General features: G+C 37.2%; 3 protein-coding genes and 1 long non-coding RNA gene across 5 annotated transcripts; 2 read left to right on the top strand and 2 right to left on the bottom strand.

Moving 5' to 3' along the window:
• Positions 1-1,256: 1,256 nt before the first annotated feature.
• On the bottom strand, positions 1,257-3,667 carry LOC145038448 (ER lumen protein-retaining receptor-like). Of its 2 annotated transcripts, none has more exons than XM_078986813.1 (6): positions 3,324-3,667; positions 2,434-2,699; positions 2,226-2,341; positions 1,942-2,015; positions 1,586-1,649; positions 1,257-1,483 (listed from the first exon to the last, which is right to left on the bottom strand). In XM_078986813.1, exons 1-6 carry the CDS (start codon positions 3,412-3,414, stop codon positions 1,447-1,449), a joined length of 648 nt encoding a protein of 215 aa, XP_078842939.1. In that variant the 5' UTR covers positions 3,415-3,667; the 3' UTR covers positions 1,257-1,446. The 2 variants fall into 2 exon arrangements, with proteins under 2 accessions (XP_078842939.1, XP_078842943.1); XM_078986817.1 differs by having other exon boundaries at positions 3,268-3,385.
• A 916-nt stretch (positions 3,668-4,583) lies between these two features.
• Positions 4,584-7,538, bottom strand: LOC144998906 (Carbohydrate-binding X8 domain superfamily protein). The gene is made up of 3 exons (XM_078958639.1): positions 7,159-7,538; positions 7,013-7,046; positions 4,584-4,923 (listed from the first exon to the last, which is right to left on the bottom strand). Exons 1-3 carry the CDS (start codon positions 7,451-7,453, stop codon positions 4,668-4,670), a joined length of 585 nt encoding a protein of 194 aa, XP_078814765.1. The 5' UTR covers positions 7,454-7,538; the 3' UTR covers positions 4,584-4,667.
• Positions 7,539-43,062: 35,524 nt separating this feature from the next.
• LOC144998900 (uncharacterized) lies at positions 43,063-43,790 on the top strand. Its single transcript, XR_013660473.1, has 3 exons — positions 43,063-43,176; positions 43,313-43,495; positions 43,751-43,790. It is a non-coding gene; the product is annotated as an uncharacterized LOC144998900 (long non-coding RNA).
• Positions 43,791-70,460: 26,670 nt separating this feature from the next.
• LOC144998891 (uncharacterized) lies at positions 70,461-71,503 on the top strand. Its single transcript, XM_078958621.1, has 3 exons — positions 70,461-70,550; positions 70,739-70,841; positions 71,268-71,503. The coding sequence occupies exons 1-3, from the start codon at positions 70,544-70,546 to the stop codon at positions 71,359-71,361; spliced, it is 204 nt and encodes a 67-aa protein (XP_078814747.1). The 5' UTR covers positions 70,461-70,543; the 3' UTR covers positions 71,362-71,503.
• The last annotated feature ends 586 nt before the right edge of the window (positions 71,504-72,089 follow it).

Below are 72,089 nucleotides of genomic sequence, written 5' to 3'. Positions count from 1 at the left end.
GAAACTTCAGGAACTGATTGATGACATCAGACAAAGGTATAGGTGTGTGGTATATATAAGACATGTTAGAAAGGAAAGGAAATGGGCCAAAAATTTCATTGAAAGTAAACCCACCGAGCATTATGCAAGGATATGGGATTATGCATAAGAATTGTTAAGGTAAAACCCAGGGTCCACATGTCAAGTTGGTGTAACAACCAATCCAGATGGAAATAATTATTTTCATAGGCTTTACATTTGTTTCAAAGCACTAAGTGTTAGCTGGAAAAGAGAGGGTATGAGAGTAATCGGGCTTGATGGGTTCTTTTTAAAGAGTCAGGTGAAGGATGAACTACTAACATCCATTGGTAGAGATGCCAACACCTAGGTCTATCTAATTGCTAGGGTGGTTGTTGATGTAGAAAATAAGTCCAATTAGACTTGGTTTCTTGAGCTCCTCAATGCTGATCTAGACCTTATTGATGACATGGGTTTGGTAGTTATATTAGATCAACATAAAAATAAGTTCTTTATAAACTACGAATCATTTTCTAATTTTTTATAAATACTTACCTATAAGATGGTTTTTGTATAGGGTTAATTGCAATTTGTTACAGATATATTACCATATGTGTAGCATAGGTAATGTGCTCGACACATATATATGCAAATTTTAGAAAAGCTTACACTAGATTGGAGTTCAAGAAGCTTTTTGGGGTTGTAGTTATGAGTTGTGTGGAATGTGATTTCAAGAGATACATGGACGCAATTAAAAAGCTCAATCCTAATGCATATGAGCATCTAATATCCAAAGAACCCCAAACATGGTGTAGAGCTTATATGAGTACATGGTATGCTTGTGTGGCAATAGAGAATGGCATATGCTTAACTCCATCATTAAACGTCTATCTTCCTCCATCAAAAACACTATAAGCAATAATAGTATAACAAGAACATAAATTTATAAGGCAAAAAGAAAAGTTGGCTCAAACAAGTTTTTTTCTTTTTGGTAAAATATCAGGGTCTTTTAGGAAAAAAAAAAAAAAAAAGTTGGGTTCTTTGAAATTTGTTTTGTTGGTTACCGTTAAACCAAAGAATAAAAAAATACATCTTTTTGAAAAAGAAAAAAAAAAGTTTAGGTTTAAAACTTTTTTTTTTTTTTTGAAATGTTAACACATGTGTGCTATCTACAAACAAAATCAAAAGATGTTACAAGCCACAAGTGATATCAATAAAAAAGAATGCACACTTGCATTATATATTGAAGATTGAAGATATGATACGACCAGTCAACCCAAAAGGAATACTATATAATCACTCATACATATAAGGTCCCTTTTTTTTGTGGTCTTACATCCCCATTCTCGAAAATTGCTAAAAAACCACATAACCATTTAAAATAAAACTAAAAAGAATGAAATTGTCCTACATTCTTCTTCCAACTACATTCATCAAAAAAAGACAACTTCAAGCTGGTAATTGGAGCCTTACATTGTTCTTCCAACTACATTCATCAAAAAAAAAATTTAAGTTAGTTTTTTAAAAGATCTTGTAGTGATTGTTAATTGGTTATGTTTTCTTGAAATATTGATGATGTGGCACTTACCTTTCAAAGTAGTAATAGAAGAAATCAGCATATAGCAATGTCTGGACTACCCCTGCTATCCATGCTGCAACACCAAAAGCGAAATTAGGTAATGTTTGGTATCACGGAATTGAAAAAAGGAATGGAATCGTTCATTCCGGGGGAATGATAACAAAAAAAGCTGTAGTATTAATTTCTGATCCATTTTATAAAGAATAGTTTTAAAATTCTTACATTGTATATAACATAAAATATTCATATAAAGTTCATATGAAAATGTAAGGCCTATATAATTTGTGTGTGTGTGTGTGTGTGTGTGTGTGTGTGAGAGAGAGAGAGAGAGAGAGAGAGAGAGAGAGAGAGAGAGAGAGACATACTGATCCAATGGACAAAATGTGGTTCAGTGAAGTAACGATAGATCCAGTTAAAAATGTATAAACCTCGGTATGCTCTGCAAAAGGCCAATAATATTAGGTTTCTTTAAATAAAATAGTTACATATTTTAATCTTTTTGTTCAAATTACAATGTTTTTTTAAGAAAAAGATTGAACATACAAAGCTGTAATAGAAAAAAGATGAAGTGAGTTGCTATAACTAATAATACACAAACAAACAAAAGCACTTCCAATCAAGAAAATGAAAGAAATTAGAAATTGATTACCCAAGAAGAAAAACATATTGTCCAGTCAAGTTATCAATGTTTCTAGTTCTTTGCAGCAATACCAGTTGTGGAAGAATTGCAACTGCTTCCAAATATAATGAAAATGTCCACATTACCTATAAAAAAATGGTTGCTTTTTGCATGATGAGTTGAAAGTTGAGTGAAATATCTAATATTTGAATGGAAAAATGTTTCTTTTTTTTTTTACCTCTTTAAAAGTGAACTTCTCGTGTACAAATAAGGCCAAAAGCATACAAGGAATCATGAGGAGATAATGGCGAAAGGTGTCTTGATCTTTATCATATGATCTACGAACAACTCTGTGGTGTCTTATGTACCACACAATAGAGAAAGAGCTTCCTAGAAAGATTAACTTCATCACAGTATTGTATACTGAGATAAAGTCAGTAACTATATCCAAGTAGCGAGTAGCAAAGACAAGTGCATAGAGTTCCTGAGTCTTCAATGATACCCCTGTATGTAAAGGAATTAAGAGATCAAAGATAGTTGCATGTATTTGTTTATACAGTTTTCATCCATTCTCCATTAATGGAAATGTTATGTGATCAACTGAATTTGAGATGAAGAATGCAAAGGAAGTGAGAAATTCATCTTGGACAAACAACTAAACATGGTACCATTCTCCGTTAATGAAAATGTTAAATGATCAAAGGAATTTATGAACGTTATGTGACAACTGAAAGTTCTTAACAAGTATCATGTTAAGGTCATCTGACATTGCAGAGTCTATTTTGTTTTGTAAATCGCAAGGATATGATATTAGGTGAATTTAGAAGGAGTCGCACTGTGTATAATCCATAATGAACCGAAAATGATGTTAACAAATAGCAGAAGGTAATAGAAGAAGCTGAACCTCTTCCATTTCATCTATATGCTACAATTTCAGTAAAACCACAATTTTCATCAACGAGTAATCTAAAAAAAAAACCACATCGCCTACAAATCGATCACCTCGTGAATCCTTCGAGTCCGAAAACCCACAATTTCAAATTAAGGAAGGAAAAAAAAATGAAGCAAAAACCTAATATCATCAGCTGTTCAGGAACTGCTCATTGAACATTAAACAAGGAAGGGTACCAGCGCATGATTTGATGGTGTGGATCTTGAGCAGTAATACAAGGACACTCGCCAAATGCGTCATGTCCCCTGCAAGTCTGAATATATTCATGTTTCTCTCTGTGTTTTTGGGACTCTGAAGAAAAGAAATCAATCGTCAAAAACTCGAACAGATCTGCTTGGAAGAATGATTTCAAACAGATCTCCCCGATTGATCCAAACAGACGAAAAAATCGTGTTGTCCCTGCGATTATCTGAGCTCGGTGTTCGTGCGTGTGGAGATTGGGGGATGCGAGATGAATCGGGTCGGTTTTTTTTAGGTTCGCAGAATAACAAAAGAATCAGTTACGGATTGGAAGTGGTTGATAGGTAAGTTTGAACTTTCCCTTAATTTTGAAGTTTCCATTTTTACAAAATGACCCCAACTATTTCATATTTTTTCATTTACTTCCCTCCATATTTAAAGTATTTTTTAGAAATATTCTTTTCCAAAGTTTCTTCATTTCTAATTATGTACCACATTTTTATAATTTGGTTAATTTATATTCATACAATTTAATGACATTTTATTGTTATTATACTAAAATTAATAGTCCAATTAAATTATCAATATTAACGTATATACCTCATATTAATTTAGCCAAAGTATAACATTCGTTTCAACTTTTCTTTGTTATTCGAACATTGATGTTGGTTATTTTTTATGGATAGTTTTTGTTATAAATAAATAAGTAAGATTTTATAATATTATTCGCGCAGATAATATTCGATGGACAATGTTTGTTATAAAAACAAATTTCAGAGAAAAAAATGTGTCATCAATTCCACGATTTACAATTTGTACCCTTAAACAAATATTTGTCATACCTATTTGAAAATTCAAAATAGACTACATTTAGATGATAAATTTAAATCCATGAGAGCTTTAATAAGAAGCTGCTGAGAATTCATGAAATCTTTTGTTTAAGATTTGACGTCATATATCTTGTTCTATAAATATTGTGATGTTAGTTGTAAGCCTAACCGGTAAAAACATCTACAATGATAAAATTGAATATGATATTCTCTTTATTTGAAAAAAATAGATTATGATTGGCATCAAAAACATCAAATTGATATTATTTTGTACAAAGAATCGTGTTTGCGTTTGATGACATAAAATAATGATCCAATATATATATGTTGCAATATATCTTCTTTCCAAACATGACTAATTATAACCAATGAATTGAACTCAACGAACTTTCAACAAAAACCAACCACTCAACAAGATCAAACAGATAAATAAAAACAATACCAGACATATACTTCCATATATTACAACAAAATTGTCCTAGATCCTCTTAACTTATGTGACATATTATGCTATAAAAACATCAATAGGTTGAACACTAAAAAGGTTATGTTTAGAAGCAATATTCTTGAAATAGAAGTGTTTGTTAAAGATTTAGCATTTGACCCTGCAGCCAATGTGGGTACACTGCCAATCGGATTAAACCCTCTGCCACTCCCAAAAAGTGGTATGGTGGTGGATGGCGGTGGTGGTGTAACGGTTGATATAGGAGTATTGATTGTTGTACTGGCTCCTCCTCCAGGCACAGATATACTTCCTCCTGCAGTGCTGGCAACAGAAAACACGGTAAAAGTAATGTCGATAAGTTGTCTAAATTTCATATAAAACACTCTAGTTTTATTTTTGTTTGAACGTAATATTGTTTTACAAATTTAATGGGTGAATCAACCACAATATAAAACTTTAAATTATACAAAAATGGTGTCGTTGAGATTTTTGATAATTCTACTCTTAATTACAGGTGTCAATCTAAAGCTTAAACCTTCGACATTTTTGTAAAAACCTTTTTTCAATAAATCTAATACCTTAGACTACTAACGCTTTAAAAACATTCTTTTTATTTTGTTGTTTCGAACTAAATATAATATTTTATGCATATTTTCGACCGAATTGCATTTCGATCTCATGTGAAAGGAGATGAACATTCCATCAAAAGTGATTTGACCGGTCAAAGATAATGTGGGACCGAGTTAAAGAAATTGTGGGCCAATCACAATCATCTCATATTCACTTTTAGTTTTTAATCATGTTCGTCTCCTTTTTTTCTGGAAAGTGATAGAAATAAGAATAAAGTAATCATTACATTCGAAAATCATTCTTTTTGCGTATACAATACACAAATTTCATTAAGAAGTTATTTTTAATCAAAAAGTACATTAATTTGATAAATAATCAAATATTCGTTACTTCATATAATAATTAAATTTACTTACAAAAGTAAAGAAGTTTTATATGTGCAAAAAGGTTTCTAACTATAAAATTTATCATCCCTAATAAATAAAGATTTTTTTGTAATGTCATATTTTAATTTATTTTGTTGTATGTAATTTTATGATTATTTTAAATTAATTTTTATTTCATATGATATTTTATTTTATAGTTATTCATTTATTAAATTATAGATAATATTATATTCAATAATAAATGCAAATCAATTTCATTAATAAAATTTTCTTCTAATTTTAAAATTACCAAATTAAAGATTCCTTAATTTTCTTTATTTATTTATCTAAATTATTTGTTTAAATTTAAGAGAGAAAATAAAACATTTCAATTTTTATAATTCAATATTTTCTTACTTTTCTTATAAATTCATACTTTTTAAATGTTTAGAATTTTATATTTATTTATTTATTTATTAAATAAACTCATGTAATACACGAGTCTCACACCTAGTTACTTATATATTAACATTCATTCAATATGTTAAATTTCATAAAAATCATTATAAGTTATTTTTTAAACTAATATAACTTTTTTTTTCCTGGTTAAACACTTCAAGTTTGTTTGCTTTAAACATTGCAAATGTTATTCGGTAATGAATTAAAAAAAACGTTTTGCAAGATTATAATTTTTTAGTTGTTTTTGCTATCATGGTTAAATCATAGAAAATAGTAACTACTTCTTAAATGATTAAAGCAGAAAAATATTACATTTTATAGAATTTGGTCCTGTTTATACTAAAATAGAAAAAGATATTATGTATCCTATTTCCTAGATTAAGCAAGTGCAACAATTATGCATAAGCTAGATATGTTAAAAAAACTTATGGCTCAAAATAGTCTTTTTATTTATTTTTTATTTTTTTTAGGATATGGTGTAATATGCATAGTTAGCTATGTTAAACAAATACATGCAAGTAAATTACAAACATATTATATAAAAAGACCATACATACCTTGATTGTAGTTTTCGGATTTTTTTAAAAAAAAATTGTTATTATCCAAAAGCAACGTATGCATAATATGTAAATTTAATATAAACATATATTTATGCTATTAAAATCTAACATCAATGTATAATTAGAATTTAATATAAGTATATATTTATATACAATTACTTGCACGAATTGATCGTATAGTATAATAAATTTTTAGATTTGTTATCACTCTAAAATGAATTAACACATTTATCCTCCAAATCACAATGTCATTACTCATTAATACAAATAAGCGTGACATGCAACTTTGATTTATCACCAAAACAACTATTTTTGTAATATTTTTAAGCATTTTGGTCCATTTTTAAAAAAAAATCTGTATCTTAAATATATATAATTACCATAAATATATTAAATCAAATAAATTAAAATCCTATGATGATCTTGATTATACCAACATGAAATGATATGTATTACCTTGGAGAAGCTGGATAAACGCAGGATCCATAACCTTTAGAACATGAAATGAATACAACAAATTACGTAAGAAAAAAATTGAAAAAAAATGTTTGAATTTTCTGTTAGAGAATTGATAAATGAGAGAATCGTGAAATTGAACTAACTTGGATCGGTTTTGGCAATAGTGGCGGTGCCGGCGAAGTCACAAGATCCGGCAGCCATGGATCTGCGCATGTAATAGCTGTTGAAGGCGTAGGAAGCGTGAGCTTGTATGGTGTTCGGAAGAAAACACAGTCCATTTTGCTGTATTGGTGCGCAATCGGCTCCAGCACCACAGGCGTAGTCGAGTGCCGCCTGTAATGCCTCCCTTGAAGCTTCGCTTCTGACGACGCACCACATCGCCGCCGTGATCCGGCCATATAAGATAACCAGCACCACCGCCTGGTAGAGAATCTCCATTTTGAGAGAGCGTTTTTGAGGTAAAGCGAGACAACTAGTGAGAGTCACGCTTGTGTGTGTGTGTGCTGATAAAAGGTGTAGAGGTGGTGGGACGAATATATGTTAGTTGTTTAAAATAGAAATAAATCTACAAACACAATTAAATAGTAGTATATTTATATATTTGTAGATACACAAAATGTCTTATTTTTTACTCACAATATACAACTTTTTTATTTTTATTTATTATTATAAATTGAAACCATCAATGTATTATCAAGTATCTAAAAAACTCGTCATGGCTCGCTATGGTTCCAAGGCTTGTATGTGCCGTCAAGCTTTACCAAAACGCCGTTTTGACTAATATATATGTATAAAAATAAATAATAGTTGAAAATACATATAAAATTATGAATTATATACAAAATTGTCGCCTTACAAACGACATGACTCGCCAAAGCTCGGAAAAGTTTAAGGCTTGACATTATCGTCAAGTCACGTCTTACGTTATTTTAGAACATTGTGTATTATACTGATTGAAACCATCAATGTATTAAAATGTATTAATGCAATCTCAATGGTATTTAAATATGGTAATATCCATATAATTATCACTTTAAATTCTCAAACAAATATTATAATCATTTGGAACGATGTGGTGCGGATGGATTGTGGAGTTACTAAGACCTGTTATCGTGGTTTAAGATAGGGATATCGACTTTATCATTTTTTATTCATTTTGGTGATGGAGGGGCTTCACATAGCTTTGGTTAGGGTCTGGCTAATATTTTTAGGAGAGTTTTTATTTAGGGATTGAGATTTTACAACTTCTCTATACCAATGATCTCATACTTATTTTAGCTTAGGATCCTGAGAATATGAACTGTCTTATTTGCGTTCTTCGATGTTTTTTATGGCTTCAAGTCTTCGAATCAATTTGCATAAAAGCAAATTGATTGGTGTGGACGTCCCTTCAACCCAAGTGTCTTGTATTGCCGACAAAATTGGTTATGTTGTGGATGAACTTTCGTTTATTCATTTTGGTGTTCCAGTGGGTTAGAATATAACTCGTGTTTTTGCTCAGTCCCTTGTGTTCGATCGGTTTCAGGGTAGGATTTTGGGTTGGGTAGCTATTTAATGTTGATTTTCCTTGCTCCTTACTCGGTTCTTAACTCTTTAGACGCTATGAGGGCCAAATTTGTTCTGGGGAGTGGACTTGAATGAGAGACGTATGCATTGGGTTAGATGAGACATAGTTTTAATAACCAGAGTAGAGGGGGGTTAGGGTGTAGGGAGCTTGTTCTCCTTCAACAGGTTATGATGTTTCGTTGGTGGTTGAGATTTTATCAGTGTGTGATCTGTTGTGGGATCGAGTTATAAAATCTTTTTATGGTTCTAATGGTGGTTATAGGTCTATGATCCCTATGAGAGTTTGGTCGGCTCCATGGTATGGGGTTATTCGTATGTTCACCCAACTTCGGGATAAAGGTCTCGATCTTTGATCCTAATGTCCTATCAGGGTTGGTGATGGGCGTTATATGTCTTTTTGGCAAGATGTGTGGATGGGGGAGGCGCCACTTGCCGCCACTTTTCATAGAGTGCTTGATTTGGATACTTGTAGACATGTGATAGTCAAAAATCGGTGGATGGGAGCTTCACACTCTTAGACCCAATCCTAGAGGTGGTGCAAAGCAGGAGTAGTGGGATAGTTTCTTTTATCTTATATAGGATTTCCAACCACAGTCGATTCCATATAGGCTGGGTCAGATTATTGACGCTTATGATAGTTTCTCTATTATCCTGCTCGTCATTTATTTGATGGTAGTTTACTTTACATGAGGTGTTGAGACCCGGTTGAATAATTGGGTTCCTATCAAGCTCAATATTCTTTTATGAAAGGTGTGGTTACTTAGTATTCCCACAAGAAAGAGAATCCGGTCTGGAAGCTTCTATTTTTTGGGCTAACTGGCTCTTTAGAGCCTAGTTAACGCCTTAAAATTCTAGAGAAGATTCGAAATTGAGAGAGATTTCCAGAGAAAGTTCTAGAAAATGAAATGATTTTAGCTTCAATATATAAGGTGAAATGTAACATCCATAAATTTCACAAAAAATTTAAACTTTTTCAAACATCTAAAAACACCATTTATTACAAATTGTTTTCAAAATAGTTTGTCATCAGAGTAATTCCCAGAAATCATAGCACAAAACATGAGGAGGTGCACGATCAAGCATTCACCTTCCCGCGATCCTCTAAAGCATTTACTGTAACTAACTGTTGTTTCTTTGAGGATTCTTGTGAAGATCCTCCTTTTCTCTTGCTCCAACCTTTCTTACTGTTGTTGTTGTTTCCCTTTTGTTGATCGGGTGAAGCAATTGTTGTGTTCTGGTAGTTTCCGTGATCGATAATAGATTGTGCCAGTTCTTTAGCGCTGTCAAAAGTAACAGGCCTCGAAGCTAGCACACTTTCCTGTATCTGAGGCGACAGTCCCTAAATAAATCGCTCTATTTTATTGCTCTCAGGAGCAACCATATCAGGGCAAAGAATTGTCAGATCACAGAATCTATTGGAATAGGTTGATACATCATAATCAACCATCTTAAGACCCCAGAGTTCCTTCTCGAGCTTTTGAATTTCCCATCGAGGACAGTACTCTCTCATCAGCATGGCTTTCATGTTCTCCCAACTTATCGAATTTTCCATTATTACAATCAGTGACTTAACGTGGCCATTCCACCAAGTTAAAGCCCTGTCAGAAAAAGGTACAAGTAGCAAACTTGACCTTGTTATTCTCCGGGCAGGCGCAGATATCAAAGACTGCTTCTATCTTTTATATCCACTGTCTTAAAATCATCACCCCTCCAGTTCCATTGAAATTCCGGGGTTTGGCATTCGTAAAATCCTTGTAGGTGCACTCTTTGGGGTGCCCATGACTCTCGCCATGGTTAGAAAGAGGTGTACCAATTCCTGATCCACTGGGGACAGGAGTATTGATGCGTGACATGGTAGCCACTACTGTCGCAGTGACAGCCGCTTGGAACATAGTAGCGTCGAACTGGGGAGGTGGAGGCGGTGGTGGTGTCGGTGCGTCCTCACCATTGTTACGCCTTGGATTTCTACGAGGCGGCATTTTTCAACTATAAGTTGAAAAGATAAAGACAATGATAAGAATTCAATAGGATAGAAAATGAATGTGTCTCATGAACTAAATCGTCATACTTCAAAAACAGATGATAGTATGAGTTTCTGAATAGATTAGATAAAATGCCAAAATTACTGGTATTAATGATGTAAATAAGTTCGGGAAAATGAGCTAACTAAAGGTCTTACATCATACCATAGGGGAAAATATTGGCAGTTTAGAAGTCTAATAAAGTACTTGAAAGATAGGAATAATTTGCAGACAAGTGCTACTTAGAGCATAGGTAGGAAAGCTATTCCTTAATCAAAAGAAAAGATGTGATAGACATCTTTTAACGGTGATGGGAATTCCTCGGGCGAACCCTAAGATCCTCCATCTGACGAACCACTTCTTGAAGGTGTCGTTCATGAGCCCTTTGGTGAACTCGAAGTTCTATGACTTCAGCTTAGGAGGCAGCTAGCTGTTGCTGCAGAGTCTTATTGGTCCTCCTGGTTCTTTCCATCGCCTCTTTAAGGTGGAGAATGCGGACCGTGTTGACACCAGAGTTGGCATCAATCTCCACTACTCGGCCGATGGCTACCCGACCTTGTTCAACATTCCGAGTAATTTTGCGGACCATGATGGGTAGGGCTTGGTTAGCCGAGCCACCCTCGCTTATGCTGTAGAAGCTTCGGTACCCGTTGTAAGGTAAGGGTTGACCCTGTTCATCGCTCCAACGATTCAAGTTTGTTTCCCACAAGGGTGTGGGACCTTGAAACGCGGGTCAGGGGTTGAGATCTGGAGCTTGACCCTCTTGGGGTAGGTTGTTGACTTCTAGCTCGGAGTCAGAACCATCCAAAAAGCCTTATGTGAGGTGATCATCCAAAAGGATTGGAAAGTCATCTTCTGGCTCTCCATCTAGCCATCCAACATCGCCCTGATTTGGGAAGTACGGGTCTTCAGGGATGTGAAATCCAGCCATGTTATCTATGCGAGAAGTAGGGTGAAAGAATCAGTTTAAGAGACGTACTAACTAACATAATTATACTAACACGACATACTCCTATAGTATTTTAAGTTATGTTTTGTTCTAAAGCTCTCATTGTAGTAGTGTTGGTAAGTTTTTAGACTTGTTGTCATACCACAACCATTCCTGGGCATATGCTAATCACTTCTCGGACCAACATAGTTGATCAGGCTATGCCACTCCCAGAACTAACCATACATTCCTAAGCCTATTTGTGATATCCAACAATCGTAATACTTTTGTTCTGTCCTAGTGACACTGATTTTAGTATGAATGCAGGTATGTATACTTAGTTAAATATTTTATTATTTAAAAGTATAAACTCTTGGTCAGAGTGTTTTAATCCCTTTGTGTTTATAGTTAGTATATCTTTTATGGGTTGATATACTCAATTCACTATAAACAATGCTCTGATACCAATCTGTCACACCCCAAAACCGAGAACGGTGGAAACGTTCTGGGGCGGAGGACGTCATGTATAGTATCACAACACAATAATAGTAAACAAGTAAACAAACATCATCCATTGCATTAAATATATATAATTTTAATACATGTGTGTTCTTTGTAATGTAATAGACACCAAAAATGAATGATCAAAATAAAAGACGAGTCTTGTCTGTGCTCCGTCTTCTCAAAACCTGTCACCGGTACCTGTCTACTGATGACCTGAGAATACAAGTTATTTTGAAAGCATAGATCAATATTTAAGCTGGTGAATTCATAAGTATTTTAGTGTCTTTGATTTGTAAAACTGTAAGGAAAAGACTTGTAAATGTTTGATGAAAAAGTTCGTATAAGTTTGAAAACCCTAGAAAATCCCATATTTCCTACTAGTATAAAATGTAGTCTTCTACCAAGACCCGATAGTTTTGGAGGTTTGCTTCTGCGTATGAATGAAAGTTTTTCCCCATGTACAACTATTATTATCAAAATATAGTCTGCCTCATCGTTTATGTGAATGTGTCACAAGATAAAAGTAAAAGGGAAAATAATATAATCATTAAAATCATATCCTTTTGTATTAGGATAAACACGACATGGTAACTCACCGAACTGTACAACCGTAGACATCCGTCGATGTACATTTTCCCACTATAGCTAACAACCGGGTGTAGAATGGTTAGTCCCGTATAGTATGTAATAGTATCTCATCATATAGTATGTAATAGTATCTCTTCATATAGTATGTAATAGTATCTCTTCTTATAGTATGTAGTACATTTGTATAGACTCATGAATGAACTGACTCTTGTATGTTCCACTTGTACTAGGTATAGCAAGTAGTATCTCCTAAACTATACCTATTATAATTTACTAGTAATGTAGTTTGAAATGTCCATGTATGTTTATACACCTTTGCTATACAAGGTGTTGGAGCTGAAGTCACAACTATCTTATCAGTAATATATATATATATATATATATATATATATATATATATATATATATATATATATATATATATAAGCTTAGGTTATTTTGTTTTTACTAAGTATTGTGTGCCAGAATGCACAGATCTGGACCAACGGATGAAATTAATCAATGGACATGATTTGGGAGTGTATGATATTACAATGGGGTAACATGTACCATATAATCACACAATTTTTAGCAATAGGGTATTTTGGACAATTAACTACATTTATAAAAGGAAATTTTCAGATTTTTAGGGATGATTAATTCTCCTAATTTAAAAAAATCTGAATTTTTTAATTAATTCAATTTCAATTTTTACCGATTATATTATGTCAGAATATTTGTTGTTAGAATGATGCTCTTTCAGAATTTGATTCTAATAGAATATTATTTTGTTAAAATGATGCTCTTTCATAATTTTATTTTAATAGAATATCATTGAAGAAAAACTAAATTGTTGAATCAGATGTTGAAAAATAACAAACATTCTAATATATTCTTATACATCCGAACTTAAATACAAATTAATACATATTCTTACATACTAAAATCCTTATACATTTTAATATAATTATACATATTCTAAAAGAATATCAAGGTCTTCAACGCCTTCTTCCATCCATTCCTATCACAAATACAACAAAAACTAATAATTGTTAAAAACATGTTACTTACAATTAACTATCACTTAATATATTATGGTAGAATAAACAGAATATGATAGAATACATATAAAACATTCTAGCAGAATACATCGATTTTATTATGGTAGAATACATAATTTCCAGCAACATATTTGATTTAGAATGCATACCACAAAGTTCAAAGAGCAAATTAATTTGTGTTGATGAAAAATAAAAAGGCACAAACAACCTAAAATTTTATTCCATTACCGAAAGAAAAAAAAATATATGTTAGACCCAATAAAGCGTAGAAACATGGTTTTCATATAAGATTTGAAAACATTAGTTTGTAAGAAATAAGAGCATCCACATAAGAGAAATTGAAACGCATCAACTTGAACACATTAATAAAGAATGTTACTTACATTATAAGGCCCGATATAAGAGCTGGAACCATACGAGCTTACATCCTTTTCTATGCTTCCTTTTAACTGAAAGTGACTCATTAAGCAAGAAAGAACCAATTTTAGAATAAGTAACTGAAGTTCACTGAGACATATTAACAAACAGTTGGTGTGCAAATCAGAATATTTTCAATTCCACCAACAGGGATGCCATTGTTTATGATATTCTTCTAAATCTTCGAACCTAAAATCAAGAACTGGGAATTTAGCGAAAAATCGAACCATATAAAAATCTCAGCTGAATGGAATCGAGAATTGACAATTTATGGGGCTATCCTTGTCACTCTACTTTCTTCCAAATACCCATAATAAACATGATACATGAATAAAGAAGATAACATAACACATGAGATGTCATTTATGGTTCGTGGAGTGAAAACGAAGCAGAAGAGCTGTTGTAAAAAAGGAACAGACCTCTCTTCTCGCTGGTTGTCTTCTAGAAATCCGACAGGTAGACGACAGAATATGAAACAGGGACATACTATACTTACCAAACGAGTAATCTGCCTTAGACCTTCCAATCTTTCTTCTATCCAGGTTTTCTTCTATAACTCCAATAGGTTGCTAAAGAAGGCCGCAAAAAAGAAATAGATGTGCTAGGGTTGGAACGAAACAATATGCACACCTATAAACGAGAATAAAAATGACTAGATCAAATATATTACTTTATTTCCTTAATTGCAAGATTTAAATTAAATGATTTCCTTAATTAAAAGTACAAAATGTCCACAATACCCTTTAATGATTTATTATTTCTTGAATTCTCATTGGTGCATTTAGGCACACAATATTTGCTAAAAACATTTGAACCTAACTCTCTCTCTCTCTCTCTCTCTATCTCTCTCTCTCTCTCTCTCTCTATATATATATATATATATATATATATATATATATATGTATGTATGTATGTATGTATGTATGTATACTTACTATATAATTGTATATATATGGTTTTTAAGAATACATAAGTGGAAAAGGAGTTTTGTAATACATTTAAAGGGTTTGAAACAATAAATAATCATGACTTGATGTCAGTTTATAAAACGTTTTAAAAGTAGTTTGTTTGATAAAACGGTTTGAAAGTATAGTAAATCCATATGTTTGATAGTTATTAATCACATGTGATTGATATAATAAATATGATATTCAACTAGTATTCCACCCATAAAAGCATTTAAAATCATGAAAAGGCATTTAAAAGGTTGGTTAAGGGGTATGAACTCACCTGAAATGAGTGATGCGGTAGTAGGATCGGTAAAGGATGCTAAGTGTCAAGTGAGGACTTGAGCACACACAGATCCTATTTAACATATAAAGACACATATATGCTTACAATTAGTGTTTATAACAACTAATTAGGTAATGGAACAACCTTAAGGACTAGTAAACACTTGTACTAAAGTGTTAAACCACATAGGGTTGCACATAAGGGGTGTAGGGCCTCACTAGGGAGTTTATGGCCCATATGGTATGAACCACATGAGTTTATGGCCCAAAGACCATTTCCTCATGAGTTTAAGGCTGTAAACTCATGGTACTAAGTCTCAAGTTGTGATTTAAGGTCTTATAAGCCAATATGAAGCGTTCTATGCTCAACTCTAAGCCCTAGGAAGGAATGGTGGCACCATTGCACCACTAACTTGTGTTCACGGCCTAAGGACCATTTCCCCATGAGTTTACAGCCGTAAACTCATGGTATCTTGTACCAAATCAAAGTTTAAGGTCCCTAGATTATGATAGAAGTGTTCTAGAATTGATCCCAAGGCTTTGGAAGAGATTAGGGCTCATAAGGACCTTTAAATAGAGTTTACAGCCCAAGAAGGTTCCTTGGCCATAAACTCCCTATTGATCATGATTTCTTGATGATTTATAAGTGTAATATAGATGATTTAAGCATATAACAAGCTATGACAAGAGTACTTACAGTGTAGAAGCTTAAAAGGATGCTTAAGGCTCAAGAACACTAGTGTGTGTTCTTGGTGTTCTTGAAGAACACTTGATTATCTATCAAATGAAAAGATTTCATGGATGAAATCATTAACAAAAACTAGATAATGAAGTTAATCAACTAATCAAGGAAAGAATACTTATGAAGTTTGAAGATCTAGTGGTGATACTTGAGAGAGAAAGAGGTTAAGGGCTTGAAAATGGTGTAAAATGACAAAAATGGCTAAGTGCCACTTATATAGTCTTTAGGGTTTACGACCCTAATACCATTTGGGCCGTAAACTCCCTTTTCTTGGATTTTTGGAACCTAAATGTTGCACACTTTAACCTAAAGTATCCTCTCTCCAGTTATCTCTTGCAGTACCAGGCTTTAGAACACTCAAACTGACTCCAAAACTGCTAAAATTTAGCAATTGAAAGTTTGACTTTGATTGAATGCATGGATTGTTATAAGATAGAAATTTCGAGTTGTCACAATATCCTTACCTTAAGTTGGGCCAAGGACCAACTCCAATTCCTTAATCGAAAAGCCCAAAATACAAGGCCTATTGTAACACCGTAAATTTCAAGACAATTTTTTTCATTTAAAATAATCATTTTATTCTTAGAAACACTTGTTTAAAATCTCATTCATAGTAGATTTACAAAACATGACTCCATTTTCACTTGCATAGAAAACCAGGATCCTCCAAAATATGACTCTTTCTCTGGTGTGTACAATCAAGCCGGTGCCATCCCGTGATACTGAAAGAAACCTGAAAAACATCACACAAAACACTGTAAGCATGAAGCTTTGTGAGTTCCCCAAAATACCACACATAACACATATTAGCCACTCCAGGCTATAACTCTATGGGTCCGTGCACCCAAACTCTGTGAACCCTCAGGTTCTAACTCTGGGAACCTTCCGGTTCTAACTCTATAAACATGCACAGCATAAATCACATAGAAATAATGCAGTACAACACATCACGTTCATATAGCATACAAATACTCTAATCACATAACTCTGGTTACCTACTCAAGGTAAAGTATAGTGAGAAGACTCACCTGGCAAGCAGAAAGCAGATATCCCCACACTTGAATCTCGAACTCGCCACCGCCTAACACGTAAAGAAAATATTCTCATGAATATAACTCTCGAGACTAGAATAAATCCTCTCATATCACCCTCTTATGGGTAAAAGACTATTTTACCTCTCTCTTGGCCCAAAGGCCACATCGCTGACCAAACCCTAAAAGTCAACGACCAACCCTTGGTCGAAATCAAAGTCCTCAGTCTAAGTCAACCCCTGACTGACCCTACTCGCTGAGTCAACTCTGTGACTCGTCGAGTTCCTATAATCAGAACTTCATTCAATCTGCGACCTAACTCGCCGAGTCACCCCGAGACTCGCCGAGTCCAACAACTCTGAGTCCACTCACACTCGACTCACCGATTCTCGACTCTACCAGAGAATATTTGGGACTCTTCTACAAGACTCGCCGAGTCCAAATGGACTCGTCGAGTCCAAGGCTATCTTCAACCTACTCGCCGAGTTGTTCTTCCAACTCGTCGAGTTCCAGACCATCTTCAAGCAACTCATCGAGTCGACCCATGTGACTCGCTGAGTACCACCGTTCTGAATCTATTCAGAAGCACTTCAGGCCATGCAATTGATCCAAAACATAGATCTAGCCTCCTACAACCCATCCATCACGTAAAGTGGCAAATTTTACGTGAATCCAAAGAGATCTAAGCCGTTTGCACATTGGGCTAGGATTTGGGACAAGATGGCTCCATCAACCACTCACAAACAGGGACTTTCATGCACTCTAGACCTTCTCCCTTCCAGATCTGAGGTAGCAACCTCAGATCTAACCTCTAAACTCCAATACATCCAAAGATATGATCTCCAACACCCCCAAAATGATGCATCTAAGAAATAGCAGCTCAAAAAAACGAGACATTACCTCAAAGGAATGCCCCAATTGAAATGAGACTCGAATTCAAACAAAGCCCCTTGCTCCAAGCCTTCAATCTCCCAAAATTCCTTCACAAATACATTCTCCAAGCTCCAATCCATCCAACAATGGAGCTTCTTCGTGATTTAGGGTTTTTTGGGGCTCAAGGGGTGATAAAGAGGCTGAGAGGGAAACATAATGATCTTTATATAAGGCTCAACCCCGAGAATTAGGGTTTTCTCCACTCAGCGCCTACTCGCCGAGTCCATTACCCTGACTCGCCGAGTCGGCCACTTAACACACGACCAAGTCGCGACTCTACTCGCCGAGTCCGCACATGGACTCGCCGAGTCACTCTTTCCCAATTTACTCTTTTAGCCCTTCAACTCTACTCTTGATATTTCGGGATGTTACAATTCTCCCCCACTTAAATTAGGCTTCTCCCTCGAAGCCTTCAGCAACTCAACTCCAGAAATACTCCCACAACGTGCCACCTGGCCTTAATCGGACCAGATCTCACAAGGCATACCCATCGAAACTCGAACACACTTTCCCTTTCCTTACGGTGTCTTGACCACTGTCTCGAACCGGGCACCGGATGTACCCTCTGATAACCATACTCAACGATCCGAGAATTACCCATGAAGCATCACTGACCCAAATCTCAACAATCACTTGACCCATAAGGGTTAGAAGCCATGAACCATCGGATCCCCGATCCGAATCCCATCCTATCCAATCCGTGACGACCGAAAGGCCCACTCTTCAATCCCAGAGCAACTCTCATGAGTCCTCTTCTTGCAATCAAGCACCCAAGCCGCACCAACCTTCGCACTCTCGGGTTAGGAGAACCCGTCGCACTGACGACATCTGTAACATCCCTAGGAGACACCACTGTTGGAATAGTGTCTAAGGCTATAACTATATTCGGTTGTGCATGGTCCTTTTGGGTTGCCTTCACCATAGCAACTTGAAGGATGATTTATTAAGAGAGAGTAAATATTATAAGGAATAATATTTGGCTATTTGATTAATATAAGTCATAAATTAATTGGTATTAATTTGGTGACTTAAAGAGATTAATTAAGTAAGAGGGTATAAACTGTCAATTGTTTGATAGTTAGACTTTAGACTGTAAATCCATTAGGATATACTTTGGACGGATTCTAAGAGCTTTAGGATAGCTCAAATCGTCCATAGGGTTATCTATGGAATGGATTTGGATAGCCTTAAGAGAAGATTATCCAATTAGGGTTTAGGGTGAAACCCTTAAGGAGTCTAATAGTATAAATAGACCCTATGAGTGAGGGAATTCGACACACAACCTTAAGCAAGGAACCTCTGGTCGAATTCCTCCCCTCTCCTCTCTCCTAAATCATCTTGCTTGCTATTGGTGTTTGTAAGCCATTAGAGGAGTGACAATTGTGACTCTAGAAGCTCCAAGACAAACAAGATCAACAAGGAATTCAAAGGTATGATTCTAGATCTGGTTCAATATTGTTGTTTAACCTAATTAGCCATTAGAAGTCTTGGATTCAAAAGCATGTTTATTAGAAAGCCTAGATCCAAGCATTAGGGTTTTGCATGCGCACATAGGAAAGTTCTTATGGCTAAAACCCATCAGTGGTATCAGAGCCTAGCTTGGTTTTCTTTAAATTGTTGCTTGATTAACTGAAACAAACCTGCAAAATTCGATTTTTTGGGTTTTGAGTCACTGACTCGTTGAGTTCCAAGGTGGACTCGTCGAGTAGGCCTGACTCGGCGAGTCCCCTTGTGACTCGGCGAGTCCAGGCGTCAGGAATGGCCAGATTTGGGATTTCTTCATAATTATCTTAAGGAAACTTACCTTAATCATATTAGATCAATATAAATCCGTTTTTTTGATAAATATGACTATTATCTTGATCTAATTAAAGATATTTATCATCTAATAAAATATTTAATTTCCTTATATGATAATGATTAATTATTTTGGTAATTATCTTCAAAGAAATCAAGATAAATCAAATAAAGATAATTAGAATATTAATTGTTAATTGGAATTATTTGTTATTTGATCCTCTATGTTTTTAAGTGTTTAAAACCTACCCTAAAGTTTTGAAATTTATATTTGTGATTAAAAGTTTTAATTTAGACAACTTAAATTTCAAACCCTAGATTTTGAAAAAGTTTAAAATGCAACCCTATACCTATATGATATTACTAGATTAATATATATATGTATAACTAAATGCTAGTCTTACCGCTAGTAGGCCTCATTCACGAAGCCGATCTATAAGGTGGGTATAAGGTTGCGGCCTATAAAATGGCGCTTAATGGGTGTACACTCACACCCACCGCTTGCTTGATTGGTGGAGGGTCGTTAGCCGAACGGGTAGGATAGGGCAACCTCATCCTCTCATTAAAAGTATAATAAGAAACACAAAGTAACTACACGTTTTAAAATTTCCCAATCTTAGTTACTTTAGGAAAAGTGAATTGATGCAATCCCATGAAATTACACTTTGCACCTTGCTAAGATGTTAGTGGAGCGTGTGTGGTTTACCGGCACACTAATTGGTTCTAAGCGAAGGTGGCAAAGGGTGATTCATTGTTCATCATAGTTCGATGGAGCGTGTGTGGTTTACCGGCACATCGAATAGGTGATCGTTACAATGAAGGCACCATGTGAATTTGCATGGTAATTCACACCCGCTTTGTGATCCTCGGCATCCCAGTCACAAACAAGAGGGGCATATCGAGATTTAAACATGCCATTGAATAGTTCAATGAATCTCATCCGAATCTAGGAATTCTCAAAAAACACTTAGGACTAATAGTTTAAGTTTTGTAATGGAGAATTAGTGAATCGTCATTCACTTACCTTCAATTTATTTGCATATTGGAATACGGCATCCCTTTTCTAGTATGTAAATGTTATTGTTGGATCCTAGCCCTAATTTTTCTTATTGGGTGATAATTAGGGATTCTTGTTCTAATCTATCTTTGTCCTTTCTATAGATGTCAAACGCAAACAACGCTGCTGCTAGTTCTTTCACGTTGATGAGCCTTTGCCAAAAGGTCACCTTCGATGGAACGAACTTTAGCGAATGGATAAGATACATTCGCACCATTGCTCGCTATGAGGATAAAGAGTATGTCCTCGATGAGAAGCTCGAGAAAATCAACCCCGAAGTTGCTACTCCCGAAGAAATCACCGCCTTTGAAACTCATGAGCGAGATGCAACGAAGGTACATTGCATCATGATCGCCACCATGAACTCTGAATTCCAAAAGTCCTACGAGGACATGTATCCATACGAGATGCATCAAGACTTGTTGGAGAGGTACCACCAAAACGCGAGACAAGAGCGTTACGAGATCTTCACTAACATGATTTCCGCTAAGATGGGTCATGGAGAATCTCTTACCGTGCACTTGCAAAAGATGCAAAGGTATGTCGACCGCCTTCGCAAGTTAAATGTTGACTTCGGTGAAGCTTTGGCGATCGACATGGTACTTCACTCTTTGCCTCCGATGTACAATCAATTTAGGATGACCTACCACATGAACAAAGAGGAGGTCACTCTAAGTAAACTCCAAGGTCTCTTGAGGGTTGCTGAGAGCAATTTCAAGGACAAGTCTGTTGCACCAACTCCCAATCCATCCGCTGCTCCTGTCTTGGCTATTGGTCAAGGGAAGGGAAAGAAGAGGAAAGCTTCTTCGAACAACTATCGCAAGGTGAAAGCCCGAGATGGTTCCTTTTCTAGTGGGACCAAAGTTGATCCCTCTAAGCCCTGCTCTAACCCGAAGGAGGCAGAGTGCCACCACTGTCACAAGATAGGACATTGGAAGAGAAGCTGCCCGGATTACCTGCAAGCCATCAAGGAAGGAAAGATCAAGCCATCTTTCGCAGGTATATATGCAATCAAATCTAACGATTCTAATCATGCTATTTCTTGGGTTCTTGACACCGGTTGTGGTTATCACATTTGTTCTAATGTGCAGGGACTAAGAAGAAGTAGGGATGTGGAGCAAGGAAGGATCAATCTAATCATGGGGAACAGAAGATCGTCGCCTGTGACCAAGATTGGAGTGTATTCTTTAGTGCTTAAGAATAGTTTAGTTTTGGATTTGAACAATTGTTGCTATTCGCCAGAAATGGCTAGAAACATCATTTCATTTCATGGTTTATATAGACAAGGATTTAGATTTTCTTTTAATAATGAGAATGGTTCTATTTTGGCTTATCTAAATGGTGTCTTTTACTTTGAAGCTATACCATGTAATGGAATATATGAAACTGTTATGATTGTTGATAACTTAGGAAATGATGTTTTGAATATTGATTCTTCCACTAGTATGGATAAAGCATCCTTGTGGCATTGTCGTCTTGGACATGTCAACAAGAAACGCATAGCCCAACTCCAAAAGGATGGAGTGTTGGAGTCATTCGACCTTAGGGAAGATGACACATGCGAGTCTTGTTTACTTGGAAAGATGACTAAGTCACCCTTCACGAGTACTTGTGAAAGGGGTGAGGGGCTATTGGACCTAATACATACCGATGTATGTGGACCCTTTAGAACAACCACGAAGGATGGGAACCGCTTCTATGTGACTTTTACCGATGATTATAGTAGATATGGGTATATCTATTTAATCAAGCAAAAGTCAAAAACCTTTGAAAAGTTCAAAGAGTTCAAGAATGAAGTGGAGAATCAATTGGGCAGGAAAATCAAGATGCTTCGATCCGATCGAGGAGGAGAGTACCTAAGTCTTGAATTCCACGATTATCTCAAGGAGTGTGGAATAGTTTCGCAATTGACGCCTCCTAGGACACCGCAGTTGAATGGTGTGGCAGAAAGGCGTAATCGAACCTTATTGGATATGGTTCGCTCTATGATGAGTCGTGCTTCACTACCTATCTTCTTTTGGGGGTATGCCTTAGAGACTGCCGCCCATATCCTTAACCGAGTCCCTACTAAGAAGGTTGCCAAAACACCTCATGAGATGTGGACGGGGAAAGCTCCCTCGTTGGCACATATCAAGGTTTGGGGTTGCGAGGCTTTCGTAAGACGAGATACTCACGAAAAGTTCGAACCTTGTAGTGAGCGATGTATTTTCATCGGCTACCCGCATAAATCCTTTGGATATCTCTTCTATAGACCGAGTGACAATGTTGTCTTCGTTGCGAGGAGAGGGGTTTTCCGAGAGCGAGAACTCATAAGCCAAGGAGACAGTGGGAGGCAAATCGAACTTGAAGAGATTCAAGAATCGATAGATGAAGGAACCTCTACCGCTGGCATTCAACCCGAGGAGGAAACTCCGGTTGAACCGATTGACGAATCCTTACCTCTTAGACGTTCCGATAGAGTTAGAGTTCAACCCCAGTTTTATGGTTTTCATATTACCACCGAAGGGGACACGTATATTAGTGATGGTACACTAGTAAATCTTGATGAACCTAATAGCTATAAGGAAGCCATGGCAGGCCCGGAGTCTGCGAAATGGAAAGAGGCGATGGATAGCGAGATCCAATCCATGTACGATAACCAAGTTTGGAATTTGGTTGATTACGTGCCCGAACGTAAGACCGTAGGGTGCAAGTGGATCTTCAAGAAGAAGACCGACGTGGATGGGAACGTACACACATATAAAGCGCGATTGGTTGCGAAGGGCTTTACTCAAACTCCCGGAGTTGACTATGATGAGACCTTCTCACCAGTTGCGAAGATTAAATCTATTAGAGTGATGCTAGCAATTGCCGCATTTCATGATTATGAGATTTGGCAAATGGATGTCAAGACCGCTTTCCTTAACGGAAAGTTGGCTGAGGATGTTTACATGGCTCAGCCAGAGGGGTTTGTGGATCCGAAGCATCCGAATAGAGTGTGTAAGCTTGAGAAGTCCATTTATGGACTTAAGCAAGCGTCTCGTAGATGGAATCTTTGCTTCGATGAGAAAGTCAAAGAGTTTGGATTTGTACGAAGCGAAGAAGAATCTTGTGTATATGTCAAAGCCAGTGGGAGTATAGTAAGCTTCCTCGTTCTATATGTCGATGACATATTACTCATAGGAAACGACATCCCGACTCTGCAGGAGGTTAAGTCCTGGCTCGGGAAGTGCTTCGCTATGAAGGACCTCAGAGAGGCTTCTTACATTTTAGGAATAAGGATAGTAAGAGAAAGAAGTAAGAGACTAATTGGACTTAGTCAGAATACTTACTTGGAGAAGGTACTAAAACATTTTAGTATGGAAAACTCAAAGAAGGGAGAATTACCGATACAAGGAAATGCCAAGTTGAGTAAGACTCAAAGTCCGAGTACCGAAGCTGAGATAGCAGAAATGAGCCGAGTACCATACGCTTCCGCAGTTGGCTCAATCATGTACGCTATGACTTGTACTCGCCCTGATGTAGCCTTCGCTTTGAGCATGGTTAGCAGATATCAAGGGAACCCTGGCAAAGCACATTGGATTGCGGTGAAGAACATCCTTAAGTACCTTCGGAGGACGAAAGAATGGTTCTTAGTCCTTGGAGGGAGTGATGACTTGAAGGTGCGAGGGTATAGTGACGCCAGCTTTCAGACCGACAGGGACAACTACCGTTCGCAGTTAGGCTGGGTCTTTACCCTAAATGGAGGAGCAGTGACATGGAAAAGTTCCAAGCAAGAAACCGTAGCTGATTCAACGTGCGAATCAGAGTACATCGCAGCGAGCGAAGCGTCGAAGGAGGCAATATGGCTAAAGAACTTCATTGGTGATCTTGGAGTTGTGTCGGCCATAAAGGAGCCCATGGAGGTTTTCTGTGATAACGAAGGTGCGGTTGCCTTGACCAAGAAACCGAGGGATCATGGTAGATCTCGACATATCGATAGAAAATATCACTTCATTAGACATCGTGTAGAAGAAGGACAACTCGTAGTGAAGAGGATATCATCAGAAGATAACCCAGCAGATCCGCTTACGAAGGGACTGAGTAGGGTTAAGCACTTGCAACATGCTAGGAGTATTGGGCTGAAGGATGATATTAGTATAGATTAGATAGTATTAGAAACGTATAATAGATAAATGTAATTAACATTTGATGATTAAATAAAGGAGTTTTATTTATGAGTAAAGTTACTGTCACATGTTAGTTGTTTAACTATTGTTTCACTTTGCATGTTTTGACTTCCAGAATAATTGAGTTTATTAGGAATAATCGAATTATTCAAATGTTCCACAATCGTTCATATGTTGGGAGTAGATATGAAGGAAGATTGTCATGAATTGGTGTGTAGAATGTCTAAATGGTGTTAGACATAGCAAGGGTTGCTGCAACGTTCATGAGTGCTTATGAACTGGTTTTGAGCATTGGAATAAACCCGCGCTTGCTGGAATCACTTTATGGAATACGATATAAAAGGTGATCGCAAGACGATAATATCATATGGTCTTAAAACCTAGATATATGGTTTATTGTTTGTTAATTGATTGTGCATTGATAATGCGAAAACGCATCAGTAACTTGATGTTATAAAACGCATTGTTGTGTATAGTTGGTTAATGAATAAGTAAATGCATATAAGTCAAAGTTTATCTGTAAATTTTATCCTAAGAGGATAGAAGAGATATCTTGGCCACTCGATGATTTGAATTGACTTATGTGCCGGGCCCGGTCAGAACTGAATTGATGTGTTCGATTAAGTTCTATGTCAAATAAATCGGAGATCGAGAAATCTAAATGCTAGACTAACCATTCCATAGGATTTTCAGCATGATATCTAACAGAGGACTGTACGATCCCTTATCTAAAGGACAAGATTGATTAGATCAGAGTTGACAGCGTCTTTGAGAGCTACGATTGCAAACCGTATTGTACTTGTATAGTTACTAGACTTATCCAAGTGGGAGACTGTTGGAATAGTGTCTAAGGCTATAACTATATTCGGTTGTGCATGGTCCTTTTGGGTTGCCTTCACCATAACAACTTGAAGGATGATTTATTAAGAGAGAGTAAATATTATAAGGAATAATATTTGGCTATTTGATTAATATAAGTCATAAATTAATTGGTATTAATTTGGTGACTTAAAGAGATTAATTAAGTAAGAGGGTATAAACTGTCAATTGTTTGATAGTTAGACTTTAGACTGTAAATCCATTAGGATATACTTTGGACGGATTCTAAGAGCTTTAGGATAGCTCAAATCGTCCATAGGGTTATCTATGGAATGGATTTGGATAGCCTTAAGAGAAGATTATCCAATTAGGGTTTAGGGTGAAACCCTTAAGGAGTCTAATAGTATAAATAGACCCTATGAGTGAGGGAATTCGACACACAACCTTAAGCAAGGAACCTCTGGTCGAATTCCTCCCCTCTCCTCTCTCCTAAATCATCTTGCTTGCTATTGGTGTTTGTAAGCCATTAGAGGAGTGACAATTGTGACTCTAGAAGCTCCAAGACAAACAAGATCAACAAGGAATTCAAAGGTATGATTCTAGATCTGGTTCAATATTGTTGTTTAACCTAATTAGCCATTAGAAGTCTTGGATTCAAAAGCATGTTTATTAGAAAGCCTAGATCCAAGCATTAGGGTTTTGCATGCGCACATAGGAAAGTTCTTATGGCTAAAACCCATCAACCACCACTACGCACACAACCCTTGATCAGAATCAAGCTGGGAGTCCCAGACTCCATCCCTACATCCCTCCTGAGACTCTTGGCTCTACACCCGTGGAATCCCTTCCGCATCCTCAGCAGACACCCCATCATAATGTTATTCCATACCACTGTCACAGACACAATGTTCGACCATCATACTCCAAATCATCCATTCTCACTACAACCTCCATTTCCGCGAATCGACACTTTCCTCAGCAAATGAGGGTCCGAAACTTCCTCCCATACAACAGCACAAAGGGTGGCATACCAATGCACTAATGATGGCTGTTGAAATAGGATAGCTCAACCAAGGATACATACGTGCCGCAACACCCTCCGAAATCTAATACACATGCCCGAAGCATGTCTTTGAGCGTCTGAATCGTTCACTGCCTCTGAGGTGTCCTCAGACATCATCATGATAGGCTCTAGCTCATCTCATATCCTTCTTCGAGACTGGTCACCAGGTCAGCTTTTGACTCCACAGCTGAGCCTCCAAAGGTCACCCAAATCATGATCCCAAATATCCCACTAACTTCCTCCCCGTGACCACTATCCCGGCCCCGTGACACGCAAGTCACGAAATCCTCTTTTCCTTATGCAAGAAAGTACAATCCAACTGAGGATCGTCTCCACTCTGATCTCTAGTTTCTGCTGCGCATCTCACCACATTCCCTGACAGAGACGGGGACCCCAGTCTCGCCCCCGGTCCAACATCCAGGCTCCAAAACTCAATACTAGGGCTACTCAAGCCCAAAACTCTTCCACATCATACACTGATCGGAGAACATTCCATCATCACACTCTCTTGCCATCTAGTGAGCACTACGGCTCCCCGCGGTATCACAACACCCTCTTACTAGTGAGTACTACGACTCCCCGCAGTATCACAACACCCTCTGACTAGTGAGTACTACGGCTCCCCGCAGTATCACAACACCCTCTGACTAGTGAGTACTACGGCTCCCCGCAGTATCACGATACTCTCTGACTAGGGAGTACTACGGCTCCCCACAGTATCACGACACTCCCTGACTAGTGAGTACTACGACTCCCCGCAGTATCACAACACCCTCTGACCCCACTAGCTCGTGTTCCACAGACTATCATAGGCGGCTACCCATACTCGTCTCGAATATTCATCACAGACTCTGGAGGCAATCGCCATAACAGATGCCCACCCTTGCGAAGATCCACTCTCCCAAGTAATCTCCCTGGATGCCCATACTCGAAGGCTCTCACTAGATCCATAGATACTTGATATACCACAAGTCGTCTCAACTCAAGATTCACGAATAACTTTGAAATAAAGATATCAATACCCGGATACCTCGGAACACCCCCACCGAACATCACAAGATCCTGCCATAACCACAGATCTCCTGCCCCAAGCACCATATAGATGCAATAATACATTCCCTCTGAACCCCATAACTAGACCTTCATTTTTCCCAAGTTGCAACTTCGGTGTATTCAATTTCTCAATTGCAATACGAAGAAACGCTAACGCTACGAAATACGCTGATAATTCTCCGAAACCCTTTTTCCCGCCGCTCAAAATCCAAACAAGGATACGTATACTGACCCGGGAGTTGGCTGCCCAATCATTCTTTATCTACTTGCCCCAATATTGACCAATACCAGATTCCTGACTAATTAACACCTGTCGTGAAGACATTCATCCTTCTCAAACAAGTACTTCTCGCATTAACTCACTCTAACCCCTTTCCTCGATCACCGACATCTCTGGTCTCATGATTTCTTACCGCATATCTCTATACTCCACTTATAACTGCTCTTGACAAATCTCTGCTTTCTTACATACGGCACCCGGTTCTCCCCCACTTAGGGTTCAAACCATCACCAAATAGCATGCAACTAACCCATAACTATATTCTCCAGGAAAATCGCACCGGCCCCCGGAAGGTGCTACACAACGCCCGATAATCCCCCCTTAAGGAAATGAATCGACCTCATATACTCTGAACCTCCGGTGAACTCCTTAAGAACTTCTCGTTACGTCTGCCTCTAGTCGTTCCAAATCTCGTACCAATTTAGTACCAAACAACTCAACTGCCCGATAACATCCCTGGCTCATAGACTGAACCATAAAATCATCGTACCCCTCACCTCAACTCATCAACCAACGCTCCAACACCGTGATCATCCCAAGAACAGGTACTCACTCCCAGATTCAACACCCCATGGATAGAAAACTCTCTGCACCGCTGAACTCGACTGAACTCCCCACTGATACCACTACAATACCTCCTACTATGCTCAAATAGGTGTAGTGTGGTCCTCACACATCTTAGTCCCAACTGACTATCTGCTCATGATAAATCGCTGCCTCGCGGTACACTTGCTACCTGATACTCTGGTGGGAAATCATCATCAATGACAACCTGCAGGGTTTACCCCTAAACCCAAAACCAAAACATCATGCTTCTCATATTTCACACGAGCATAATCAGTACCTCCCAGATCATAGGAGGTGACATCTCCTTTATCGACTGATCGCCCAACTCAGATCGAAATTCTCCCTGCTCACTGACTCCTTACTAAAATACTCTGAGGGACTCTCGATCTCCCTCTCAAGGGACGCCTCATCGAACTTACTCATGACCGAATAACCGGAGAACCACAAACATCCTTCACTACGACCCATGGTACTCATTTCATGACATCTCTTCTCAATATGCCCCGGTGTATGGTACCCTAACCATAACATCACTCCCCAATCCGCTCCGATGTATGGTACCCGGACCATAACATCACTCCTCAATTCGCTCCGATGTATGGTACTCGAACCATAACATCACTCCTCCGTCCGCTCCGATGTATGGTACCCGGACCATAACATCAATCCTCAATCTGCTCTGATGTATGGTACCCGAACCATAACATCACTCCTCAATCTGCTCTGATGTATGGTACTCGAACCATAACATCACTCCTCAATCTGCTCTGATGTATGGTACCTGAACCATAACATCACTCCTCAATCTGCTCTTATGTATGGTACTCGAACCATAACATCACTTCCTCAATCTGTTCTGATGTATGGTACCCGAACCATAACATCACTCCTCAATCCGCTCCTTAGAACCTTCAGAATGCTCCCTGTATCAAGTATGGGTCCTCTGCTTTCAGTAGTACGGGCCCATACTACCTGCCACATCTACCCATACTTTCCACACGGACCATCCCAGAGCTTCTAAGTAGCTGCTCGACCTGCCCTTTCACTAATCCCATCATGCGTGCTCGCTCCCCAGCGAAATTCTCTACTCTGCAAGCGCACTCATCTGGCTAGGGTTACTCCCTAGGCTCTTCCGTTGTCTTCCCCCTTCTTTGCTATCAGCTGCTGAAGAGCTCCTAATGATGCCAGCCATCTACCTCCTGAATATCGTCATATTCACTTGGTAGCTGACTCCCATCATCGAGAGTTCCACAAAGCACAAAGCAAGCAACATTCGAGCATCGAAGAATACATAGGACTCCCTCTCTGTGATAACTCCACCTTCTCGGCTCATCCTCGAAAGTACCACCAAACTCTATAACTCTACCCCTCATGGGTTCTAACTGGATACTCTCACTCATCACATACTCAAAAGCATAACACATATAACAACGAGTCCTAGACTAAGGCATCACAAATCAGGCCACTCTAGTCCTAACATATGAATTACCTAGCCTGTCTCTAGCATGCAATAATATCTCATAAAGTGCATCATAAATATCTCATAACACAAAAATAAGGGTATTTTGGGAAATCACCGTTCGGGCTCTGGCTGATTGTACACACTGCTCTTTCTTGCTTCCTCTTTGAACCCTTATTCATTTTTAGAAAATTATTTCCTTAAAACTTTTCTTACTTCCTCAGTTTGAGTCCAGATTTACCCGAAGGCGCATCCGAATCCCTCAAACCAAGGCTCTGATACCAACTTGTAACACCGTAAATTTCAAGACAATTTTTTTCATTTAAAATAATCATTTTATTCTTAGAAACACTTGTTTAAAATCTCATTCATAGTCGATTTACAAAACATGACTCCATTTTCACTTGCATAGAAAACCAGGATCCTCCAAAATATGACTCTTTCTCTGGTGTGTACAATCAAGCCGGTGCCATCCCGTGATACTGAAAGAAACCTGAAAAACATCACACAAAACACTGTAAGCATGAAGCTTAGTGAGTTCCCCAAAATACCACACATAACACATATTAGCCACTCGAGGCTATAGCTCTATGGGTCCGTGCACCCAAACTCTGTGAACCCTCAGGTTCTAACTCTAGGAACCTTCCGGTTCCAACTCTATAAACATGCACAACATAAATCACATAGAAATAATGCAGTACAACACATCACGTTCATATAGCATACAAATACTCTAATCACATAACTCTGGTTACCTACTCAAGGTAAAGTATAGTGAGAAGACTCACCTGGCAAGCAGAAAGCAGATATCCCCACACTTGAATCTCGAACTCGCCACCGCCTAACACGTAAAGAAAATATTCTCATGAATATAACTCTCGAGACTAGAATAAATCCTCTCATATCACCCTCTTATGGGTAAAAGACTATTTTACCTCTCTCTTGGCCCAAAGGCCACATCACTGACCAAACCCTAAAAGTCAACGACTAACCCTTGGTCGAAATCAAAGTCCTCAGTCTAAGTCAACCCCTGACTGACCTTACTCGCTGAGTCAACTCTGTGACTCGTCGAGTTCCTATAATCAGAACTTCATTCAATCTGCGATCTAACTCGCTGAGTCACCCCGAGACTCACCGAGTCCAACAACTCTGAGTCCAGTCACACTCGACTCACCGAGTCATCCGTCGACTCACCGATTCTCGACTCTACCAGAGAATATTTGGGACTCTTCAACAAGACTCGCCGAGTCCAAATGGACTCGTCGAGTCCAAGGCTATCTTCAACCTACTCACCGAGTTGTTCTTCCAACTAGTCGAGTTCCAGACCATCTTCAAGCAACTCGTCGAGTCGACCCATGTGACTCGCTGAGTACCACCGTTCTGAATCTATTCAGAAGCACTTCAGGCCATGCAATTGATCCAAAACATAGATCTAGCCTCCTACAACCCATCCATCACGTAAAGTGGCAAACTTTATGTGAATCCAAAGAGATCTAAGTCGTTTGCACATTGGGCTAGGATTTGGGACAAGATGGCTCCATCAACCACTCACAAACAGGGACTTTCATGCACTCTAGACCTTCTCCCTTCCAGATCTGAGGTAGCAACCTTAGATCTAACCTCTAAACTCCAATACATCCAAAGATATGATCTCCAACACCCCCAAAATGATGCATCTAAGAAATAGCATCTCAAAAAAACGAGACATTACCTCAAAGGAATGCCCCAATTGAAATGAGACTCGAATTTAAACAAAGCCCCTTGCTCCAAGCCTTCAATCTCCCAAAATTCCTTCACAAATACATTCTCCAAGCTCCAATCCATCCAAAAATGGAGCTTCTTCGTGATTTAGGGTTTTCTGGGGCTCAAGGGGTGATAAAGAGGCTGAGAGGGAAACATAATGATCTTTATATAAGGCTCAACCCCGAGAATTAGGGTTTTCTCCACTCAGCGCCTACTCGCCGAGTCCATTACCCTGACTCGCCGAGTCGGCCACTTAACACGCGACCAAGTCGCGACTCTACTCGCCGAGTCCGCACATGGACTCGCTGAGTCACTCTTTCCCAATTTACTCTTTTAGTCCTTCAACTCTACTCTTGATATTTCGGGATGTTACACCTATAATTGGCCTAATTTTCCAAATTGGGCCCAAATCTTTAGTTGGGCCTCACCCTAAGGTCCATATCCATATTTGGCCCAAAACACTTCTATTCAGAAAGTATAGCAAAGGCCCAAACCACACTGGCCCAAAGGTGGCCCAATCCGAAACCCAAATGACAAAAGCCCATTAGAGGTCGTACGTTGGGCGTACATCGCCTTGCGTTGATCACCATCAGGGTGGTTGACTTTGTATCCGGGGCGTACGCTCATTAAGTCTAAAATCATGATAAATGCTTAATGGCTTAAGCACTTAAGCCCATATTCCAGATCCATTCACTAAATGTACCTCAGAACCATAAAGTCTTAAACATTAAGACTTTGGACGTCCAAAAAGATGAAACTGTTGGATTAGTGTCTAAGTCCATAACTATTTTTGTATAACTTGACCCGATTATGAGCATGGTCCTTTTGGGTTGCATTCACCATAGCAATATGTAGGATGAATTACGGAGAGAAAGGTTTAATTATGATTTATTAATATATTATAAGAATAATATATTAAAGGAGAAATCATATTGTTTAATTAATATTGGTCAAGAATTAATTAAGATTTAATTTTGTGGTTAAAAGAGATTAATTAAACTTAGGGACTGGAGTTGTAATTATAAGATAATTAGAATCGGGCTATGGATTACCTAATAATATATAGGTTGGATGAATTCTATAGTAAGCCCATAAGGAATTCGTCCAAGGGATATGTTAAAGGAGTCAATGGGCTGCTTAGGGCTTAAGCACTCAGATTAGGGTTTCCTAGCTATAAACCCTAATAGCCTACATGTATATATAGGGCCCCCATGCCCCAAAAATGTGGCTAAGAGTTCCTTTAGGGTTTCCATCCGTTTTTGGTGCCTCCTCCCTCCTCTCTCTTCATCCAAGTTGCTTAGTGGTGTTTGTAACTCCATTAGAGGTGCAACACTTAAGACACTAAGCTCTCTGAAGCAAAGGATTGATTGTTATTGCTATATAACAATCAAAGGTCAGATCTAAACCCTATTTTATGTTAATATGATTAATTGTATGCTAGATCTAGGGTTTATAGATTTGGATATTCAATTGCATGTTCATTATACAAACTAGATCCAAAAGCTATTAGGGTTTGCATGTACACCATAAGAATGATGTATTGCTTGAAACCCGTCAGTGGTATCAGAGCTTAGGGCTGCTTGTTAGTGAATTTGATGCTTGGTTGATCTGAAAATCAAATTTTTGGCTGACTGTTTGATGAACTCGCCGAGTTGCTCTAAGAACTCGACGAGTAGCACGAACTCGACGAGTCCCATGAGGACTCAACGAGTTTCCTGTTCTGTTGTCGGGATTTTCGATTTTTTGGCCAGATTTTGATGGGGATAATTACTGAAACTCGTTTTTAATGCCTAAAATTGATTTTTTATGTTTGGAATGTTTATCCTTGTCAAAATTAATGGATTTGGTTAAATATGGATAATATAGGATTATTTTTTGACAAATATTTGACCTAGTAATTTTGAAAAAGTTTCAATTTACACCATTTAGGTTTTATAGTTTCAATTTGGACTTAAAAGTTTTGTTTTTGAATAGTTAAACCCAAATGTTTTGAAAAAGTTTCAAAACTTGTCCTCAAGTTTTGGAATTTAAATTTTATGATTAAAAGGTTAATTTTTAAATATTTAAATTCTAAACCCTAAGTTTCAAAAGTTTCAAAACTTGCCCTCAAGTTTTGGATTTTAAAATTTAATTAAAAGTCTTAATTTGAAATTTTAAATTCTAAAACCCTAGTATTTTGAAAAGTTCAAATTATACCCTTATGGTTTTATTAATTAATTAAGGTGTGTAATTAAAAGAGATTTAATAAACCCATAATGTTTTGGTTTACATTTAATTAGATTAAAAGTATAATTTACTAAATTAAACCACCTAGTATTTTAAAAGTGTAAAATACACCCTATACTATATATAACATTAAAAGTCTAATATTATATATATGTATGAGTAAACAGACAGTCTTACCGTTAGTAGGCCTCATTCACGAAGCTGGTCTATAAGTGGTGTTTAAGGAAATTGCCTATAAAATGGCGATTGAATGGGTATCCACTCTTACCCACTGCACTCTTGACTACTGGATGGTCGTTAGCCGAACGGGTAGGATGGGACGAAACCTTCCATTATAAGTATAATGAAGTACAAAGTAACTAAATGTTTTTCAAATTCCCAAATCATAGTTACTTTAGGAAAAATGTGAAATTGTATGCTAATCCATGGAATGACACTTTGCACCCTTGTCGAGTCGTTAGTGGAGTGTGTGTGGTTAACCGGCACACTAATTTGGGTTTGGCATTGGTGGCGAAGGGTGACTCTATGTTTATCATAGATCAATGGGGCGTGTATGGCTAACGGGCACATTGATTAGGTGATAGTAGCATTGAGTGCACCACGTAGATTCGTATGGTTATTCACACCTTGTTTGTGATCCTCGGCATCCCAGTCGCAAACTTGAAGGACATATTCAAGATTAAACATGCCATTGAAAAGTTTAATGAATCTCAAAAGATCTAGGAGTTTCAATTCATTTAAAACTTAAACTTTATGTTTGTTTATCATGGTGGGAATTGGTAAATCGTCATTTACCTACCTTCAAATATTTTGCAACTAGATTACGGCATCCATCTTCTAGGTTGTAGAGTATTGTGTTGGATCCTAGCCTTGATGTTTCATTTTGGGTGTTACATAAAGTATTTTTATCAACTGAATTGAATTTTCTCCCGTATTGTATATTTCTGAATCTTACAATGGTCTTCCCAAATCCTTTGCAACAAGCTTTCCAAATGAAGATGACGTTACGAAATACGATCAAGGAAATGAGATTCATGCTTCACTTCCTCCAATTGTTCTCTCTGACCCACAAGTTCAAAGGCTTGAAAAGTTCAAGCTCACTCAATCCCTTTTGGCAAGTAAACACGAAGATGGGAAGCATGTGTGTGCACACGTCTTAGAGATGAAGTCACACATTGATAGGTTAAGGATGTTGGGTGTCGATATCTCAGAGATGTTGGCTGTTGACTGGGTTCTTCAGTCACTTCCTGATTCGTATAGTGAGTTCATAAGAGAGTACTATACGATGTTTCATGATGTGACCCTTATTGATTTGACCTATTTGCTTATTGCTGCTAAATCAGTGATGATTTGGCTCAATGGTCAAGCAAACTTGATAGGTTGATCAAACTCCCATACTTCATTGGACACTGTCAACATTGAAAGTCTAGAAAGGACTGGGCATGAGATTGTCCCATGTAATGTGCCAAGGGAGTCCATTTGCTTTTGTTGCCAAGAGAAGGGGCATTGGAGACGCAGATGCCCTGTTTACCTGAGAGATCTAAGAATTAGGAGAGTCAAGACGTATGGCTCTACTTCACGTAAAATCCATTAACTAACTCTATAAGTTCCTATTTTTGATCCTTAATACATGATGTGATAAGATTACATTTTCATGTTTTGTAGGATCGAAGAAAAGAAAGGAAGCTTAAGTAAGAAGCGTGTTGAATCTGATCACGAAGAAATGGATTTTGATCGCATGGATTCAAAGATCGGATTTTTGAGCTGCTACTTTAGAGTTAGGGTAGATTGCTAAGAAATATGTAATAGCATAGTTTTTCAGTTGAATTGCATTGTAAGGACAAGTTTTTCCGCAATAAAATAAAATTTTGATTTTATCTTATTTATTTATCCTTGCAATGACATGTATGAAAAATTTATTTTTTAAGGTTTCTATTATTAGCAATAATGGATTTGATTCTTAATTATGTTATTTGTGGAAATGTCGAGAATTTACCAAATAGGGAGAGTTTATCATCGCCCAAGTCTCAATTGGTTAGAAACTTGGAATCATACAACTTGGTTGCGTGATAAATGAGAAACTTCATATTTGGAAATTAGACTAACTCTTTGACAAAGTGTCAAGTGAAGGACTAGGAGATCGAATACACTAGGTTGTGCGTCGATCAAGTCTACCACAAGAGTGACAAAATATATTCTTCATGATTTACTAAATTTTAGTAAATATGGTTATACTTATAAGAGTGAGTATAATTCTGAGTTGATTGGAAGAGTTTTAATCAATAGCAGAATGAAAAGCAAGAATCTAGTAGGCAGAAAGATAAAAGTTTATCTATTCTAAGAAGAAGGGAGAGTAACGTTTATTGTGTTTTTATGATAAGTCTTAATGATTAAGAACCATGTCTCAATTGATCCTCTAAGCGAGTCTTAGTGCAATTACATGCCTAAGAAGAGGAATCGAGAATTGTAGAAATGGTTAAATCAAGAAGTCAATCATACTTCGTCTTAGAGTCAAGATTGTGACTTGAGTGAAAGATCTTAAGTAGGTTTGTAATACTTATCAAATGTAGAATAGGAAAGTTTCTTATTTATGTACATTTGAAATTGGTAAGTTGTGATGTCTTGGATAAGACAAAGACCAACTAGGACCAATTTAGTGAAGTGTTAAACTTGATAAGAAGCTACACTAACTCTTGAATATTTGTTTTGTCAAGAAATGTTTCTCGACAAGAGAATCTTGTATGTCAAGGAGTCAGTGGGAGTCTTAAATGTCCTGCAAAGTTTCAAGAATGAACCTAGTTAATCATCACTAGCATATGACTTGAGGTTTACAACCTATCATGTTGACATAATTTTGCTTCTGTACCATTCCAGTTGAGTTAATTATGTATGTGAGCTCTATGAGTTCTCATTTGAATATATAATGGCAAGCACCTTGATCAATGGAAAGTACATTGATAAGTAAGGGTGGGCTGCTTAACAACCTGGAAGCAATGGTGGGCGCTTGTGCTGCCATGAGGCAAGAAATTAAGACTGAACAAGTTTAGTCCATACAAGTTTGAATTGTCGCAAATCTTGGTTTTGAAAAAGTTCATATGGATAGGAACACATACACTTTTAAATCTAAGTGTCCTAAGATTCCCTCCTTCATGAAAATGACTGTGAGGAAATGCTTTCACTGAGAGAGATTTTAAGAAGATAGCAATTGTGAAAATTGTATTCTCAAATTTGATTATGGTTATGACATACCTTTCCATAGTTCGAATTGTGAGATTTGACAATTAGTCTAACATTTGAGACTTATTGATATAAGTTCTGAATTGTTTAGATATATAGAGCTATCTAAGGCAAAGGTGTATAAGTTTAAGAAGCTTAGATAAAGGCTTATCGAAGCATCTGTATTAGAAATATGAACTTCAGAAATTCAATAGGCATTGTTTTCTGGAAGTTCAGCTATTTTCAGAAACATCCCAAAAATACGGTCCAAAATTTCATATTAGAATCATTTAAGAAAAACCATTATTCATCAAACATCACAATAAAGATCATAAGTCATGTATCTCAAATCATCATAACAAAATATTGTATCAAAATCATGTGTCAAAATATCAGAGTCTAAACATCCCGTGTTGAACGAATGGTGTGTACACTTCAATCATCCGAGCTCTTCCCTTTGCTAACAGAAGTACTTGAAACCAAAAATGAAAACTGTATGCGTGAAGTTTAGTGAGTCTCCCAAAACTACCCCACACTCAAGGAGATATAGGCCTCCGCCCACACTCGACTAACTATGAGATACGGGCCTCGCCCACACTCAGTTATCTTAGAGATACGGGCCTCGCCCAATCTTTGCTATCCGGGAGATACGAGCCCCCGCCCACACTCCGCTAACTAAACATACATACAAGTATCACGCAAACAAGAAGTATAACCATAATCTACTAATTCATAAACATACTCAGATAATACTAAGATACGGGCCTTGCCCACACTTAGCTACTAATCATAAGCGAGTCTAAGATACGGGCCCAACCCACACTTAACTACTAATCATAAATAATTCTAAGATACGGGCCCAGCCCACACTTAGTGACTCTAAACGGGCCGACATTGGTGCATTCGACCCGTTACTACTGAAGGAAACTCACCTCGTAAGCTAACTGTGAAGTCTCGCGTGAGGAAACTCTGACAGCTGCTCCAACAACTCCCCGACTATCATTACCACAAACACTTAGTCAGAAACTAATAATTCTTCTTAGGGTTAATGTGACAACCCGAAATTTCCTTTCTGTACAACATATCAAGTCAATAGAAGTCAGAAAAGTTACTGTTAATTTTCAGACTTTTTGGGATAAGTTTGAGTATTCTATGATTAACACTTTAGAAGATACCAGGAGAGAGGATGACCTAGGGTTTATTGTGAAACAATAAGATTTTGTAACTCCAAGAAATTGGAGTTTACGACCCAAACATGGAGTTTGCGGTCGTAAACCCCAAGGGGTATATATATGGCCCTTAGCCATTTTTAGTCATTTGTTCCATTGTCAACTAGAGAAAAACTCGATTCTCTCCTAAGGATCTTCAGTCTTTCGTCCCAAATCGTAAGTGCTTCTATCTTAGAGTATAATAGGTCTTGTTATATGTCTATACATCAAGAAATCATGAGGAAACATCAAGATCAAAGAGTTTACGGCCCAAGAACACCTTGGACCGAAAACCCTTCTTTAAGGGCCAAAAGTGTGCCCTAGTCCCTTCCTTTCCTTGTGAAACTAGCCTAGACTCATACCTTAATGTGTATAGGACTTGAAAGCACAAAAATACCATGGTCCATATGAGATTACGGCCGCAAACCCAAAGGGAAATGGTCTTAGGGCCCTGAACTCTTCAAAGGAGGGAAATGGTGCCCTAATCTCTTCCAAGGACTTAACCATCAAGCATAAATACTTCTAAGGGACATGTATGGATTCAAAACATCAAATGGTCAAAGGTGTATGAGATTAGGGCCGTAAACTCATGCTTTTACGACCGTAAACTAATGTGTTGATGCTCACAAAACCGTAAACACCAAGAAGGGGTTCCTTGGAACCCTAAACCCAATAGCCTTGTCCTACATCAACATAGATGCAATCCTTGGGACTTATAACACTTATATAAGGTGTTTAGAATGTCCTAGGATGTCTTAACATTGTCAATTAGTAGTTTAAAAACTAATTGGATACTTATATGTGTGATTATATGTTAACTAGGATCTTTGAGTGTGTACAAGTCTTCACTTGACACCTAGCAATCCTACATCATTCAGTTCATCCAAACCATCATTTACAGGTGAGTTCATACCCCTTAATCAATGTTTTAAATGATTTTAAATGCTTTAATGGGGGGGGGGGGAATACAAGTTGAAAACAACATGTTATAGATTCAATCGCATGTGATTTATAACCGTGTTTTCAACCAACTGATTTCACATACTTCAAAATGTGATACATGAAAAGGTTTTCTGTCTTAAAATATTCTGTTATCAAATGAATTATTTTTGAAATGTTTTATAAAATGACATCAATTCATTGTTATTTATTGTTCAAAACTCTTAAATGTTTTACAAAACCTCTTGCATCTTCTTGATCAAAACTATATCTATACACTTATGTTCATAAATATATATATATATATATATATGTATACACACACACACATATATATGTATATATATGTAATGATATGTTATCTTTCATCCTTCATTCAGTTCCCACACTCTTGATTAGCAAGGGTGTATAAAACTTCTTGGGCATCAAATACATTCCAGTAAACTATTATAGGGATAGTTTAGGGGATAAAAAACATTCACTACAAGAAAATAGCCCTTTAATGACGCGCAAACAATGACACTCGTTGATAGACAACGCGCATTTGCAAGTGCCCTAAAAGATAATGTCAGTTTTGCAAAATTTGAAAGATAGAGGGCACGCATTTGTGCGCGCCCTAAAATTAGTGTCAGAAAAGAAAAATAAGAAATGCGGAGGGCGCCTTTCATAAAATGTGCATCATTTAAAGGTGTCGCTTTATAATTTTTAAGTGAAACACGCGTTTTAGGCGGGAAATGAAATCGATGAAAATTACCCCCGCCTATTGAACCCTAAAAATTAATCCCCCCGCCTCTTCTACTTAGCAAGAAAAAGCCCTAGGTCCCTCACCTTCATCTTCAGTATCATCAAACATCTCGTTCATCCTCTGCATTATTTCCATCGTTCTTCCCTCTCCTCACTGATCAATACCCAAAAAACCCTAATATCATAACCACTCGTCTTTTCTCGCACAACAAAATCCCAAAACATCACCAAATACTAAATTCCACAAAATCGTTGTGACCATTTTAGCTAGGGTTTTTTTCAAAAACGAAAACAATCTCGCATCTCTCTTAGCTCTGAAACAATGGATGATTCACCTTGCTTCACCTTTGGTCACTTCTCCTCCAGCGACGTCAGGCCTTCCTCATTACAAATTGACCAACGATAAGCTAATACTTATAACTGAATGGTTTCACTCTCAATTGGGTGTGCGACTCCTCCATCGCACTGATGACTACGAATGTGACTCTTCCACTACACCTGTGATTGCGTCCCGTCTCACCTCCCTGACCGCTACCTTAATAGGTTTATCTATTCAATTAGATTTTTCTTTTCAGTTAGAAATCGATTTCGTCGCCTCCCCAGCTCTTCATCTCTTCACTAAAATCTCTCTTCATCTATCCACTAAAATCTTCACAGTTTCTTTAATTTCACTCCAAGGGTTATTTGATAGCTTTTGTATGGTTTATTCCCTATACTGAATCGCTAGTCAAAACCGTTGTGGTGGTTGTGGCGAAATCAAAATGCGGGATTGAACCATTGTAGCAGAGCGATCTTGAAACTTTTGATTAATACTTCTCAAGTCGTCTCCAAGGTAATGTGAACCTCTTGATACTTCTCATGTTGACTCTCTTTTTTTAGTATAGCTATCGTCTTTTAAAATTAGGCTTCTGTTTGAATCATTTCATTGAACGACAGGTGAATCAGACCATCTTCTCAATTTATTTGACATTGAAGAACAGTGCGTTGAATTTCTTTGTCGTGTCCAATTTATCTCGACCAGATCTCAAGCAGGTTTCAATCTTCGTCTCTATTGATGCTCTAACTTTTTTCCTTCAATGGAACTGTGGATTTTTATAAACACTAGCTTCTACATAAACCCCTCTTCTAACCGAGCTTGGAAAGACCACATGACTTTCCACATTTAAGAGTTCTTCCTGAAGATGTTAATTATTATTATTAAATATTACTCTCTTCATAATCAAATCATGCAAGAAAATGAAATTCCTTTTATTAATTTTTTTTTCTAATAACAGGGTGTTGCAATGCTTGATATTTCTAATTATGGATGAAGAGTTGATCATCATAGAGATATGCGTATGGATATTGATCATATGTCTTATGAGTATACAAAGATTGGCTTCTTTTTTAGTCAAATTACGAAATTGACCTTTTGTGTATATGCAGGAGCTTCTTGCATTAGGTGAGCAGATTGGGAATGCTGGATCAGGGTTATCAGAGGATTTTATTTCAGGTTATTTGTAAACAAGGGTATTTATGTCTTCTAAGTTGGAAGTTGTTTCATCTGCTGATCAAGAACTTAGTTTCTGCACAATTTGTCAGGTAAGGGCAAATTCGTAAAAAGTTAGGGAAAGAAAGTCTCATTTCTTGATTTTCATGCATGTGGTTTGCTTTCAACAATGGGACGCCTGAACGAGAGTCAAGTGTAATTTTCATGCAGGTGGTTTGCTTTTCAACATGATGATACGTGTAGCCGTAGAAAATCAACAAGGTGGTGTTGCTGCTATAGACCATGGGGAAATGCCAAATAATTTTAGTAAATTTATATCCTGTTTATGATGGTATTTATTTTTTATGCGTAGCGTAGTAAATAAATATATTTGTTTTTTGATATGATATTAGCATGTGGGAATAAAAGCTTGTACAATGACAGGGTTGAGTCTTTTGCAGCAGCTCTATGGAAATCTATTATAACTTGAAGTTGATTCAATTATTCCACTGTTTATGCAGCTTTCTTCAAACAGTTTGGCGAAATCCTGAGAATTAGGATAGCAACGAAAATTAGGATAGCTTTCTTCAAACAACTTTTTTAAAACATAGTCCAATTCACTCACCTGTTAACTTAAGTTTTTGTCAAATCTAATGAGGAGACTTGAACTTACTATCTATGAAAAATATGTATAGGTTGCAAACATTGTTGCTGAAACAATGCATAATTACCTTTTGTATGAGTATTTGTTGCAATTATAGCTTATCCCTCCAAAACGTGTTCATCCTAAATTGTATGTAGACATTTCAATATAATATTCCAGTCAAAGTTGTTGACTTGTACTTATGAACTTGTGTTTATGATTTCACCTGTTAACAAAAGTTTTTGTCAATTCTAATGAGGATAAATTTGTTGCTTTATTACACTATTATTGCTTATTTGATCATGGAAGTAGCAGGAACTTGCTAGTAATGATGAAGTCTTTTAGGTTTTTGGTTGTGATTCCACCTGAAAATGTAACATACTGGAAAGATTCCACGTGAATGAACCCAAATCTTATGCCAGCTGTCTTGCAATGCTTAATGGCCATTGTTCATCGTGCTTTTGAGACTGCATTATCATGGCTGGTGATTCTTTTTCTTATGAATTCCTTTATATTATGCATTTTTATTTTTATGTGTGGAATGTTAGGTGAATCTTGTAATGGATGCAGGAGGCTTAAATATGCGAGACAGGAGATGCTGCTGAGGTCAGAGAGTCAACTCTGGTTGTCCATGCTTGTTTTCTCATAAAGAGTTTGTCTGTTAGAGAAGAACACATTCGGGATGTATCTGTTAATCTGTTGTCTCAATTGAGAGAGAGATTTCCACAGGTAAACTGTTGACCTGTATTACAAATTTATGAGCTTTTATATGCTATCTCCTGTAAAAAATAAATTACATTACCTATAATGGTAAAAAGAGTAAATGATTTGCCCTTTACTTTAAGTAACATTCTATTGGGTGCAGATTCTGTGGAAATCATCTTGTTTGGATTCTCTTTTGTTCTCTGTGAATGGTGATCCACCTTCATCTCTCGTGAATGATCCTGCTTCAGTAGCTTCTGTTCGCTCTTTGTACCAAAGCGTTGTCAAGGAGTGGATTGTTGATTCGCTATCCTATGCTCCATGCACCACCCAAGGTCTTCTTCAGGTTTGTGACGTTAATGACCATATTACCCTTATATTCTAGACTGAACAAGCCTTTTAAATGAGACTTAATGACCATATTACCCTTGTATTCCAAAAAAACAAATTTCACAATATTCATCAATTTTAAATTTAACTCGTTAAGTCATTCTGTCCAGTTTAAGTAAAAAAAGAAACAAGCCTGTAGTCTCAAAAGGTTCACTTTGTTGTAGTTTATTAAGTCTAACAAACTGACTGTGTCCAAACATAAACATTTCAGGAGCAACTTTGTAAAGCAAACACATGGCAAAAAGCACAGAACGTTGTCTCTCTTTTATCTGAAATAAAAATAGGAACAGGGAAAACGGATTGTTGGAAGGGTAAAAAAACTGCCAACATTCCTGCAGTAATGGCATCTGCAGCTGCTGCATCGGGTGGAAATTTGAAGTCAACAGAGGCGTTTAATATTGAGGTTCTTAGCACTGCGTTGAATGAACATTGCAAATTCTAGATTGGCGATGAACAATGGCCATTAAGCATTGCAAATTCTCAAATTTGATATTTTTGAAATCTCCAAGAACTTGATCTTTTCTGCTCACCAATTTTACTATTTAAAAAAAATTATTGCAGCCTGTTCACTTTGGATTTGTTGTTTCAAAGTATCTTCACGAATCTCTTAATTTGGGAGGAATCTCATGTATAAAATGCATAAGAGAAACAGGAACACAAGCCCTAAAACTAATACAGGTAATCAATTATCTATTTCAATATTTTTCTAATCATTGTTGATTGATTCCTTTTTGTAATAAATCATATTTGTTGATGCAGAGCTACCCAACCAAAATTCCCTTGGTAATCGAATAAATTGTGGTTGGTAATGAAGTTTTTGCATACCCTTGTCAAGTGCTTGGATAGTAGTGACTGGACCCATATGGAAGGTGCCTCAGATACTTAATTTTTGTTTTTATTTGAACATTTGTTCTTTTTTACTGTTTCTTGATCTTATGCGGTGCTTTTATTTGTATAGTTATTTCAATCTCCACATGCCATGCATAATGAAGATTTCATGGAAGAATATATGTTCTTTGAACATTTGTTCTTTTTTACTGGGATGTGTTGACCAAGAAAGAAGCTAGGTATTTCAACAACGACAAAGAGTTAATGAAGTTGGTGGGCAACACTGGTGCAGGGCCTAATAATGTTTCTTCTGCATAACAAAAGAAGAACAAAGAAAGATCTGATGATATGCTCATGGAGATGAAGATCGGTTCTGCTAAAAAAAAGGTACGTTGAATTACTGATCATTGATTGATATTGGGGTTTGTTGGTCAAAGGAAGGTTTTTCTTTGGGCATTTTCTTCTAGATAGATGTTAGTACAGGGGTTTATGAATAAGGTTTCTTTGGTTTGGCCTTCTAGAGTCAGAACTATATATTGTATTTACTTATTATAATATAAAAAAAATCTAGGTCCCAATGCTTTGCTGATTACCATGGATATGGTGGTTTAATTTAAAAGAATTTGAAAATAACCATTTTACCCTTATATCTATTTGGGAGGTAGCTAACCTTTTGGACGCACAAAATACTTCGCATTTATACTTTGGGTCTTAAACTTATCATTTCTTCTTTGTAAACGTGTTTATGAGGGATACTCATTTTCCAGTTTTGGGTGGGTTAATTTCTCATTTGTAGCTTCATTTAAAATTTTAATCACTCTGTGCTGTGTTATCATGTATGGATTTGTATTTATTTTGGGAATGCACTTGTAGAGACCATTGAGCTTACTTGGACAAATTTAGGGGTACCTTTAGATGGCATATCTGCTTTAACTTTGGTATTACCTCTCTCTCTCTCTCTATCTGCCTCTTTCTAGCTCTATACACTTTTAGAAATTCCACATGCTTGTGCTTATTGCTACTTCCATAACAAAGAACATTTGGATTTCTTTATTTTTACCAAAAATGCCACAGAAATAGCATAACACTTCCATTTCCTTTTTATAGTCCAATGACCTTATTTGAGCTACTTTTTTCTTTTCTCACACAATTTCCTTTTATTCCTTTCTGGCAGTTGTTTTGCGCATGATAAGCTTTCAGTATGACTACTATTCCTCAGATCATAATCCTTATGTCTCTCTTCATTATTGGATATGGGGTGAGACTTATTTTCACAACCTGCTCACTTATTCATACATAAATTTACTGTCTTATGTTGCCTGCATCATTTACCACATATAGGTCCTAAACTTCATGTGGCTCAAAATTTTCCTCATATGGCGTTACTTCCGATTTTGGGAACTGGTAAGTAAATGTAAATCCCCATTTTTTTTAAATACAATATAGTAAAGTAATTACATTACACATGACTATAACTTGGAAATCTTTTGGAAAAAATGGCTTGCTTCCTTGAACAAATGGCTTGTCAGGTAAAGGACAAACTAGAGAAGTGAGTTGAAGAGATGCTGGAGCCCTTAGAGAAGCTAAGGACAAACTAGAGAAGTGACTTGAAGAGCTGACATGGAGATTAGACTTTGAAAAGCATTTGAGGGTATATTATTTTTTATATTTCTTGTATCTAATTAGTTTGTAAATTTTTGTAACAACTTCTATTAATTTGTTTTATCTTTCCATGGAACGATTATTTGTATGATATTAAATTTTATGTAATAGATTGTATTTTTTGTATATGATATTTTATTTTCTATTATGAGATATTAAACACAAATTTAATTTGAAAATTAGTAAATCTATAAATAATAATTTTTTTAACATTTAAAATTATGATATGCAAAAATGTGTGTCATCTTCATTTATGACATGGCCTTTCTTGATATGCAATGCGTGTCATTAACACGCGCGTCGTAAGGTTATGACACGCGAATGCGTGTCGTCTTCCTTTATGACAGGGCCTTCCTTGATACGCATTGCGTGTCGTAAACGCGCGTCGTAATTGCGTGTCGTAAATGAGCGTCGTAAATGCGCGTCGTCTCTCTTTATGACATGGCCTTCCTTGACACGCATTTGCACGTCGTCTGAGCGTTTTACGACGCGCAATGAGCGTCGTAAAAGGCCTTTTTTCTAGTAGTGATTATTCCTATTACACGGAATTACACCACAGTCAGTTCATTCATGAGTCTATACTAAATGCTATATGAAGAGATACACTTACCTAGATCCTTTTACATGGATACTTGTATCTAGATACTATATGATGAGATACCATTACATATTATACGTGTAGATTAGTTCTGTCTATCCTAGTACAAAAGGATATCATATGGGACTAACCATTCCGACACCCAACTGTTAGCAACAGAGGTAATGAACATCTACGGATGCCTACGGTTAATACTTATACTAGAGTACCTTTACGGGACTAACCATTCCTACGCCCTGCTGTTAGCTACAGAGGAAAATGAACATCTACGGACGTTCAAGTTTAATACTATTCGGTAGTCGCGATGTCAGGTTTATCCTAATACAAAAGGATAATACTTATATGGCTATATTTTCCCTATTACTTTTATTTTGTGATACGTTCACATAAACGATGAGGTAGAGTATATATTGCTAATAGTAGTCATACAGGGGAAAAAGCCATATTTGTTACAGCAAAACATTCAAGTCTTGGTAGAAGACTACTTTCAAAACATTCGGGTCTTGGTAGAAGACTACTTTTATAACTAGTAGGAAATATGGGATTTTCTAGGGTTTTCACACTTATATCAAATGTTTCATTCGAAGATTTACATGGCATTCATAACATTTTTCCAAAACAGAGTAATGACACTTAAATACTTATGAATTCACCAGCTTTATGCTGATATGCTCTCTTTCCAAATAACTTGTATTCTCAGGTCACCAGTAGACGTGTACGATGACCAAGTTTTGAGAATACGGAGCACAGACAAGACTCGTCTTTTATTTTGATTACATATTTGGTGTCTTATTACTATTAAAGAACACACATGTATTAAAACTTTACTTTTAATGCAATGGATGATGTTGATGCTCGTTTACTACTTTACACTGTTATGATACTTCACATGACGTCCTCCACCCCTGAACGTTTCCACCATTCTTGGTTTTGGGGTGTGATAGTAAATGACCATTTTACCCCTGGTCAAAGTCAAGACTCTAGTCAAAGTCAACGTTCTTGGTTGACTCAACTTCTCGAGTTGACTTATCAACTCGTCGAGTCTATAAATCAAAAACCCGAAATTGTGATCCAACTCATCGAGTCATCCTCCTGAATCTCCGATTTCCATCGCTACTCATAGTCACGGTTTGGTGAATTAACTCGTCGAGTCTCTTTGCAGACGTGCCGAGTCCTAACTTGTGCAAAATCGGGACAAAACGACTCAACTCGTCGAGTCCCTCTCTGGACTTGCGAAGTTCCTCAGTCTGTTTGGGCCATCTCAAGGGATTAAGCCCCTACTCTTTAGATATAAGTTCCATACTTCATCTGTATATTGGAAATGCCCTTTTAAGGGTAATGATTCCAACTTTATATGCTGATAGTCCTTGTTAATGAGTTTAGCTAAAACCCTAGTTCTCTAGGACATAAATCTTGGTCCAAAATCCATAATACTCCAAACTAAATCATAATAACATAGATCTAGGCCATAGACATCATTTTAAAACATAAAGCTCCTAACTTTCCTTCCATGCTTGGCCTCTTAGGACTTAAAAGGCCAAAAGAACACCTTAAAGCTTGCATGGGGATTCCATGGTCATAAAGTTTGCACCTTTATGCCATGAATCCCTTCTAGATCCCATATCTAAAAGGTAAATCACTTGGGACGTCCATTTCCCAAGGACTAAGCTTCTTGGACCAAAAACCCCCATAAAGTGAAAAGAAGCAGATCTATCAAACTACTAAGCAAGGTTGAGTCTTGCTTACCACAAAATGAAGAAGATGAGAAGTTGTTTCTAGATCTACTAGTTTCCTTCTGAATCTTCAAGCTCCTCCTTCTTCAACATGCTTCAAAACACACAATAATCACTCAAAAACAATTCACAAGCTGAAATAGTGCACTAGGGTTTGGGACTTGGAGGCTGGAAAATAAGCCAACAAGTAGGGATTAAGATGCTTAAATAGGGTGCAAAACCCCAAAATTAGGGTTTCATTCTGGCTAACCTACTTATCGAGTTGAGGCTCTCAACTCATCGAGTAGAGGCTCTCAACTCATCGAGTAGATTGCTTAAAACCCACGTCCCTTTCTAGTCTCCTACTCAACGAGTTTGGGGCTACCAACTCGTCGAGTTGCTCTATAAAAATGAATAAATTATTATTTAATGCATACAAGAATCATGCATTACAAAGGCCCTTAACGCATGGTCTTAATCCATTAAGACCTTTCTACTACTTGCATGGAACACTTCTAGCCTTTAGGACTTCATTTTTATCATTTAGAACCCTTCCTAGGGTCTGAAAGGATAGCTTAACACGTCCGAATTATAACATGCATAATATTGGGACTTTTTAGGACAAGAATGGTGTCATAAAGCTATCAAGGCAAGATGTACATCATACAAACATAAAGGCAGAAGCTTTTTACCTCTTGGAGCTTCTATATGACAATATAATCTCATATCTTCAAGCTTATCTTGCTTCTCCAACACTTTGATGCAATCTCATCTTCTTCAACTACTCAAAACACACACTTTTAACTCATACACTCAAGAGAAAGGTTAGGGTTTCAGGAAAATGGCTCAAATCTATAGAAGCTGAAATGATAGAGGGTTATGAGCTCATAAGGATACTTATATAATACCTAAAACCTAAATATTAGGGTTTTCTCCTGACGTGAGTACTCCCAGCATACTAGGGCACGCCTAGTACGCTCAGTGTATCCTTATGTACGCGTAGTGTACACCTCCTAATCTAAAATCGTGTTATTAGTCATTACAACATCTCATGGCTATATCCTTCCAACCCCAAAGACTAAAAATGACAATGATAATAATAAAGGAAAGATTCAAAGATACCTGCAAAATCTCGGGATGTTACAACTCTCCCCTACTTGACCTAGACTTCGTCCTCGAAGTCTACTGTAACAAGCAGATCTAGATAATGCTCCCGCATCTCGGCCTCTGGCTCCCAAGTCCACTCAGATCCCTTCCGATTCTGCCACTGTACCTTTACTAAAGGTATCTCCTTGTTACGTAGAACATTTATCTTCATTTCTAATACATCCACCGACTGCTCAACATAATTCAGGCGTTCATCGATCTGGATGTCATCCCACCACCGCATCCTCGTCTAATATGCACTTCCGTAATTGCAAAATGTGGAAAGTGCTATGAATCTGACAGATCTCGTCCGGAAGGTCCAGTCTATACGCCACCTTGCCAACCCTGGAAATAATCCAAAATGTTCCAATATATCGGGGACCCAACTTTCCCCTATTCCTGAAGTAGATCACACCCTTCTAGGGTGAGACCTTCAACAAAACCATTTTGCTGACCTAAAACTCCAACTCGGATCGGTGTCAGTCGGTATAACTTTTCTATCGGCTCTGAGAAGTCTGCAATCGCTGGCTGATCTGCTAAATCTTCTCAGTAGTCTGAAAAACCACCTCAGTCCGACCCATGGCCCAATGTCCAACCTCACCTTAACAGACTGGGGTGCAACATCTCCGCCCAAACAATAGCTCGAAAGGTGGAGCACCAATGTTGGAGTGAAAGTTGTTGTTGTAGGAGAACTATGCTAGGGGTAGGTAGGAGTCCTAAATCCCGCCGAAATCAATGACATAGGCCCTCAACATATCCTCAAAGGTCTGAATGGTCCGCTCGCTCTGGCCGTCTGTCTGTGGATGGTAGGCGGTGCTAAAAGGTAATCTCGTGCACAATTCTTCATTGAACTTTTGCTAGAATTGGGAGGAGAATCAAACATCACAGTCTGAAACAATAGAGATCGGTACCCCATGGCGAGTAACAATCTCACTGATATACACATCGGCCAACTTCTCGACCGACAAACTCTCCAGTATTTCTAGAAAATGGACACTCCTGGTCAACCGATCTACGATGAGCCATATAGCATCATATCCCTTCGATGTCCTTGGAAACATGGTGATAATGTCCATCGTGATGTGCTCCCATTTCCACATGGGAATATCCAGAGGTTGCAGCGTGCCATGCGGCCTCGGATGCTCGGCCTTGACTATCCTGCATGTCAAGCAACTCTCGACGTACCAAGCGATCTCTCACTTCATGCACGGCCATCAGTAACTCAAACTCAGATCCCGATTCATCTTGGTGGCCCCTGGGTGATTGGAGAAATGAGACTTTTAAGCCTCCTCTAGTATAATCTGTCTGACCCCACCAAATACTGGAAGCCACACCTGACCATAACGGGTCAATAATCCACGACTATCGTACACGAATTTGGCGATCTCGCCCCTGATCCTCTCGATTTTCCAATTCTCATGTCATACACCCTCATCTTGGTCCTCTCTAATCAATCTCACCAGTGGGGAGTCCATGGAAATCCTCATACACGATGTCAGAACAAAAGATCCAACTGACTTGCGGCTCAAGGCATCCACCACCATGTTCGCTTTACCTGGATGGTAAAGGATCTCGCAGTTATAATCCTTGAATACGTCCAACCACCTGTGATGCCTCATGTTCAAGTTCGGATGATCCATGATGAGTCTCAAGCTCTAATGGTCCGTGTAGATGGTACATCGGACCCCCATAGAGGTAATGCCTCCAGATCTTGAGAGCGAACACCACCACTCCCAACTCAAGATCATGCGTGGGATATCTCAACTCTTGGGGCTTCAACTGCCACTATGCATAGGCTATCACTCATCCTCTCTGCATGAGTACCGCTCCCAATCATGTGATAGATGCATCAAGGAAAGCAGATTATCCTCTACTCCCTATGGAAGGGTCAAGATTGTAGCCTCTCAAAGTTACTGTCAGAGGGTCTCGAATGTTGCCTACTGCTTAAGGCCTCACCGGAAATTAACCCCCTTCCTCGTCAAACAAGTGAGGGGTACTACAATTTTGTACTTCATAGGCTCTCCTAGGTTCCTCACCCTACCCTGCCATCAGCTGCTGAATATCCCCTACTATTGTTAGCAAAATACTTCATGAATATGATTGCATGCAAAAAATCTTAAATAATCCTTCGACTAAAAGTATCAACCCTACAATGGTTAGACTCAGACGAGAGTTACACAATAGGGCCAAATTAATCACTCTGAGATTATTTAACCTTTGCAGCATGCAACTTAACATATTCATGAAATAGTTAAATCACATCAATATGAGTCCCACAAAACACGAAGCAAGTAGTATTCACGCATCGAGAAATCCAAACTAGTGCACCACCTAATCAGGCCATTCTATCCAATCATTAGACATCCATACTAGTATGCAGTTCTAAAAGATCAACCATGATGCAAATAAAGGTATCCCTCTTAGCATTCTATCATGCAGACCTGAGCATATCCTTAGCTCTAATCTAGCATGCAATTCTCATAACATATAACATAACATTATATGTCGGTATTCTAGGAATCACTTACTTGAGCCTGGCCGATTGCATGCATTGCACCCCTGTTTTTTTATAAAAATCTTTTTAGGAAAATTCATCATTTTCAAAAAAAAAGTTACCAATTCCTTAGTTTGAGTTCAAACAAACCCGAGAGTGTGCCCGTATCTCTCAAACTTGGCTCTGATACCAACTTGTAATATCCAAAAAATTCAGAGTAAAATTCTTATTTTTAAAACAATAACCATTCACATGAGTTGTTTCAAAACCAATCAAAGTGATTACATTATTTAAACATCAAAGTAAAAATCATAAGTAGTCAATGCAGAAACTCTAGGGGATGTTGTGTTGTTACGTCGGGCACTTCCCTTTAGAACCACAAGTACCTAAAACCATAAACATAAAATGTAAGCACAAAGCTTAGTACGTTCTCCAAAATATCATATACCATACATAAAATAGAGATTAATATGTGACATCCATAACCTTACAGTCACTATAATGCCATGAGTCGTATCTTGGTCTTTCCTTGGTATGTCGAGGGCCAAAGCACGGGTTTTACAAACAAGTGTTAAGATCCACCTCCTGGTCTTCCATGCAAGTATCATAAAGACGACTAGCATCCTACATATAATTGCCAAGGTCCATACATTGGTCTTCCATATAATTTTTCGGGAGCCATATGTCTTTCTGTAACAACTCATTTTAAAATAAATAAATAACTAATGAACCCTAGAACCCGAGACGTATTTTTAAGTATTGTATTTTAGCCATAAGTCTTACTAATTAATAGGGTGTGCACATAGGGGGTGTTAAAAGCTACATTTCTATTATTTGAGGGTTAAATGGTAACTGTCAGAATCGAATGGTAATGAATTATTAAAGATGGGGGCTGTTTGGTAAGTTTTAGAGTTAATTTGAAAAGTTTTCAAAGTCTCGATACTGAAAAGCCTGACTGGCTCCTCTCCCTACCGGTGTTACACCTGTTGCAGCTGCTGCGACAACTGTCTCCACAAGGGCTGCATATCTATCATCAGAAATACTCCATCATGACGGTCTTAATAGACCGAAACATCTCCGGAATCTGACCCCGGGCAATCTAAACCACCTCCTTGCGGATGATCTCCATGACACGATCCTCTATCAATGCTGGCCTATCCTAGCTAATAGTCCCGGGTACTATTAGGGCACCCTGACTACCCTGTCCTGATCCTGATCCGAATCCAGTCACAAAACGCCTCATAACTACCATACTGAAAATACACCAGGAAGATATCATATAATCCTCATAAATAACAGGGAACCAACTCTCGACTAAACCCTAGGGGTTGTGACTTCCTTGATATGCGTGTGGGTCTTGTGCTTTAAGTAGTACATGCCCATACTACATTCCATACGTACCCATATTTGTCTCAAGGATCATCACAAGACCTTAACAATAAACATAAGCATAAGCGAGCACTCAATCCTCTCTCTAGAGGAAGGCTAAACTGTTGGATTAGTTTCTAAGCCCGTAACCATATTTGGTAAGTACTTGACCCGGTTGTGCATGGTCGTTTTGGGTTGCCTTCACCAAAGCAACTTGGTTGGAGAAATAGTAGAGAAAGAGGTTATTATGATTTATTAATTTATTATAGGAATAATATATTAATAGGAGAAACCATATTTATTTAATTAATATTGGTCAATAATTAATTAAGAATTAATTTTGTGATCAAATGTAATTAATTAAGCTGTAGGGGCTGAATTGTAATTATGTGATAGTTGCAAATTAGGGCAATGGATGCCCTATGGGAGAGGTGGATGAATTCAAGGGGATAAGGCCCTTGAAATCGTCCAAGGATAAGGCTTTCAAGGCTTATCTTATGGTTACTTGGTGGGCAAACAACTAGATAAGGATAAGGACCGAAACCCTAATTTATACCCTATATAAAGACCCCTAAGCCTAAGGAAATCGGCCACTTGTTCCCTAGGGTTCCTAGAGCCGATTTCTACCCTCTCTCTTCTCTCTCTCTCTTGCCTCTCCAATTGCTTGTGGTGTTTGTGAGCCATTAGAGGTACAACACTTGTGGTAATTGCTTTCAAGACCAAGAGATTGAAGATTAGTGTTGTTATTTCAATATAACATCAAGAGGTATGTGATCTACTCATCTATATAAATTTCGAAATATATACCTACTAGCTAGGGTTCTTATTGTGTTCATAAAGTTGTGTATCTAATACAGAAAACATATATCCAAATCTAGGGTTGCATGCACACATAGGATTGTTTGTACAAAACCCATCAGTGGTATCAGAGCCTTTGGTTGAATTGTTTTTAATTAGTATTATACAATTGTATGAATTTGACATTTTAGGGTTTATGGCCAATAAACCCTAGGAGGCTAGGATTTCGATTTTAGGGTTCTTGAACCCTTGTGTTCAAAATATTGAAGGGTTTTTCAAACCCTTTCGTTATTGCCCAAGATTTCGAGATCTAGGGTTTGCAAACCGTAGGTTTTCGAGATTTGCCTCCTCCCCAAGATAAGTCCCTAAAATTTAGGGATTTGGATAATCCCATATCTTGTAATTATCTTCTAATTGTTAAATATGGTAATTAAAGATTTTGAATTATCCCCTCCCCAATTTTCGAAATTTAGAGGGATATAAGGAATTAAGATAAAATTCATTGTTTAATTTATAATAATCCTTTATGATTTAGTAATTAAAATTATTTGTTTAATTTAGATAATTATTAAATCAAGAGTTTTAGTATTTAAAATTTTAATTTAAAAGTTATAAATTTTGAAAATTTTAAATTGAGATTAAAACCCTAGTATTTTTAAAATGTTTAAAATACACCCTATACTATTATATTATTACAAGATTAATATATATATATATATATATATATATATATATATATATGTATGTATGTATGTATGTATGTATGTATAGCTAAAATGCTACTCTTACCGTTAGTAGGCCTCATTTACGAAGCCGATCTATAAGGGGGTATAAGGTTATGGCCTATAAAATGGCCGTTTAATGGGTATCCACTCTTATCCACCGCTTCCTTGATTGGTGGAGGGTCATTAGCCGAACGGGTAGGATAGGACAATTCTCTCTTCATTAATAAGTATAATGAAACTATATAAAGTAACTAAACGTTTTTACAAAATTCCCAATCCTAGTTACTTTGGGAAAAAGTGAATTGATGCAATCCCATGAAATTACACTTTGCACCCTTGCTAAGAAGTTAGTGGAGCGTGTGTGGTTAACCGGCACACTAATTGGTTCTAAGCAAAGGTGGCAAAGGGTGACTCATTGTTTGTCATAGTTCGATGGAGCGTGTATGGTTAACCGGCACATTGAATAGGTGACTGTAACATTGAGGGCACCATGTATATTTGCATGGTTATTCACACCCACTTTGTGATCCTCGGCATCCCAGTCACAAACAAGAGGGGCATATCGAGATTTAAACATGCCATTGAAAAGTTCAATGAATCTCAAGAAATCTAGGAATTCTCAATACATTAAAAACCTAAGCCTTATGTTTTTCATGGTGAGGAATTAGTGAATCGTCATTCACTTACCTCCAAATTATTTGCATGTTGGATTACGGCATCCCTTTTCTAATGTGTAAATAATTTTGTTGGATCCTAGCCCTAATTTTTCATTTTGGGTGTTTAATTAGAAATTAAATTCTAATCAAAATTTTTCCTTTCTATTTGCAGATGTCTAACGCAAACGCAAACAACACTGCTGCTGGTTCATTCTCGCTAATGAGCCTATGTCAAAAGGTGACATTCGACGGATCAAATTTCAATGAATAGATAAGATACATTCGCATGATTTCCCGATACGAGGACAAAGAATATATCCTCGACGAGAAGCTTGAAAAGACCAATCCGGAAATCGCTACTCCCGAAGAAATGGCTGTCTTTGAGACCCATGAGTGTGATGCAACGAAATTCCATTGCATTATGCTGGCCACTATGAATCTTGAACTCCAAAAGTCCTATGAGGACATGTATCCCTATGAAATGCACCAATATTTTCTGGAGAGGTACCACCAAAGCGCAAGGCAAGAGCGCTACGAGATCATCACCAACATGATCACCGGTAAGATGGGAAGTGGAGAATCCCTTATCTCGCATTTGCAAAAGATGCAAAGGTATGTTGATCATCTTCGCAAGCTAAATGTTAACTTTAGGGAAGACTTGGCTATCGACATCATTCTCCACTCCTTGCCCTCGTGCTACAACCAATTTAGGATGACCTACCACATGAACAAAGAAGAAGTCACCCTAAGCAAACTCCAAGGACTCCTAAGGACTGCTGAGAGCAACCTCAAGGACAAATCTATTACACCAACTCCCACTCCACGCGCTGCTCTTGTTTTGTCCATTGGGCAAGGGAAGGGAAAAAAGAGAAAGGCTCCTTCAAAGAGCCACCACAAGGGAAATCCCCAAGATTGTTCCACTACTAGTGGAACGAAAGTCGGTCCCACTAAGCCCAACTTAATCCCTAAGAAGGCAGAATGTCACCACTACCACAAAATAGGACACTGGAAGAGAATCTTCCCGGAATATCTGCAAGCCATCAAGGATGGGAAGATCAAGCCGTCTTTCGCAGGTATTTACACAATTAAATCTAATGATTCATCACGTACTATTTCTTGGGTTCTTGATACAGGATGTGGTTTTCACATATGTTCTGATTTGCAGGGACATGTGGAGCGTGGAAGAATAAATCTAATCATGGGAAAAAGCAGATCGTCACCTGTCACCAAGTTTGGAGTTTATTCTTTAGCGCTTAGTAATGGATTAGGTTTAGATTAAGATAATTGTTGCTATTCGCCAGATATGGCAAGAAACATCATTTCATTTCATGGTTTGTTTAGACAAGGATTTAGATATTCGTTTGATAATGAGAAAGGTTCAATTTATGCTTATCTAAATGGTGTCTTATATTTTGAAGCATTGCCTTGTAATGGAATTTATGAAACTGTTATGGTTGTAGATAACTTAGAAAATGATGTGTTGTGTGTGGATTCTTCCAATGGTTTGGATAAAGCATGCTTGTGGCATTGTCGTCTTGGACATGTCAACAAGAAACACATAGCCCAACTCCAAAAGGATGGAGTGTTGGAGTCATTTGACCTTAGGGACGATAACGTGTGCGAATCTTGTTTACTTGGAAAGATGACTAAGTCACCCTTCACTGGTACTTGTGAAAGGGGTGAGGGTTTATTGGATCTCATACATACCGATGTATGTGGACCCTTTAGATCCACCACAAGGGATGTGAACCGCTTCTATGTGACTTTCATCGATGAGTATAGTAGATATGGGTATATTTACTTAATCAAGCACAAGTCGGAAACCTTTGAAAAGTTCAAAGAGTTTAAACAAGAAGTGGAGAATCAATTGGGCAGGAAAATCAAGATGCTTCAATCCGATCGAGGAGGAGAGTACCTAAGTCTTGAATTCCACGACTATCTCAAGGAATGCAGAATAGTTTCGCAATTGACGCCGCCCAGGACACCGCAGTTGAATGGTGTGGCTGAGAGGCGTAATCGAACCTTGTTGGACATGGTTAGTTCCATGATGAGTCGTGCTTCACTACCTATCTCATTCTGGGGGTATGCCTTAGAGATTGCCGCCCATATCCATAACTTAGTCCCTACAAAGAAGGTTACCAAAACACCTCACGAGATGTGGACAGGGAAAGCCCCCTCGTTGGCACACATCAAGGTTTAGGGTTGCGAGGCTTTCATAAGACGAGAGACTCACGACAAGATCGAACCTCGTAATGAGCAATGTATTTTCATCGGCTACCCGCATAAATCCTTTGGGTATCTCTTCTATAGACCGAGTGACAATGTTGTCTTCGTTGAAAGGAGAGGGGTTTTCGAGAGCAAGAACTCATAAACCAATGGGACAGTGGGAGGCAAATCGATCTTAAAGAGATTTAAGAATCGAGCAATGAAGGAACCTCTAATGCTGGTGCTCAACCCGAGGAGGAAAATCCGATTGAAACAATTGACGAATCCTTACCTTTTAGACGTTACGAAAAAGTTAGAGTTCAACCCCAGTTGTATGGTTTTCATATTACTACCGAAAGGGTCACGTATATTAGTGATAGTACACTAGTGAATCTAGATGAACCTAACAACTATAAGGAAACCATGGCAGACCCGGAGTCTGCGAAATGGAAAAAGACAACGAGATTCAGTCCATGTATGACAACCAAGTTTGGAATTTGGTTGACAATGTGCCCGGACGTAAGACGGTTGGGTGCAAGTGGATCTTTAAGAAAAAGACGGACATGGATGGGAATGTGCACACATATAAGGCATGATTGGTTGCGAAGGGCTTTACTCAAACTCCCAGAGTTGACTATGACGAGACCTTCTCACCAGTTGCTAAAATTAAGTCTATTAGGGTGATGCTAGCCATTGCTGCATTTCATGATTATGAAATATGGCAAATGGATGTCAAAACCACTTTCCTTAATGGGAAGTTGGCTGAGGATGTTTACATAGCTCAGCCAAAGGATTTTGTCAATGCGAAGCATCCCAATAGAGTGTGCAAGCTTGAGAAGTCCATTTATGGACTTAAGCAAGCATCTCGCAGATGGAATCTTTGCTTTGATGAGAAATTCAAAGAGTTTGGATTTGTACGAAGCGAAGATGAATCATGTGTCTATGTCAAAGCGAGTGAGAGTATAGTTAGCTTTCTCGTATTATATGTTGATGACATATTACTCATATGAAACGACATCCCAACACTGCAGGAAGTTAAGTCCTGGCTCGGGAAGTGTTTCGCTATGAGAGACCGAAGTAAGACACTAATAGGACTTAGTCAGAATACTTACTTGGACAAGGTACTAAAACGTTTTAGTATGGAGAACTCGAAGAAGGGAGAATTACCGATCCAAAGTAATGCCAAGTTGAGAAAGACTCAAAGTCCGATTACCGAAGCCGAGATAGCAGAGATGAGCCGAGTACCTTACGCTTTCGTAGTAGGCTCAATCATGTATGATATGACTTGTACTTGCCCTGATGTGGCCTTCGCTTTAAGCATGGTCAGTAGATATCAAGGGAACCCTGGCAGAGCACATTGGACCGCAGTCAAGAATATCCTTAAGTACCTTCGGAGGACCAAGGAATGGTTTCTGGTTCTTGGAGGGAGGGATGACTTAAAGGTGCGAGGGTATAGTGATGCCAGTTTCCAGACCGATAGGGACAGTTACCGTTCGCAGTCAGGCTGGGTCTTTACCCTTAATGGAGGAGCAGTGACTTGGAAAAGTTCCAAGCAAGAAGCCGTAGCGGATTTAACGTGCGATTCAGAGTACATTGCAGCGAGTGAAGCATCAAAGGAGGCAATATGGCTGAAGAAATTCATTGGAGACCTTGGATTTGTACCTGCCATAACTAAGCCTTTGGAAATTTTCTGTGATAATGAAGGAGCGGTTGCCTTGACCAAGGAACCAAGGGATCATGGTAGACCTCGCCATATTGACAGAAAATATCACTTTATTAGACATTGGGTAGAAGAAGTAATCCTCGTGGTTAAGAGGATATCGTCAGAGGATAACCCAGCAGATCCGCTTACGTAGGGACTGAGTAGGGTTAAGCATTTGCAGCACGTTAGGAGCATTGGGCTGAAGGATGATGTTAGTTTGGATTAGATAGTTTAGAAATGAGTAATAGATAATTGTAATTGACATTTGATGATTGAATAAAGGAGTGTTATTTATTAGTATAGCTACTATCTTATGTTAATTGGTTGACTATTATTTTGATTTGCATGTTTTGACTTCCTCAATAATTGAGTTAATTAAGAATAATTGAATTATTCAAACGATCCACAGTCGTTCATATGTTGGAAGTAGGTATGAATGAAGACTGCCATGAATTGGTGTGTAGATTGTCTAAAAGGTATTAGACATAACAAAGGTTTGTTATAACATTCATGAGTGCTTATAAATAAGTTTTGAGCAGGAATAAACCCTCACTTGCTGGAATCACTTCATGGAATCTATCACGAGTGATCGCAAGATGATAATATCATATGGTCTTAAAACCAAGATATATGGTTTATTGGTTGCTAATTTATTGTACATTGATTATGTGAAACCACATCAGTAAAGTGATGTCATAAAACACATTGTTGTGTATAACTGATTAGTGAGTAGTAAATGCATATAAGTCGAAGTTTATCGGTTTCTTTTATCCTTAGAGGGTAAAGCGATATCAAGGCCCCACAGTGATTTTGATTTAGACTTATGTGTCGGGCCCGGTCAAGACTGAATTGATGTGTTCAATGAAGTTCTATGTAAAATGAATCTGAGATCGAGAAACTAGCTGCTGGACAATGAGTATGACTATGTTCCATGAGATTGTCCGCACGATATCTAAAACAGAGGACTGTACGATCCCTTATTTAAAGGACAGGTTATTGATAAGATCAGAGTTCGACAGCGTCTTTGAGAGCTACGATTGCTAATCGAGTTATACTTACAATTGTGGCTACTAGACTTATCCAAGTGGGAGACTGTTGGATTATTGTCTAAGCTCGTAACCATATTTGATAAGTACTTGACCCGGTTGTGCATGGTCCTTTTGGGTTACCTTCACCAAAGCAATTTGGTTGGAGAAATAATAGAGAAAGAGGTTATTATGATTCATTAATATATTATAGGAATAATATATTAATAGGAGAAATCATATTTGTTTAATTAATATTGGTCAATAATTAATTAAGAATTAATTTTGTGATCAAATGTAATTAATTAAACTGCAGGGGCTGAATTGTAATTATGTGATAGTTGCAAATTAGGGCAATGGATGCCATATGGGAGAGGTGGACGAATTCAAGGGGATAAGGCCCTTGAAATCGTCCAAGGATAAGGCTTTCAAGGCTTATCTTATGGTTACTTGGTGGGCAAGCAACTAGATAAGGATAAGGACTGAAACCCTAATCTATACCCTATAAAAAGACCCCTAAGCCTAAGGAAATCGACCACTTGTTCCCTATGGTTCCTAGAGCCGATTTCTACCCTCTCTCTCTTTTCTCTCTATTGCCTCTCCAATTCCTTGTGGTGTTTGTGAGCCATTAGAGGTACTACACTTGTGGTACTTACTTTCAAGACCAAGAGATTGAAGATTAGTGTTGTTATTGCAATATAACAACAAGAGGTATGTGATCTACTCATCTATATAAATTTCAAAATATATACTTGCTAGCTAGGGTTCTTATTGTGTTCATAAAGTTGTGTATCTAATAGAGAAAACATAGATCCAAATCTAGGGTTGCATGCACACATAAGATTGTTTGTACAAAACCCATCATAAACATCTCACACTGGCCGATTAACCCCACAAGACTCATCCACGAAACTTCCACCAACCATGCAACACTCGTGTATGCTAGTCATTCATAACGTTGGATCCTATAGAGAGTCGAATACTCGGCCCTACTCTAAGCCCACAAACCAGACAAGGAACATGAAATAAAGCCAAACCAAATATTATCAGTCTATAGAATCTTAATTATGTATAATTATGATGCATACACTAAGGAACTACAGTAATGTTGTCAATTCCATATAAAGAAGAAGATTAGGGTATCAGGCATCATACAATCAGGAAATTCTATCATGCAATTTCTGAAGATCTGTAGCCTATCACTAGCAAGTTGTACTAACATATCACAATATCAAATAGTAGTGTGATATTTTATGGTCTACTTACTGGCTCTGATTGATCGTACACATCGCATTCTCCTTTAGTATTTTGAAAACCTTTTGAAAATCTTTTTGAGAATCTTGTCCTTAGTCTAAGACTGGATTCACACGAGCGTTTCTCCAATTCACTCAAACTAAGGCTCTAATACCAACTTGTAACGCCATAGAAAATGTCAACAAATTTTAAACTTTAAAAAACGATCCTTTTACAAATAAAATGTTTACAAAAATAGTTTTCTCAACATTAATTAAAAACCAGAGTTTCCTAAGACTTAATCTCTTGTAAAACCGAGGATGTGTATGGTTACGCCTTCGCCTTGTCAAAATCATCAGAACCACCTGAAACAATAAACTAAAACCGTAAGCACAAAGCTTAGTGAGTTTCCCCCAAACTACCACCACACAAAACAAAACATAAACTTAAACACTCACTCCTGGCCCAATCAACCTCAGGCTGGAATACCAGGCATGTCAACGATGGGTCCAGACATCCTCGAGATGGAATACCCTCGTATCATAAGCATATTAGCCCAATCAGCCTCGAGCTAGAATACCAATATATTGGGTCCAATCAATCATCAGTTCGGAATACCCAGGGTTTGTTGGCCTACTGCCTCAACCATACTGCTCCTCCTGAGCATCCGTGCTTACGGCTTACAGCCGGTCCGCACCGGGTATCTTGGCCTACTGCACAAAGCAGGAATGCCTCAGCCCAACTAAACATAATATGTCGACATATAACAATCAAGATCAAGTAGGCACATAATACAGGCAACAACAATCATACAACTTACTACTGCTTACTAATCCTCTAACCACATATAGTCCCGCTACCAGCTAACCCCCATAGAATGCCTAACCATAAGTAGCTAGAGGTGAGATAACCACCCGAACAGATAGTCCTACTCTAAAGCCACAACCAAACAAGGAACAACCAAGAGAGCCTAGACCAAGAGTTCTTAGGCTATCCTACATAACCACTGACATACCATAAAGGCACTCCATAGATGATAACCAGAAAGCACATATAACATACAATTCTATTGGTTATTACCAAAAGCAACAAACTCTATATCAGGAGACATATCTAACTGATCACTATAACATATCTGCATACTCAATACTAGAACACAAATCTACCAGATCACTACAGCATAACAACATACTTAATACTAGAACACAGATCTAATAGATCACTACAACATAACAACATACTAAATATCAACAATCCAAAGAATGCATAACCGTATATACTCAGAGGTGAGATAGTCACCCAGACAGATGATCCTACTCTAAAACAACAACCAAACAAGAAACAGGTAAGAGAGCTTAGATCAAGATCCCTCGGTCTATCCTACATGACTATATACAGTCCCTAGAGCATCCCCTACTAGCAGATAATCAATACTGGTGGGCCGACATTGGTGCCTTCGACCCACAAGTACAGCGAGGCGAAACTCACCTCGATGTACTATAGCAACGAAGGACTCTACCAACTTCAACTCATTTCCAATCACCTACAGGAAGATACTTGAGTCAATACATGATCACAGACCATAGTCACTTGCAACAGTGACCACCTCACATGAAATGACGATCAGGATTAAGTAAGAAAACTTAACCCATCAAGGACTTAATCACTTAAGGGTATGATTGATTAAGGTTTGACGTAGTTGTTTTCTGATGAAATAATAATCCAGTCAACAGCCCAAATATGCGCCCGATTATTGCCCAAAATAAAGCTCCTCGATTCTAGGGTTTTTACATAAAATGATAACCAGGGTTAGTGTTCCTTACTTAACCAATTAAGGACTTAATCTATTTAGTCCATTATCGCATCAAGTTAATTATGGAGAATTATTAAGTTATTGTTTTATGTTTAATTAATAGTTTTAACGCGGGTCCCGACCAACTCCAATATTAGGGTTTTCTTGATATTAGGATTTCTAAACCCCAATTAGGGTTTCCAACCCCTAAAGTTAATTGATTATCTAATTAAATAAATAAATATATAATTAACAAATTGGGCACCACCCATTGCCACGTTGGGTGATGGTGGTCGACGGAGGTCCATGGCGGTAGGAGGCGGCAACCACCCATACACGATGACGGGTTGAATAATATCCCAATAATCCAATATACATATAATTTCTTACAACACACATACACACACTAGCACCAAAAGAACAAGGAATAAGCCCAATACAACCACCAAAAATGGTGGCCAACAGCAGCAGGAAGTGGCAGCCACCACCTCACGGTGGTGGTGGTGGGTTCTTTTTTGGTTCCAGGTCAAGCAAATAACACCAATACATGAGCAACAACACAACACACACATACACGTGACACACACACACTAATAAATGCACATAGCCACACATACACGTGACACACACACACACTAATAAACGCACACAGCCACCCATATATGGTGGCTGATGGCTACCGAAAAACGGAAGTGGCAGCAGCCACCATGGTTGACGGCCATGGTGGTCTTTCTACTTGATTTTCCGGCCAATCACATGTATTCAACGTCATCAATACTGAATACACATGCACACGCGAGACACATACACAAACCATCCACAATCACCTTCTTGGCGGCAACGATGACCGGAGGAGATATGCAAAACGGGCAGCCGTAAGGAGCGACGTCGGCGACAGTAGGAAGAGAACTAGCTGTTGTGGAATGGAAAAGAATACTCAGCTTGTCGGTGACAAGAGCACCGATGGTCCAAGAGCCGACAAGGGATAAGGCGACGAAACAGAAGTAGAAGAAGAAGAGGCTGATGTAGCAGGGAACGGAGTTTGCACCTCCACCAGAATAGGACAACAATAACTATGAGTTCTGCCCTTCCGACTTCTCATTGCCATGACGTTGACTCGTCGGTCTCCGCTTACATCGGCAACAACGGTGGTGGTATCGACTCGATGGTTTTGACCTCGACGGTGGAGGGAGTGGTGGCTGGAGGGGTGGAGGAACAAGGGTGGCAGCTGCAAGGTCGTTTAGGGTTAAGGTTTGTGATGGGTAGATGATGCTTAAAAACGAAAGGGAAGATATCAGGTTCAAGTCCCGTATCATTTTTAAACATTCCATCCTTTTCTACATTTTCAGTCCCTCCCCCCTCCAATCCTTTTCAAACTAAGTCTATATGTTACCATTTTTACCCTCAATATCCAAAAAGATAACTTTTAACACCCCCAATGTGTATCCCCTGCTAATTTAATATTACTTTAGGGCTATAATAGAATAAAATAAAATATAATAAAATATATCTCGGGGTTTTAGGGATTATTTATTTATTTATTATTATTATCATTATTAATTTATTTTTAACGGAATGTTACAAAACGTCTAGCATGAAATTACGGACCTTACATATTTTAAACATATTGTGCCTTGTGTGATTATTGATGAATATGTCACTTCTTTGAGGAGAGAGATTGATTGTGCTTCTTGATGAAGAAGAAATTTAAGAACAATTGATTTCTTGTTTTGTGAAGCTATTTCTTTATGAAAAATTCAATTGGAAGAACATAAAAGCATCAAAAGTGATGGATTACTAACATAGTTTACGAGGTGTAAGAGTTGTTTGATAGTTGATGATTGAGTCAAAGATTGATTGAGTTACACTCAACTTCTTATCGAGACTTGGTAACAACGTAAGAGACATATCAAACAACCTGTATCATTTGATTCATGGAATAGAATGTATGTTTGTATTTCTAATTCTTTTCTAAATGAATCATAGTTTCTGAAAGACAATGTTGTACTTTCTTTGTTTATACATTCATATAAACATGTATATATCTATTATTATATCATATAAGCACGAATCTTGCATTGTATTGTGATAAATCTACCCAACTATAACACTGCACTTCCAATTTTTTTCTTATTAGAAAATTATACTTAGAAAATTCTACTCAATATTACTCAATATAACAATGAAACATGTTTTGCAAGTGAATGTCGTAATCGGGCAAATTTTTCGAAGCACAAAGCTCTAATATGAATATATGAAAATATGATGTTATTATAAACAAATAGATAAACTTATGAAAATATATTTTTATTTCTTGCATTTAACTCTAGAATAGTAATGAAACCTCAACGACCCACTCAACATAAGAAAGAAATAAATGTATAAAAAATGAATACAACGAAAACATCTATCAGAATTTGTTACATTTAAACTACAAACTTAGTTTTCTGTAGTTTATTATAGAGCAAATCCATCACATTTCATTATATTCAGGAATCTTCTAAAACTTCATAATCATAAAAAAAACAAAAAACAAAAATAATGCAAATCCATAACAATGTTTTGTCGGTTGATACTCAAAATTAATTAAACAGGTGCAAAGTATTTAAATAAGTCGCTTAACTCAAGGAATTTTTTTAAAATCTAAATATGCTTTATTTACGTGTGAGTGAAGATGGGTGGGAGTTTGTATTTATAAACTGGTATTTGAATATGATCGTCGCTTATTACGAATTTCAAACCAATTTGGTTTCTTAATTTCATAGCATACCCCTCATTCTCTTATGTTCTTTTTGCAATATAAATCAATAACTAATTGTAATCACAATTATTTTTTATTTTACTTTTTGGATGTTACCAAAGGTGATGATTAATAGTAGAGGTTGCATAAGTTGGTTTTGGATGCGTGTTAGGTTTGGAAGGGTTGTTTCATGGAGGCTTTGTTTTCAGGGGAATATTGATAAGGTTGGAGAGACATATGATTGGTGTCGAATATGATACATTTTTACTGTGACAATAGTCAATTTCGGATCAAGTCAAAGTCAACAAGTCAAACCGGACGACTCAATTAGCCCTTGCATATTAGGGTTTACGTTGTGTATTTACTAAACAATCCGCTATTTTTAATGAGAAAACATCATTGGAAAATTCGTATGTTTGAATTTCCATAGCCGTGAAAATGCTAAACATTGAACCAAAACGATAAAACACTATTGCACACTTATTGGGAGTGTGTAGGACCTTAAAACATGGCTTAACGGGGTTTACGGACCTCGCATTGCAAAGCCGGACACTCAAAAGGGTCACAAACGAAACCTCTCTCAATCGTTTTCACTATACCTCTTTCTATTTGAAATCTCTCCCAAATCTCTCCCAATCTCTCTCAAAAGTTCCCATGACTTTTTGAAGTCATTCGGGTCATTACGACCCTTAACCGTGTCAAAAATCGCTTAAAACGAGGTTAGAACGGGTAAAATACCCCAAAGGACCCGGAACCCCCCCTTAGGGCCGAAGCCTCTTAGAGGCCGGACCCTCTCGGGTTGGAACCGCAGCGTGCGAGTCGCAGCCCCGACCGCAGCCAGCGAGCCGCAGCCACGCCGGCGTTAGGATCCTCGGACCGCAGCTCCTCCCCCCAGATCCGCACCCGCTGTTCGGTTTTTAGGCTGCTGATGATCGAGACTTCGCCCTGAACTTTGGATTTCAGCACTTTCTACCCGGTTTTCAACATTTTTAATATTTTAAGCCCGTTTTTAATTATTTTAACGTGGGACTTTCTCCAGAACTCATATTTTAACATATGAGACCATAAATATTCATAATTGATATATATTTTTATGGAAATATTTATTTAAGATCAAAATCTATTAAGTGAGATCTTGAGGTGGAGTGTGGATCTTTCCATAATAATTGGCACAAACAACCACCTCATGCCCATTCCTTTGACCAACTATTGTACTCCCCACTATTCCTAGTCACCTCAAGGCCATATCCCACTCATTTCCCAGCAAACTCACGTCCAAATGAGCTGGAAAACTCTCTTTCACTCTTAACATCACTCATTTTCCTCATTTCCACCAAGTATCAAACATCACTTTTCTCTCAAATCCTCTCAATCATATTTCGAGTTTCAAGGGTTGATCATCAAACTTTCTCTCATTTTTGATAATTTCATCACTCTCCTTATGATTATTACATTCCCTCTTACTCAAAATCATAGATTGCTTACACAAACATCATCACATTCATGTTAGATCTTCGAAAATTCAAGTGATCCTTCAAGTGTTCTTTAATTGAACACTTCTCATCTTCAACATTCACCCACTGAAATCACTCAAGGTGAGTTCATACCCCTACAATTTCGTATTTTCTTAAGTTTTAAGGGGGGAAATACAAGTTAAAATCACTAAGAACACAACTAAATATTTCTAACAGCTTTCATCAGAAAAGTTGGGCTCCATTCACGGGTTGTTTTGGTCGACTTAAACATTTTTGTTTTCAAAACTGTATTATATGAAAATAGTTCAGGGTTATACCTTTAAAATGACTATTTGCACATCTCCATAAGATTTTTCTACAATTTATGGTGATTTTTACAAAAACTGCCTATCATATCAAGAGCCAATCCAGACCAGTTTGTGTTTATGGATGTTTTCACTTAAGTTGGAGGTCACTAAAAATCATGGAAAAATTTATGAACAAACTAGACTCATTTTACAAACTCCCAGAATTTAAGGATTATCATTTGGACCTATTATGAAGTTTTTATAAATTTTCTAATGACAGTGATCGAAGTTGTTACAAATAGAAAAATGCTAACAATTTAGTATCACTTTGTAACATGTTGAGCAAGGTGTATATCTTTATGTGCATGTATGTTATTGCAAATGAATGACATTTTATCTTAATATGTGTGTATATATATATATATATATATATATATATATATATATATATATATATATATATATATGCATGAGTAAATTTATGGATTTTGATACATATACAAAGGATAACAAATTGTTATAATCAAAGTACATTCATTTTACTCAAACAATTGAATGAACCACGTTGAATATAGTTTACGTACATTACATTTACCACCCTTGTTTTGATAAACTATAATAGGTACAGTTTATGATACATTGCATAAAACACTCATACAAAAATGGTACATATATACAATAAGGGATTTTCATTTCATTATACGTAAATATGTTAAATACTTTGTGAGACATTCGCTTCACATTACCAATAAGTCCTGTATTGTAACCAGAGTCTCTTAGAAGGAGAGCGTGATAGTTGTGTATAGATCTATATTGGGATTGACAAACCCACACCTGAGCTGCATGCAACAGCTAGACCGGCAGGTCTGAGGTGACAAATGTCATAACATTTCCGACGCCTGAAGAACGTCGTTTCAGGTCCACTAGGTCATAGCATGGTTATAATAAACTCACAGAAAGTATTAACAAACATAAGAATTTACGGGAATTTCATTTAATTCAAACGCGTTTATGTCGATTTAAACACATATCATTTTCTAACAATAAGAGATGTTACTTATACATTTTGGTCTTCGGTTATAAGACTACATTACACATTTTAAGGAAAATATCGGATTTTCTGAAACAATCATGACATTTACAAGAGAAAGACTTTTACTAGGATTTAAAACAAAAGCTTATGAACTCACCAACCTTTGTGTTGACACTTTTTCAAACAACTTGTATTTTCAGGAAATCACTAAACAAGTATTAAAGTGCATTTTGAGGATGAGACGTTAAGGCGTCAACATTTCATGTTTTGTCAACATATTGTAATTGATTTGGAAACATGTAACTAATACAATGATGTAACTCTTTCAATTATATATATGTTAGTTATGTTTGCTTAAATTACTATTGCAATGGTGGTTATGATACTATACATGAAATCCTCCACCCCCAACGTTTCCACCATCCTTGGTTTGGGGGTGTAACATTTACGTACTTACTTCTCTTAGATCTACCAAGTCATTGAATAATGTCTTTTAGGGTGTTCGTAGATTCATTGAATAATGTCTGTGTTGGACGGCTTTGTTCATTATATATTTGCTACAAGTTATCTAATTTATCTTTGTTTCATCCATCCGATGTAATCTTATCTTTTTAATTTTCTCTATAAACATTTAAAAAAAATAAATGTATTATTTAAGAAGGATAATATCTAGTTACAATTATATATCCAATGGTTATCAACCGGTTTAAATTGGATTCATCGGATCGTATTGAATCAGTTAATTTCTAACACAACAATATTATTCTTTATCTATGCTAAAGGGAAAAAGTTACTTGACACCCTAAAAGCTTTTAACTTTTGTGATCCTCTTAGTCACCAAAAAATATTATCCTCTTCTAATAAAATGTTATTAAGTGATTAGTTTATATAAGTTTACATTAACTTTGGCACAACATATTGTACGTGGAAAAACATTGCTAAATAATGTAGAACAATACGCATATAGTTGCAATTATAAATATAAAATACTAGGTGTAAAACTCGTGTATTATACAGGTTGATTAAAAAAATAACATATTAAAATTTATATAATAAGTATTTTTTAAAAATAAAATTTTAAAATAAGAATTAAAGAAACATATTAATTACAATTTACTATAATATTTATTATATTTGACATTTTAAATATATAAATATAAGATTATGTGACTTTTTAATTTTAAAAATTGAAAAAAATCACAAATTAACATGTAAATAATATTTATTTAAAAAATATAACAAAATGATAAATTTTAAAAGGAAGATTAATATATGATAAAAAAAATAAGAAGCTCAGTAAATTATATTTATATACCATGAGGTAAGTATATATTACTATTTGAAGTAATTTACCAATTCAAGGACCAAACCTGCTAAAAAATAAAGGTGTGGGTCAAAGTGTAAATTTACTCAAAACACTACTATGTATACAGAAAGAGGTCAACAACCCTTCTCATTCAACCCTCTTCTCTCGATTTCCTCTTCAATACCAAACAAAACTCTGACAGAGATTTCTTGATCGACGATGACTCATATCCTTTCAAAGGGTTTTGATTGTGATTGTTCGTTTGTTATGTATTTTTTTTTAATTCGATTTCCTATTCGATCTTATCCAATCTAACGAAAATTCTAGGTATTTGTTTATCGATTTTAATCTTCAATTGATTTCGTGTCTATAAGCATGTGAATCTTGTATGCTTTCCTTAATGGGGGATCTAACGCGGCAACCAGAGGGAGAAAGATCGTGAAAGAGCCAATGCTCGTAATGGCGGCAAAGGGAAGACCAAAGACGATGGATTGACCCCTGAGCAACGCCGTGAAAGGTTCGATTTTTTGCCCTAGTTTTTTAGTGATTTCGATTTGGTTGCTAATTCTTGTTAAATATTGCAGCGATTTAGTTAATCATTGAGTTTTAAAGTTCAATTTAGCTTTTAATACAATAAATTTAGTATCCCTCTTCATGAGTCAACAATCAATTGTCTTGAATTGATCTGTCGTTTGTCATGAAAAATTAGACTATAACCTAAATACTCAAACTTTTTCTACTATTATCCGCATATAAAACAATGATTCTGCTATAGTTCAAGGCTATCTTTTTGCTTTTTCTTGATAGTTCCGTTGATCTTTTCATCTCAAACATCTTATGAGTTTGATACAGCTATCATCAATTCAATCTATTTTACTTTGTGTTTTATCAATTTTGTTTATAAAATTTTCAAGAACCTGTAATTAAACTTGTGAATATACAGGGATGCAAAAGCACTCCAAGAAAAGGCTGCAAAGAAGGCAGCACAGGCTGCAGGGAGTGGTGGTGATGCAGGAGGTAAAAACACCAAGAAATAACAGAGAGTATCATCTCTTTTTTCTTTTTTTATGAATGATTGTATCCATCTATATTTAACATTTTATATTAATTACATGACATTATGAAAAAGTTTATTCTGCAGATTTATTATTATCTGACATAAATATTCTTCTTTTGTCACATGTATTTTGTCTGTTTATAATTTGGCTCCTTTAATAAAGTTGTGTTTTGCTTTCCATGCTTTGTATGCTTTTGTGTTGCTTCTCTCACATGTTTCTGTTTTTGTCGTGCTAACTTATTTTCTACAAGTTAGTTTTTTTATATGTTTGTGTAAGCTAGTTTTTATCAATATAAGGAAGCTATTGGTAAACAAAGAATTATTTTCATACTTATTAACCTACTCAATGAAGGATAAAGTTACAAACGTAGTTAGACAAACTCATTTGTGTTCAAATTTAATTGAAGTATCAAAATAAGCAAGTCAAAATCAAAAAAGTTTGGTTGTTCGGTTTAGTTATCAATAATACCATCTAGGGTAAGTTCTAATAACAAAACATCAAATGTAATTAAAATAATATAAGCCAATGTCTTATAATTATTTACAATAAGTTTTATTATTATGAAAACAATATTTAGCGGTATTGTTGCTAAGGCCATGCGGTGCGTTGCGGGAAGCAAAAGCGAGAATGGATCCCGCACCTCGGAACACAACACCGACGGTGCGGGATAGGAGAGCTTCCAACTTAGGTACTAAAGGGGTTTGTCG

Source organism: Lactuca saligna, chromosome 1 (genome assembly GCF_052625555.1).
Source record: "Lactuca saligna cultivar CGN05327 chromosome 1, ASM5262555v1, whole genome shotgun sequence".
NCBI lineage: Eukaryota > Viridiplantae > Streptophyta > Magnoliopsida > Asterales > Asteraceae > Lactuca > Lactuca saligna.
This window is presented reverse-complemented; position numbering and strand designations above follow the sequence as displayed.

Bases quoted from the DNA above. Each gene is read 5' to 3' on its own strand.
- LOC144998891 (XM_078958621.1), top strand. The intron at 70,842-71,267 runs GTTCGATTTTTT...GTGAATATACAG, and splicing joins CCTGAGCAACGCCGTGAAAG to GGATGCAAAAGCACTCCAAG.
- LOC144998906 (XM_078958639.1), bottom strand. From the start codon at position 7,453: ATGGAGATTCTCTACCAGGCGGTGGTGCTGGTTATCTTATATGGCCGG. The intron at 7,047-7,158 runs GTTAGTTCAATT...CATGTTCTAAAG, and splicing joins TATTGCCAAAACCGATCCAA to GTTATGGATCCTGCGTTTAT. The intron at 4,924-7,012 runs GTAATACATATC...TTCTGTTGCCAG, and splicing joins GTTTATCCAGCTTCTCCAAG to CACTGCAGGAGGAAGTATAT.
- LOC145038448 (XM_078986813.1), bottom strand. From the start codon at position 3,414: ATGAATATATTCAGACTTGCAGGGGACATGACGCATTTGGCGAGTGTC. The intron at 2,016-2,225 runs GTAATCAATTTC...GGCCTTTTGCAG, and splicing joins CAATATGTTTTTCTTCTTGG to AGCATACCGAGGTTTATACA. The intron at 1,650-1,941 runs GTATGTCTCTCT...TTGGTGTTGCAG, and splicing joins ACATTTTGTCCATTGGATCA to CATGGATAGCAGGGGTAGTC.